A 71,898-nucleotide genomic window follows, 5' to 3' on the forward strand; every position below is an offset into this window, starting at 1 on the left:
GTGATTTAAACTTTTTCAAAACAATACTAGGGTTTTAGAATTTAACATTCCTAAATTAAACTTTTAATCAACTTTTAAATTCCAAAACTTGAGGGCAAGTTTTGAAACATTTCAAAACATTGGGGTTTAGAATTTAAATATACATCAAAATTAAACTATTAATTCAAAATTTAAATTCCAAAACTTGAGGGCAAGTTTTGAAACCTTTTTCAAAACATTAGGGTTTCAACTATTTAAATTTCAAAACAACAAAACTTTTGGGTTCAAATTTAAACTATAAAACCTAAAGGGGAAAATATGAAACTTTTCATAACAACAAGGATCAAATAACAAATAATCTTAATTAACATTTAATCAAATAATTATCCATATTTGATTTATTTAATGATTTCTTGCAAAACAATTTACCAATTTAATCAAAATAATCAATCAATTATCACATAAGGAAACAAATATTTTATTAATTGATAAATATCTTCAATTATATCAAGAAAATAGTCAAATATATCATAAAATCGGATTTATATTGATCTAATATGATAAGGCAACTATCCTTAAGCAAAAACAGCAAGAAATCCCGGTTTTTCCTCCTTCTGACGAGCCGACTCGCCGAGTCAGTCATGGACTCGTCGAGTCAGCATGGACTCGGCGAGTCCAGCCTCCAGAACCACAAAAATCGAATTTTTCAATCATACAATGCATCAATACAATAGAAACCAGTCTAGGCTCTGATACCACTGCTGGGTTTTGGTCATAAGACATCCTATGTGCTCATACAAACCCTAATGCTTGGATCTAGGTTTCTCTATTGTACATGCTTTGAATCCAAGACTATAAACCCTAATTCTAGCATATGGAAATCGATATTAACATATAATTAGGTTTATGATATTACCTTGATTGTTATGTAGCAATAACAATCCCAATTCCTCCTTGAATTGACTTTGGAAGGCTTAGAGTCACAAGTGTCACTCCTTAAGGGAGGCTGCCAAAACCATGTGAAAACCCTATCAAGAAGCTTAGCCACGTTTTTGGTCCTTAAGGGATCTATATATAGTGAGGCAATCAGGGTTATCTAACAAGGAAACCCTAATTTAGTTGCTTAAGCCCTAAGCAACCCATGAAGCCCTTTCCATAAGGCCTTGGACGATTTCATATGGGTTTCCCCCATAGAATTCGTCCACCTTATAATAAAAGGCAATCCATGGCCCAAATTGCAATTATCTTATAATTACAATTCCAGTCCCTTAAGTTTAATTAATCTCTTTTAGTCACAAAACTAATTACCAATTAATTATTGACTAATATTAATTAAACAATATGATTTCTCCTTTAATATATTATTCTCATAATATATTAATAAATCATATTTAATCCTTTCTCTCCATAATTCATCCTATCAAGTTGCTTTGGTGAAGGCAACCCAAAAGGACCATGCACCATCGGGTCAAGTACATACCAAAATAGTTATGGACTTAGACACTAATCCAACAGTTTCTTCACGTGTTCGTGCCCTACTGATCAAAGGGTGAGGCGTGCTCTGAACCTATTAAGGCTCGGAGCGAAGGATTGGTGGAGATTGACCACGGGGTCGTATTCGGATGCGCAGAGAGCTGAGGTTTCATGGGATCAGTTCCGGGAGATGTTCAGTACTCGTTATGTTCCGCGGGTTGAGAGGGAGAGATTGGCTCAGGAGTTCCTGGAGCTGAAGCAGGATTCAGAGTCGGTGACGGAGATCACCAGGATGTTCACTGAGAGGGAGATATTTTTCCCCGAGTTTGCTTCGGAGCAGGCTCAGATGACCCGATATCTGAGTATGCTCAAGCGGGATATCAGACAGTTTGTGTCTACGTAGAGTTGCGAGACCTTGTTAGAGTTGCAGGAGGCCACCAGGCAGCGTGAGTTGGAGATTGAGTTACAGTTGTGAGAGCAGAGGCAGGCTCTGGTGCAGTCGCAGCTGGCGCTGAAACGGTCCAAGACCATTGATTCTAGATTGGGAGATCAGAGCAGCCACACTTGTGGGAAGTATGGAAAGGGTCACACTGGGGTTTGTAGGTCCGGTGGTGCATGCCGCAAGTGCGGAAAGGAGGGGCATTATGCGAGGGATTGTTGGCAGGCAGCTCCGGGTCGGGATTTGAGGATTTGTTATCATTGTCATCAAGTTGGACACTTGAGGGTCAACTGTCCACATCTTGCTGCAGGACCGGTGCAGGATCCAGCACCAGCCACATTGAGGATCACGGGCAGAGGTCAGGGTGGAGCGGAGCCCCCAAGGGCTCAGGGTCGTGCTTTTCAGCTCACAACAGAGGAGGTCAGGGCAGTACCGGATCCAGCTGCGGGTATGTTTCTTTCTTGATGTCTTGTTATCTTATGATTATTGTGGAGTATTGTATATCTGCTAGTCTCGTTGTGTGGTTTCTGGTATTGTATTCGTTGTTCCTTGAGGGTTATGGTATGGTTAAGGGTTAGGTGTTGGGAATTTCATTGGTTATCGTTCATGAGGGTTATTAGTGGGAATTTGGCTTTTAGTCCGGATGTCAGGTATCATCTACACTCTGAGGAGTGGTTTCTAAAGGTCGGGTTTCTTTTGAGCCAAGATGATTTATGTTGATATGTGATTTTGTGAAGGTTGCTCGTTCTAGTGGGAATCAGTTTGCGTGTAAGTGTTTGTGTTGTGTAGGGTTGTTGAGGGAGGTCGGTGATGGCGACCGGTGGTTGATAGTCAGTGCCCTAAGTAGGGGAGAATTGGAAAATTCTCCGGAAGGTCGATGGGCATGAGAGGTTGCTTAGCTACTTGGGATTCAGCAGTGGTTCTGTCAGCCAAGAGTATAGGTTGGTATGAGTAAGTGACAGGTATGCAGGGCGGGATACAGACCAAGGGTGATTGATTGTGGAAGGCCTGGGATCGGGCCGGGATTAAGTATGTAGGGTGGAGATAGAGTTCGGAACCCCTAGAGGGCTAGAAAAATATGCATGGGAGAGTTTTCCTGGAGGGATAATTCGGGATGTTGGATGCTGGTTGAGCGGTCCGGATAGACTGAAGGCCGGTGGGCATACCAGTCAAGCCGAAGGCTTGGAGAACGGTCCAGACAGGCTGAAGGCTCTGGAGGGCGGTCCAGACCTGATGAAGGTTCCGAGAGTGGTCCAGATGGGCTGAAGGCCTGGAAAGGCGGTCCATTCATGCTGAAGACTCTGCTTGTGTTGAGAGATCGGTAAGAGGAAATGGATTAAGTATGTCGTGACGTGTTAGCGTCAGAAGGTCTGGCCTCGGGTATTGATCGTGGTTTGTGGAAGGTAAAGCATGGACTTGGGAGTCCTTGCGAGTGGATCTAGAGCATGTGTGGTGCATGGGATAGCGGTGATGCTATAAGAGAATGGTGTAGTATTGGGTGAGCACCGTGGCACTTGTCATAGTGACAAGGCGGCCAAGTGGATTTCCTTGGTAAGGAAAGGGAAATGAATGTAGCTCCGAGAGGGAGTGTAAGTTCACGGAAGTGAAAACAGTAGTGCAGAGTTATGATTGGGGTGTTCCAATCATGGTTGATGAGCAGTGTGTCTACGGCTGTGGTCTGAAATCACATCCGGGTTGGATGTTTGCTGAGGTCACGGAAGGAATTTCCGAGGGTAGAGCCACATGCTCGGAAGGAATGCAGGGATGGAATCTTTGATTTCCAGTTGATTTTGATCAAGGATTTGTGTATGTGGTAAAAATTCATCCTGGGGGATGTTTGGAGGTATTGTCAGCGTATTGGGTTTTCCAACCCGTTGATGTTAGAGCCAGTTCAGCATGGGTATGAGTTTGCGGTGGAGAACTCATGGGAGTTGTTTTGAGGCTGAAGGATGTGTCATCCTGTCAGCATGGAGTGGATAAAGTTGGGCTCAGACCGGGAATTCTGGTGGTTCATGGTTATTTCTAACTCGTATGAGTCAAGTGATTGTTGTGTTTTGGAGCGAGTGAAGTATCATGGAGTGGTACTCAGCTGATAAGAGTGATTATCAGAGGGCGAGCCGGTGGCCGGTTTGAAGCGGTGGTCAAAACACTGCAGGAAGGAAAACTGGGTTTTGGGTTTCGGTGGTTGTACTTTGAGGAACCTGGTCTGGTTAATGCCATGTGGTGCATTGCGAGAGTAGTTCTGGAGTCGTGTTGCCGCAGGCTTCGAGGACGAAGCCTAATTTAAGTGGGGGAGAATTGTAACATCCCGGAATATCAAAGAGTAGAGTTGAAGGGCTAAAAGTGTAAATGGGAAAGGGCAACTCGGCGAGTCCACGAGTGGACTCGACGAGTAGGGTCGCGACTCTAGTCACGTGTTAAGTGACCGACTCGGCGAGTAGCATGGATGGACTCGGCGAGTTGGTGCTGAGTGGAGAAAACCCTAATTTCAAGGGTTGAGCCCTATATAAAGAACATAACACATCTTCCCCAGCCTCTTTACCATTCCTTGAGTTTCAGAAACCCTAAATTCGTGAGGAGACCCCATTGTTGAGTGAATTAGAGCTTGGAGAAGGAACTTTGGTGCGTTAATCTTGAAGATTGGAGGCTTGTATCAGGAAGCTTGGGGAGATCAGGAATCTACAGTTGGTTGGGCTCATTCCAGGGGTAAGGAACCATTTCCTTAAGCTATTTTCTTCATGGGTTCATGTGTGGTGGTTGATATGACATCTAAATTGAGATAGAAGCTTGGATCTGAGGATGCTACTTCAGATCTAAGCTTGTGATGGTCCTATATGTCATAAAGTCCCGATTCTTGAGTGTTTGGTGAAGCTCTTTTGTCCCAAACCCTAGCCCTAGAGTGTAAAATGCCTAGATCTCTTTGGATCCACGTAAAGTTTGCCACTTTACGTGATGGATGGCTTGTGTAAGAGTAGATCTATGGTTTAGAGCTTCTGCATGGCTTGGAAAGCCTCTGTATGGTTTCAGATCTAGGGGTACTCGGCGAGTCACAAGGGTGTACTCGGCGAGTTGCTTGAAGATAGGCTGGAACTCGACGAGTTGGAAGAACAACTCGGCGAGTTGGTTGAATATGGGCAGGAACTCGGCGAGTTGGTTGCAGATAGCCTTGGACTCGGCGGGTCTGTTCTTGAGGTCCTAACCTTTCTTCTGGTTGAGGTGTGAATCGGTGAGTCAAGGGATGACTCGGTGAGTTGAGTGTGAAAGGACTCAGAATTGTTGGACTCGACGAGTCTCGGGGTGACTCGGCGAGTTGAGTCGCGAATTGGGGAAGTTCTGTGCATGGGGACTCGGCGAGTCATCGGGTTGACTCGGCAACTAGAGTCAGTCAGGGGTTGACTTTGACTTTGACTTTGACTTTGACCAAGGGTTGACCAGTTGATTTCCAGGGGCATTTTGGTAATTGTTGGCTTTTGTTTTGAGTTCAGAGTTTTGGTGTTGGTCAGTATTGGAGATCGTATCAGTGGTCGGAGCAGCTTGGGTTTATCTGCTCAGTCGGCAGTTGCGAGGTGAGTTATCCTCACTATATCGACAGGGTCTACGGCACCAAGGCCGGCCCTTTTATCGGTTTGTGATCCGGGTATCGTTGTTATGTTATTGCTTTGCTATGTTGCATCCTGGTAGTTAGGATGGTATATGTTAGAGACCTGGTTAAGGTCGGAATCCTGGTATATAGGATGATGCTATGCTAGTGACCGGTTAGGTCGGTATCCTGATTAGGATGATGTTATGCTATCTGATCTGTTAGATCGGTTTGATTGAATGCGATATGTTATATGATTGAATGTTTATGTGCACATGGTTGTTGGATTGGGGTTGGGTTGAGGCGGGACCTGCTTTGTGCTGTAGGCCAACATACCCAGGGCGAACCGGTTATCCCGAAGGCCCAGCGAGCAGTCCGGATAGGCTGTAGGCCCCAAGAGGGCGGACCAAACGTGCCGAGGCTCGGAGAGTGGACCAGACCGACTGAAGGCCCGGTGCGGGTGGACCAGTCATACTGTAGACTCAGAGAGTGGACCAGGAGGATTGAAGTCCCGGTGCGGGCGGACCAATCACACTGTAGACTCGATGTATATGGCTAGACTCGGAGGGTGGACCAGGTGGACTGTTGGCCGGTGCGGCAGACCAGTCACACAGTAGACCCGAAGTGCTTGGTTGTTCTGTGTTCTGTTATGATATGGCATGTTATGCATGTATGGTATATGTGGTTGGTATTTTGGGGATATCTCACTAAGCTTTCGGGCTTACAGTTATGGTTTAATGTTTTTTTCGGGTTCTTCAGGAGACCGTGGCAAGGAAAAGGCGTGATCGTACCGCTCCTCATGATTATGTTTTGTGATGTGATTCTGGGAATACTCTGAAATAATTGTATTGAAAACATTTTTGTAATAATTTTATGAAATCAGGTTGTTTTTGAAAAGTTTAAATTGGTTGGAATTTTATGGTCGTTACACTAGTGAGTCGTTATAACCATACTAATATGACGGAGTGCCTGTCTTAACGTTCTCCAGGCGTTGATTTCGTTGAAGGCATTTGTCACCCTAGACTGGCTTGTCTAGCTATAGCGAACATCGAAGGTATGGGGTGTCAACCCCATATAGATCTATACACAAAATCCCGCTCTCCCTCCAGGAGACTCTGGTTATAACTCTTATAGGAATTTAAACACACACTATTATATAGGTACGGTGAAGATGCGGGTGACTAGAATACTAACAAATATTTACGCAAATAGTTGAAATAATTTATTTATTTAATAAATAACAATAGTTGTACTCGTTGACTAGATGATTCGTTTCATTTCATAACCTTAGTTGTGCTCGCTGACTAGGTGATTCGTTTCGTTTCGTTTATTGAAAATAATCCACTTTGAATCATATATATCAAAAATGACTCAACACAATTGATGTTGGCAAAAGTGGCTCTTCTTTTTATAAATTATCAAATAAGACCCACATTTGTTAAAAGTATCATGAGTGATTCAAAAATACGAGAATTGTTGAAAAATGGCTCATTTATTCTAAAATACTCATTTTAGACTCGTTTTTAAGAAAATGTTGAAAATGGCCTTTATTTATCAAATAGATCCATTTTTGGCCCATTTTAATTGAAATATTCATTAATGGCTCAAATTCATCCTATATTTCAAAATGGCCCTATATATATTTATGGCCGAAAATGGTCCAAAGTAATATAAATTTTCATAATTTTACATCTACCAAAATTTTATGCCAACAACTTTGTTTAAGCAAATTTTGAAGCAATTTCCTTGTGGTTCTTGACATAAGTCTTTATGAATTAGTTCATAGTTCAAATCAACACTAGTTTTTGTTTCAAATCAACAAATAAGATGTGGAATATAGTCCAAACTCTTGAGACTTAACCAAAATCTCGAGTTTTTGGACTATTCTTATGGAGTTCCATAACCTTAAGTACTTATAACATAGCATACATGCATAACAAGCAAATATATCAATATTTAAACAAGAGTTTGACTTGTATCCTTCCCCAAAACAATGAAAACTCGAAAATAGGGGTATAAAGCTCACCTTGGGTAGAAGATAATGTAGTTGAAGATATGAGGTGAGAAATTAGAGCCTAAAACACTTGAAGTGTTGGATGAATCTCTTGAGGGTTTTTGCTAGCATAAGGTTATGAACACATAAGTTTATAAGTAAGTAGAAGATTTACAATAACTAAATGTATGAATCATTTACTAGTCATAAATTACTTACCAAATATTAGGAAGATTTGTGAAGAAATAACTTCTGGACTTGGCTTGAACTCTTAAGAGTGTTCACGGAGGTTTCACAGAAAGTGAAATGAGTTTGTGAAATGAGAAATGGGGTTTACGCCCCTTTGTATGGGGATAAGAATTTGATGGGATGTTTACTTGGATTACTGTTGGGTAAAGCATGCATGACAACTGCAAATATCTTGGGAATCAAGGGGTTGCATGGTCTAAATGGGTTTAGACCATGGTTTACGCTCCAAGGGAGGTCAACCAAAGGGTTTACGGCCAAATGGTGGCCCCTTATGGGGTTTACAGCCTAAAGGGTGCCTAGGATGGTGTTCATGGTCAAAGTTTTGGAGTCCTTATAGTGTTTACGCCCTAGGTGCTTCCTAGGGAAGTGTTTACTCTCAAGATACCTCCTAGGGAAGTAGTGTTTATGCCCCAAATGAGTTTTCCCTTTAGTGTTTACAGCCAAATGAAGGTCCACCAAGGTGGTTCATGGCCAAAAGCTCCCTAGGATGGTGTTCACGACCACTTTTTAGTTTCTAGGGTAGTTGACAGCCACACATGCCTTAATGAAAAGTATTTATGGTCTTAGATGATATTCTTCAGTGCATATACGTCTTGGATAATTTTTATAAATAGGAATATGTTTCTTGTGCTTAGAAAGCTAAAAGTGATAGCCTTAAAGTTCAAGCATTCAAGTTTGCAACATAACACGAGTTCTTATATCTATATCAAGTGATTCTTAATCAAATCCATTCGTCTAGTTTTGCCTTGATAAACTTGTTTACTTTCAATAGGTTACCTTGTATGTGGTTCTCAAGGTGTAAACTTTCATACACATGCACTTATGCCTTAATGGTTTAAAAGATTTTTCTGTGTAATAGGGTTGCAAATTTAGACCTTGCATGATCCAAATAGTTCGGGTTGTCACAACTCGTCGAGTTCCTTCGGTGTTCAGAAAACCGGGAAAAACCCTAGTCAACTCGCCGAGTTCGCTTAGTCTCTAGAAGACGGGAAAACTCGATCCAACTCGTCGATTTGGCAGAGCAACTCATCGGTTTTCCTAACCTTAATGCATTAAGACACTTCTAAGCAAAAACCAAATCCCCAAACTATAGATTTGGTCCCTTATGACTGAAATACCACGTAAAGCCGCTAGCTTTACGTTCATGCATGACATCAAGAGGGCTAAAACACTCAAATAAGGCTTATCAAGGTACTTAGACATGAAGGAGGACCAAGACCTGATAAAGTTGGCAACTTTAAGTCTGGAGGCCATGAGATGTCCAGATCCGAAGTCTTAGCTTCATGACATGCTCAAATCCAATATTGACCCCAAAATAAGCTAAGAAGGACCATAAACTTTCAAATGAAGAGATCTAGCAAAAGGATGGTCAAGGTATCGACTTTATACCTCCAAGTGGCTGCAACAACACTGAAAATCCGGGATCTAAAGCTTCTCCCTTCAACTTTGCACCACCAACTTCAAGCTCCTTTAAGAAAGCACCAAAGAATACTCATTAAGCTCACACGCACTCAAAATGGGGAAAGTGGCACGATTAGGGTTTTCTCTGGACTGAAGGGACGATGAAGGAGGCCAACCATGAGAGTTAAGGCCTTTAAATAGGGTACAAAACCCTAAAAATTAGGGTTTCATCTTCAGCCTTCAACTCGTCGAGTTGGGACCTTCAACCTCGTCGAGTAGGTCTTATAATTCACGCGACCATCTTAGTTTCTACACGACGAGTTGGACCTCCCAAGTCGAGTAGGCTTTCTAAACTGCATAAAATCACTAGAACTTCATTCTTGGAAATCGGGATGTTACATAGTTTTACCAAACGTCATTTTTTATCAGCTAACTTTTCAGCTATCAGCTAGTTTTTTATTTAACAGCTAGCTTTTTAGCTATCAACTAACTTTTCAGCTAACACCTAGCTTTTCAGCTAGTACGCCAAACATAGCCTTATAATGCTTATAGAGGGTCTAGAATGTGGAAAATTTAGCCGGACAAAGCTCATCCAAGCACCAAGAGCATCATTCTTCAATAAGAGCTCCAAAAGCTCACATAATGGCTCGCCAATACACACACAAGGCTAAGGTTTGCATTTGAGGGAATGGAGTTTGAGATTAAAGAAAACCCTAAGCATCACATTCCTTAAATAGGGATCAAGGCCTAACACCTAGGATTTTGAGTTGTGATGGCTTTGTGTCGCGATCAACATAAGGTTGCGTCATTACTTAATGACATGGCCCGCGCTGCGACCAATAAGGGGTTGACTTTGTGGCGCAAGATAGGGTTAGGTTTGGGTTTGTGGCGTAAGATGCGGTTAGGTTTGTAAAATTGATCGGGAAAAGTTATGAAATTATTGATCATGTTGGGGGTAACATTTCACATAACCACGAGATAGTATTGTTGAACACTTTGATTTTGAAATTATTGGGCAGTAAATAGGTCATCAATGCACGGACAATAAACCGGAATCGGCATATCAAAAGGGAAAGTACTTCTAGTTTGTGTTCTTAAATTAGAAACACCGGATTTTGGCTGCGTAGTTGGAATTTTTATCTTTATTTGAGGTTTCTTTGAACATCCTTTGCTAGTGTTCCACTCACGAATTTCATTCCATTTCCCACCAACCATACCCGTAATCCTAAAACATTATACAAACACAAGTCTTAAACAACTCTACACTACATAACCTTCGGTTGCAAATTCAATCAACTAACCCTAAACAATCATATAACCAATCTTTAATGGAATTAAAAAATAGATGATAACAAACGCCAAGACTTAAACCTGAGACCTCACTTATGGATCCTGAGCATACATTCAAGCATAAAAAACTAATACATATACATACACATAGAATCATCCACTTGAATATCAAATCGTGATACATATCGAAAACATTCATAATCCATCATCCATTTTTGTATTCTCATTTATCCAAACATATACCCTCCCTCCGGTGCACATTAGCAAATCCAACTAGCCATTAAGGTTGCGAAAGAGCTCAGGAAGATGAGCGTTTGTGAGCTTTGTACGTTTACTAATCTCAGTCTTCTTCTTCTTTTGTTTAGGTTTGTTATAAATATTCCCATTTTGTGCCATTACTCTTCTTTTAGCAGTGTTAGTTGCAGGCTTCATTCCGTTCTTCTGTAGGTCCCGCTCAATGTCCAACATGTCACGTGGGAGCTCAATTGACCTGAATAATTGTTTCAATTCATCATCAACTTTGATGGGGACACGTGGATCATTAGGGTAGGCTATGTCTTCTTGTGAGTCAAAGTTTGATAGAAGCCATATCTGTCTCGCAGCTTTCAAGGCCTAAAATTTGCCATCATCACAGACTTCATTAAGAATTATAATTTTTTTATTTTATTATAAAGTTACATTTTTGGTCCCCAAGTGTAGCTGATTTTTTACAATTTTGGTCCTTAGATGAGGTTCTTGTAATGTTTTTGTCCTTGTTCCAAGTAAAATGTCTATTTTTGGTCCCCAGGTATGGCTGGTTTTTCCAAATTTGGTCCCAAAAATTAACGTTTTACATGGAAAAGGGACCAAAAATGTTGCAAAAACGTCAAATAAGGACAAAATTGCAAGAGAACGGTTTTTGGGACCAAAATTGAAAAAATCAACTACACGCAGGGACCAAACATATAATTTTATCTTTATTTTATACTTGGTCCATAAATATAGCTATTTTTGAAGTTTTAGTCCCAAAAAGTTCTCTCTTGCAATTTGGTCCTTATTTAAAGTTCTTGTTATATTTTTTTGTTTTTGTTCAAAGAAAAATGACTGTTTTCTGTCCCTGAGTTTTGCAATTCAAAAATAGTCATAATACTTAGAACATCAAATAAGGACCAAAATTGCAAAAACCAGCTATACCCAGGGACCAAAAAGGTAATTTTGGAGGTTGGAAAGGAAATACCTGTAAATCTTCCATGACAGTTGGATAAGCATCCTTAAGATCAGCAACAGCAATACCTTCTGCAAATGTCCGAATTAAACGGAGTAGTTCTTTTTGGTCTCTCACATTATGCTTCGACTGCAGACAAATAAATTTTAAAAAAAAAATTATTTCCATTAAAGTAAAGAGGCATTAGAAAAATAACGATGTCATAAAAAGATTAGGATTATTACCTTGTAAGCGAAGCGTTTTCCTTCATAACTAACTTTTGGATTTTTTGTTAAACTCTCAAACACAGCTCTGTTGCCTTTCACATCGACATAACATGCTTCATTTATTTGCTCTGCTGTGAAGGATTGCCTTGACTGTATATATACACACAATGAAACTAATTTAAAGCTACAGAATCTGACATAGATTGTAAATATCACACAAATACTATGAATTTCTGGTCAATAGAAATCACCTGAATGGCTTAAACCAACAATATTATCTCAAGAAATCCAACATAAACCAAAAACAAAACCAACCATTTTGGGGGTTATAAACTTATCAGTTATCATCATATCATATAATCAGATTACAATTGAAAACAATGAAAACAAAAACAAATGATGTGTCAAGAGAATATGGAAATTGTTCTTTTACAATGTATGAGCCACAATTCTACATAAAATTAAGGAAAAAAGTAAGAAGCAAGTGAGGCAGCAGGAAGCAACCTTAACTATGAATTCACCAAGAAAAAATACTTTGAATTATATAAGTATTATACAGCTTTAACATCTTTTCTTCTATGTAGTCAAAAGCTATTTTTCTCTTTGGTTTGGGACACCATAAGTAGCCTACATATTTCTCAAATCTCAAGAAAATATTTCCATCAACATGGTTCTTGAACCAATCTAATGATCTATAATGGTATACTGCTATACATGATAAATACATGAAAGATAACTATAACAACCAACTTAACAAGTACAAGAACATGTAAGATTTGTACCTCAAACAGCAGATCAATCACACGTTTGATCTGAGCTCCAACAGGGCCCTTCCTTATATTATTAATATGCTGCAACCTCTCAGTGTCATTAGAGAATTTAATTGGAGGAGAAGGTAATTTGGTCGAGGTGTTTGCAGGCACAACTCTAGGAGCAGGTGTTGTTGTCTTGGTGGTTGTTTTAGAACCTGCAGCAATGCTCTTAAGGGTTGATTGACATTTCTCTTGTTGCTTCTTGAACCTGTCCAGACTTTCTTTCAGTGATCCCATTTGGGCACCAGTTACTTCTTTACCAAACTACAGATACATCAAGAACGCGATTCAGTCGACCAAATTGAAACGAAACCTTTGTGAAATTGAAAAAGGAACACGAAATCGGAACTCAATATACTTGAATTTTGAAAAAAAAAAATGATGTTTTCGTTTGAACATAATCGGATGATAAATTAGGTCAAAATATGAAACCCTCCCCACCTACAATCGCGCCTCTAACCTTTGACTGTCGTGTGAGTACTTCGACCAGATTATCACGACGATTTGCTAATCCGTCGATAAGCCACGACGACTGCCTTTCCGATTCCCTGGTTTTCCTCTCCGATCGATCTGCAGTTGCTGCTCTCCTTTCCTCTCTATTTTATGTTCCTGTCTGAAATTGACTAATGGAAAAGTAAGCCCTTATATACTGTTTCGTTTTATTTTTTACAAATTAAAAACGGTTAAATCAAAACATTTGGCTTAGCTTTTGAGAGGCTAAAAGTTAAAGAAAAATTTAAAGATAAAAGATATTTGTCAAAACCTTTTTAAAAGCTATTTTTGGATTCTAGACAGAGGAAAATCAACTTTTTGGAAAAATAGAAAAACATAATTTTTTATAATTTTTCCAAAAAATAACATTTGCCTCTAAAAAGTCAAGCCAAACATCCCCTTATAGTATTTCACAACTTTTTTATATATAAATTCACATACTTCTAAAATATTAACGATTATACCCTTCATTTAATTTTAGAATATAATTAAATATTCAAAGACAACATTGATTTTTAGTAAACAATTATACCAAAGGGCAATGTTAAGTGTGGAACTCCTTCATCATCTCAAGTTGTTGGTCCTTCCTTTCAACCACAATATCCAACAAAAGACCGTACGACAATCATTTTCATCTTAATATACTTTTTCGTGATGCTCATTTCTAGTAATGGCTACACTGTTCCAATTCCCATTTAAGATCGCATGTACATAAAGAAAGAATAAGATAACAATGAAGAGGGATAAGAGATTTGCAACAATAGGATCCAAACGATAAGGCCGAATAGGTTGTTGCTCACATCTGAAATGATGATGGTAAACACGAGAGCCACACTCATTCTCTCACTTATGTCTCTTGCTTCCAACTTTGGTTTCGATACGAGTCAATTCAATCAGAAATGTAAGAAAACATAATGTAAATAATTCTATTGACTAAACTGTAAAAATTGTCTCTATATTTAGCTAAAAATGTCACTTTGATCCAAAAGGCTTTCGACTAACATTATTGGTCCAAAATAATTTTTTTGTTCACGAACCCTTCTATGTCTGAGTTCATATTTAACACTCTGAGTGCGCATCATGCACCTCCAGTTTCAAATGGTAAACTGAACTCGGTCTGTCTCGACAAGCTTTGGTATTTGAACAAGGGATAATGACTTAGGAGGGTAATAAGGTTTTCAGTTTGTCCATATTAGGTCACTAAGGTTTTTTTTGTGCGTATTAGACCAATATGGTTGTTATTACCGTTTAGAAATAGTCATTTTACCGGTTTTAACCTATAAAAATACTATTTTTAAACGGTAATAACAACCATATTGGTCTAATACGCACAACAAAAAACCTTAATGACCTAATACGGACAAACTGGAAACCTTATTACCTTCCTAAGTCATTAGCCCTAATTACTTAGAAAACATGCTTACTAATCAATGTGACTGATTTGTTTGACTGAAAATAGTTGCTTCCATTTAAACTTATCTCACAACCCTTCCAGAACTTTTAAGTCCAAAATATCATATGATTGATAATCTTCATTACATAAATATGCAACATTTTATCAATAACTTCTTTTTTGTCATTTAAATGTTTACATGAACACATCCATATGTACAAAAACAATCTCACTTTGATACCTCCCATCAATGTCTACATTTGATAACGAATGGAAATGTAAAACCAACAGGGACTTGCAGAGGATGTCTATTATCAATTATTTTATAAAAAGCAAAACCACAACATGAACTAAGAAACTGAAGTTGCAAAATGAATAAAAAAATCAACACATATACAAACACATACATACTATCTACTGTAAAACCCCGTTTATTTATTAAATAAATAAATTAATGAATGAATGAATAGAAGCCCTAAAATAAATAATTATATATGCAGGGTGATGGGTTCGAGGAGTTAATTGCCAAATTTTTAGAAGGCGGGGGTTAAAAGCGTGAGTTTGGGACTCATTTTATAAATATTTATGAAGACAGGGGCTCTATGGTAATTACCGAGAATTATTTTTTTAAAAGAAATGAGGTGGAGGGTCTGAATATGTCATAATTAAGATATTGGGGACTGTTCGGTAATTTACGGGACTTAGTTTGTAAGGGATTTTAGAAGACGGAGTTGAATTGGTAAATTAAGGACTAAATTTGAAAGAAAATGAAGAAGGAGGAGCCATATCCGTCATTATGGGCTGAAGTTGTATGAAACGGGTATATAAACCCGCCACCTCTTAACCCTAACCCTAATGTTGGAAAGCAGCCGTCACCACCTCTCGTGTGCATCTCAGCCGCCATGTGTGAGCAATCCCAGCTTCGTCGCCACTTCTTTGCGTTTCTCCGACCGCTCACGTCTCCAAACAAGCACCGCTACCAGCCGATTCTCTTGCCATCATGGTGGAACGCTATTCAGCTCCTCCGATGCTTCGTTGCCAACGATAGTGAGGGCCTAGCGGACGTTCTTCAGGCCGCTGATGTCGCTCGAAGTCTCAGCCTCATCCCCGATTATTGGTGCTATGTTTCAGTCCATGATTCCATTGTCGTTGTTGTTCTGAAGGTCGTCCTTTCTCCGAATGTTTGGTACTGCCACCCAAGTGACCGAGGCGGGTGCGTGACTTGCGACTGGGATTGGAATCGTGTGCTTTCTACTCGCGTGGGTTGAAGTTGTTTGATTGGGAACCAAAAAGGGAACACGACCACCACCGTGAGGTGGTGGCTGCCATCGAGACTTAGCTGTTTCCGCCGCCATAAGCCACCAGGTGGGTGGTGGAACCTCTTGAGCAGATTATAATCATGTGTGTAATTGTAAATGGTATTTGATAGCCAGAAAACAAAAAAGATACCCACCATGGCCGCCAGCCATGGTGGCTGTCGCCATTCGCCACCACCGGCTGCCATTAATTGCTATGTATATGTGTTTGTATTAGTGTGTGTGTGTGATTATTTCGGGTGTTAGCATTGTAAGATGTAACAAAAAATGAATAATGGAAAGAAACTGAAAACCACCACCTTAGGGTGGTGGCTGCCACCACCGACCGCCGTGTCGGGTGGCGGTGTGCTTGCCTTGTGAGATTGATTCGTTTGGGGTGCTAGAAACCCTAATTGGCTCAAAGGAGCTCTAATGGGCCCAATGAAGCTTAATGGACTCTAATGGACCCAATAAAAACCTAACGGGCTTAATGATATTTTAGCGGGCTTAGTAGGCCCAATAAAGCCCTAATTGACATAAAAGGCCAACAAATTGATAAATGAGCTAATATTTGGATTGGAAAATCCTAATGCCAATAAAACCCTAACTTTAAGAATTATTCGGGTCACACACAAGAATTATTTAATAACCTGAGATATTAAATAATAAACTTTGGCAAAGATCAATCTAAGCGATAATGGACTTAATGGATTAAGTCCTTAATGGGTTAAGTAGGAAACTTAACCCTAATAATCATTTTATGTGAAACCCTAATTTCACTTGGGCTTATTTTTGGGCCCTTCTATTGGGCCTTGATGATTGAGTTACTAATTGGGCCATACAAGATCATGTAATTGGACTAAAATAATTTAATGGGCCTAGGGTAAAGCCCATGTAAGGTGTTGGGCCCAATTTGGAAAATTGGGCCATAGTTTGGGCCTTTATGATTATGTGATATTGGGCCATTAGAATGTTGAATGTTGGATTGGACTAAATGATTGGGCCTTATGGTAAGACCTTGTAAGGGTTTGGGCCCAATTTAGAAAATTGGGCCATATGTTAGGCTTTGATTTCCTAGTGGACTTTGGGCCTAAGGATTGGGCCTTGGGCTTGCATAAAGCCAACCTTGGGGTAATGTAGTAAGTATCCAAGTGAGTATCTATGGTTATGTAGTGGGACCCAATTATTAATTGGGTGATGTTCTGATATTGACAGATCGGGAATCTGTCATCCAATAGTTGGGGTTGAGTCTGCGGGACTTCAGCAGTGTGGGATTGTGTCTACGGTGTGAGGTGAGTTACCTTCCAGTAGCGGTGGGTCTACGACCACAATGTCGGCCCACCAGTAGGAGTTATATGTTAGATGATTGTCTTTGTGATATCATCTAGGTTTGCTACTACCTGATATGTTATATGCTAGCATGATATGTATATGTGATAGTAGTAGAGTTCGGTTGTTAGGACCGAAGGGTAGGTCAGACACCCCAGATATGTCTGACAGTATGTGATGATATGTTTATATGTTGGCATGATATGTGATAGCGGTAGTAGGAGGGGAATAGTCCCCAAGTTCGGCCGTTAGGACCGAAGGGTAGATCGGACACCCCAAATATGTCTGATAATATGTTATGTTATGATATATGTGATAGTAGCAGTAGGGGGTGAAATAGTCCCCGAGGATCGATTGTTAGGACCGATGGGTAGTCAGCACCCCAGAATGGCTTAACATGGGTAGTCAGCACCCCAAAACGGCTTGACACGGGTAGGTCGGCACCCCAGAATGGCCACACCGGGTAGGTCAGGCACCCCAGAATTGCCCGGTAGTATGTATGATATGTGATTGTATGGTATGTGGTATGATGGGGGAACTCACTAAGCTTCGTGCTTACGGTTTTCAGTTTTGGTTTCAGGTACTTCGTGTTTAAAGGAAAGGAGTCGGCTTGATCGCAGCGCATCACACTATGGTTTTCCGCACATGAGATCTTTGGGATTACACTCTGATATTGCTTTATGATAACATGTTTGATTATTTCCACTTTGGTTTTGATATGACATGATATTACAAATGTTTTATTACACTGTTGGTTTTATATAATAATGTATTTAAAGATAAAAATTTTGGCCTGTATTTTGGGACGTTACAAGTTGGTATCAAAGCCTTGGTTTGAGGGATTCGGGCACACTCTCGGGTGTGTCTGAACTCAAACTAAGGACTTGGTATGAAAATTTTCAAAAGTAAAATCATTTTATAAAATGAAGTTGAAAAGAGAAAATGACTTTGAAAAGAACAAGGTGTGTGATGCGTGCAATCAGCCGAGCTCAAGTAAGTTTTTTCCCCAATATACCCATGCATGTTATGATATGATATGATTATGAGAACTGCATGCTAGATTAGGGCTAAAGATCTAGGGGGATGCCTTATATGCCTATTGTATGTGCTTGTAGACTTGCATGATAGTACTGATCGGTCAGTGATAGGATAACCTGTTTAGGTTATGCCTGATTGTATGAGCCTTTGAATTGTATGTACAGATTCCTGATTAGAGGATAAAATGATTTGATTGGATAATGATGGTTAGATTTTCCATTGTCTGAATGTTGCTTGCTTTGTGCTTTGTGGGACTCTTTGTGATGTGAGTTAGCTACTAAGTGAATATGCTAAGTCACATGGGACACAGGCCGAATAATCTCAGAGTGATGGACTTGACCCTATTGCGCAGCTCTTGTCTGAGTCCAACCGTTCTAGGGATGGGTGTCTCACTCGAAGGATTATCTGATCTCTGTTGCATGTGGCTATATTCATAAGGTAGCTAGTTGACATTACCGGGAATCTTTAAGTAGCTGAGTACTGGGTGAGTTTGGGAACCTAGGGAAGCCTAGGATATGTTTCAGTGAGTTAGTAGTGAGGCTCAGTTAGACTTGGGTGTACCGGTTTGAGGAAGTGACTTGGAGGATTCGGGAGGATTGCTGAGGAAAGTATGGATAGGTGTGGAAGGTAGTATTGGGCCCGTACTACTGAAAGCACAGGATCCATACTCGAATCAGTGAGAGTCTTGGAGAATCTAAGAAGCTTCAGGGAAGAGTGTGTGACCTAGTTTGGGGACAGAGGATGTTCCAGTTGTTGCAGCTTAGCCATTGGTAAGCGAGCTAGTGAGCGTGACAGGGTGTCAGACCCTGAAGGATATGATTTCCAAGAGTTGTAGATGCGGGATCGATTTGGGAGCACCCTGGAAAGAGAATTGCGTGCCAGGTGCGTATAGTAGAGGGTCCCGGGAAGAGAACCATGACTTCTGATCATCGGGTGAAAGGCCAGCAGGGCCTGAGTCAGTGCAGTGCGTACGAGAAAGTACACGAGGGAGTTTGTCACTCCAAGGGTTTAGGCTACTACAGGGTAGCAGGGTTGGTCATGTCAGTAGAAGGGGGTAAGTATTCCTCCAGATGTTGTGGGTATGTTATCTTCTATGCCATTAGGTGGATGTTTGGAATACGTACCGCTTTGGAATTGTGAGTGAGTTTGGATAAGTTAGACCTCGGGTCGGTTTTCTGCTAGTGTTTGGGTTATCGAGGATCATATATGCCATCCTGCATGCCAAAAGGTCCTTGAAGAACCCACAGAGGGACATACCTCGCGGAGCGGGTTCCGCGTGTGCCGTTATCAAATCGGATCCTTGTCAAGATCGGTGCACGATTATTATTTGGAGGATACTCGATCAGGGTTGGAGTGATTGTTCTTCAATGAAGTCAGCGTTCAAAGGTTCTATCATTGTTCAGGTATGGTCGGTAATTGTTTATGGATGAAATATGGAGTTCAAGGCACTATCGTTGCTAGGACAGAACTGGTGACAGGAAGAGGGTAGTGTCAGTCGTGGGAGTTAGATGAATAAGTGGTTGGTCATTGGATGTTCAAGAGAATTGTATTTTCGCATGGGCTGTGTTCGGTTAGAGTTCATTGGTACTGCAAGATTGGAAATGAGAACGAGGATTCGTCAGCTAGAGTGAAGATTAAGGTCTTCAGTGAACAACATGGGAGATGGTCTGATGTGTCAGACTGTACCAAATTCAAGAGTACTCTTCAAGGTTTTGTGGATGGGTGATCATAAGGTTTGACTGGTAATTGATCGTTAGCGTTGGTAAGCTCAGATTGTTGGCAGTGGACTAATAAGAAGTAAGAAGGATTAGGGATCCATCAATTCTTTCGTACCGTGAAGACTTAGTTGAATCTAAGTGGGGGAGAGACTTTTTATAACGTTCTCCAAATGTGAGTTCTGGTTGCGCAGGGTGCAATCTCTTGGGCACCTTGTCAACCAGAAAGGTATCCTAGTTGATTCGGCCAAGATAGAGGCCGTGATGCAGTGGGAGATTACGAGGTCTCCATCTGAGATTCAGAATTCCTTGGGTCTAGCGGGTTATTACTGGAGATTTTTGCGGGACTTCTTTGAGATTGAGGTTTCCTTTAACCCGACCGACCAAGAAGTTGGTGACCTTTCGTTGGGGGCCTGAGCAGCAGGCAGCCTTCGAGACTCTCAGACATCGGTTGTGCGAGGCGCCGATTCTCACCTTGCCAGAGGGTGTAGATGATTTCGTGGGTTGCTGTGACGCTTTGATCACGGGCATGGGTACGTTACTGATACAATGGGGTCACGTGATAGCAGGTTTCGGGAACCAGATTTGAGTTTCGGTTAGGACTCAAGTTCAGTTGTGTGTTAGGTCGAGTGCGTGTTCGACCTAGTTTGGAAAGTGTTGTAAGACTACGGGGGTAGCCGTAGCATTCACTAGCAGTCAAATAGTTTGGAAAGTGTTGTAAGAATACGGGGGTAGCCGTAGCATTCACTAGCGATCAGATAGTATGGAAAGTGTTGTAAGACTACAGGGGTAGCCGTAGCATTCAATAGCAATCAGATAGTATGGAAAGTGTTGTAAGTTACGAGGGTAGCCGTAGCATTCACTAGTGGCCAATTAGCATGGGAAGTGTTGTAAGACTGTGGGTGTAGTCGCAGCATTCACTAGGTTAGTAGATAGTGTGAGCGCGTTGTTAGGATGCAAAAGGAACAGTAGTAACCACCAGTTCGGGTGTAGCAGTAAGGATAAGGAAATCCACGGATTGGATTTTGGAATTACCCAGATGGATTAGATCTGGTTATAGGACTGTAGGAGCGCCACTACAGTTATGGGATCAGGAAAGCAATGGACTGTATAAGATTGCGTGTGAGATAGGGCTACCATTTGTCAGGTAGCAACTACTTCCAGCCTTGGATTTGATGATGACAAGATTCGACGTATGGATTCGATCCGTTAGATCAGAAAGTTGTTAGGGTCACAATGGCATGATAACTAGTTGCAACTAGTTCCAGGGGAGGATTTCGTTCAGAAGTCGTGTGAGGCAACTAAGTGGGAGTCCACTGGCTCCGCAGACGGGCAGGAACCCAATATTTCAGATAATTAGTGAACGAGTGGGGACCAGGGAGGTCTCATTAGATTTTGGAAAACAGCCGCGTGGCAGCATATTGCTTCAGGCAGTTTAGTGTTTGGGCAGTTTCAGCGTCTGGGTGGTATTAGTACTTGTGTCTTAGGTTGCAAGTACACACGCAATAGCTGGTTTATTGGGGAGTGACAAGTCACTCACATCAGGAGTATCTGGGCCTTGGCCAGGTACAAGTGATCTGTAAAGATAATTAGGTCTGTGATCCTGTTTTATAATGGGAACCTCGAGTTATCGGAAATTGAGTAGCCGATTGAAGGATAAAGTAGATTGGGTCCAATGATAATGATTCAGTATGAGTGGTCTTCCAGGGATTCAGACCATCTCAAGACAGCAGATTGAGATCGAGTAAATGTTACATTGTTGCAAGAAATTTGTTCAACTACGGATTGTAGGGCTTTGCGAAGATTGGTCACGACTACCCTGGGAAGGCTAAGGTGTGACCAGGAAGATGACTATGTTGCTAGAGTGGCTTGGTATGTAAGGATTGGTAAGGAATGATTTCGAGGACGAAATCTAATTTAAGTGGGGGAGAGTTGTAAAACCCCGTTTATTTATTAAATAAATAAATTAATTAATGAATGAATAGAAGCCCTAAAATAAATAATTATATATGCAGGGTGATGGTGTGACATCCGTATTTTCACGGCCAGAAAAGACCGATTTTGTTTATGCTTTATAAAAATCAGAGTATCTCTTTTAATAAAAAATGTTGCGGAATTTGTTCCCAGAAAAACACGATAAATACGTTATCAAAACATTTTCGAAGAAACGTATTTTATTTATGTTAAAACGTTTGGGATGTCATCGTCAATACAGAAACATAAGCATAAACAGAACTTACAATTATTTACACTAGTGATCTACATCTCTTTAAATCTCTCAGTGTAATGTCACTTCATATCGACACCTGTGATATAAATAAACTGAGTGGGTCAGGTTGGGAAACCTAGTGAGCACATAGGGTTTTCAACCCACAATAATATAATTATTATTTTTAAACATCAAACAATCAACCCAATTACCCATTCCCGTTATCCTCACATTACGTCCCTAAAACATCTAACACAAGGGACCTAGTCTAAGGACTATCATTGGGATGGACACTACTGCTAAGGGGATTCCTTAGCAATGAAAGTCCTAAAGGCAACCATGTGGAGGATGGAGTACATCTGGTGAGCACACAGTTCACACAGTTTGAATAAACACACAGTTCGAATAAACACACAGTTCGAATAAACACCTACAGGTTGCGAGCCTGCTAGTGTTCCACTGGACTGTCTAGAATAGTCCGTGGTCGTCATCTATACTCCGCTAGATGACTAGATCATCAAGAACAGCTATAACGAGGCCTCTCATTATTTTATTTTGTCACACGACAACTATTACATCTACCCATGTTTTACCCAACACATTTTGTAGATATAAAATACATATACAGTCTAAATCATTGAAAACATGTATGAAACGTTCATCCAGCATAGATAGCAAGTATACAGATAATATACACACACAACACGTAATTTATATAAAATACTTCATATCTATGTATAAGCTGAAAGTAACTATGCACTCACCTGAAAGGTGGTGACTCAGCACTCAGACAGCGCTTCGATACTCGCAAAACGATTTTCCTTCGATAAAACCTAGTACCAACACCACTAGGGTTTAGTCTAACGATAACCGCGACAAATTAGTTTGACTATTATTAAGCGTTAATAACACTCAATATAACTCATAATAATAGCCCAAATAATTATTTTAAGGACCTAATAAAATTCCTATAATTATTTGAAAGCTATATTAAAAATTGCGTAAGCGTAGCACACTTACATCGAATTTTATCGAAAACCGGAACTTAATTGGAGCAGCGTTTCGAAACCGAAAGACTCTTTTTCTCGGGACTCCGGGAGCCTCGGGGCTTCCCTCGGGAGCTAGGGATTTTATCGAGGGCTTAGGGGTGGTTTGGGATTGTAGAGAGAGAAATTAGTGAGAGAAAGAAGAGATTTTGGAGTGAAGAATTATGGCAGCCTCAGCCTTCTATTTATAGCCTAGACTTCGGACCTTACGCTGGGCTTACTCCTCGGATAAGATTGCCAGCCTCGGTCCAGCTGTCTTGCACTCATCTCGGAAGGATCAGACCGAAGTTACACGGGGCGTAACTTCTTCGTACGCGGGGCATAATAGTGAGGGTGACGCGTCAAGATCCGAAGCGAAGCCTTGGTCAGCAAGCAACGGCTGAGATTTGGCCACGTCATCTCAGTTCTCAATTTTCCTTTTCGACTTCTAAAAATCATAATTTTCGCATATGAGCTCCATTTTCGATGTTCTTTATATCCACGTGAAGGTGGGAACATACTCTACAACTTTCGTTTAGACTCCGTCGGCTAATTTTGACTATATTTTAAATTTTATATTATTAACAGGCCGGGACAGGATTGGTCTGTTAAATCCTCATAACTTCTTCATCCGACGTCCGTTTTCGCCCATCTTTTTCTCGTTACGCTACTATTAATGAAATCATCGATTCTCGTTTAGGTCGTGTTGGCTAAAAACCGCTCGATCTAATATTCGAATTTCGGGTTGTACACTGCTAGCTCGAAACTTTGAAAAATCATAACTTCTTCATACGAAGTCAGATTTGGGCGTTCTTTTTATCGGTGTTCTTAGTCTGACATATTCTACGACTTTCATTTAGATCATTAAGACTAAATCTCGCTCTATCATAAATTCACTATTTACACTTCCCGGTGTTGTGCCGGTTCCATCGCGAAACTTCGACTGGCCATAACTTCTTCGTTATAACTCGGATTTCGGCGTTCTTTATATGTACGGAAACCTTGTGACATATTCTATAACTTGGTTAAGATCATTTATTCTAAATAATCTTTTCTCGAAAAGTCGTTTTCGACTCCTATTGCCTCTAATTGACTAGCCCGGATCTGCGGGCGTTACAGATGGGTTCGAGGAGTTAATTGCCACATTTTTAGAAGGAGGGAGTTAAAAGCGTGAGTTTGGGACTCATTTTATAAATATTTATGAAGATATTGGGGATTGTTCGGTAATTTATGGGACTTAGTTTGTAAGAGATTTTAGAAGACGGGGTTGAATTGGTAAATTAAGGACTAAATTTGAAAGAAAATGAAGAAGGAGGAGCCATATCCGTCATTATGGGCTGAAGTTGTATGAAACGGGTATATAAACCCGCCACCTCTTAACCCTAACCCTAATGTTGGAAAGCAGCCGTCACCACCTCTCGTGTGCATCTCAGCCGCCATGTGTGAGCAATCCCAGCTTCGTCGCCACTTGTTTGCATTTCTCTGGCCGCTCACGTCTCCAAACGAGCACCGCTACCAGCCGATTCTCTTGCCATCATGGTGGAACGCTGTTCAGCTCCTCCGATGCTTCGTTGCCAACGATAGTGAGGGGCTAGCGGACGTTCTTTAGGCCGCTGATGTCGCTCGAAGTCTCAGCCTCATCCCCAATTATTGGTGCTATGTTTCAGTCCATGATTCTGTTGTCATTGCTATTCTGAAGGTCGTCCTTTCGTCGTCCCTTTCTCCGACTGTTTGGTACTGCCACCCAAGTGACCGAGGCAGGTGCGTGACTTGCGACTGGGATTGGAATCGTGTGCTTTCTACTCGCGTGGGTTGAAGTTGTTTGATTGGGAACCAAAAAGGGAACACCGCCACCACCGTGAGGTGGTGGCTGCCATCGAGACTTAGCTGTTTCCGCCGCCATAAGCCACCAGGTGGGTGGTCGGACCTCTTGAGCAGATTAGAATCGTGTGTGTAATTGTAAATGGTATTTGATAGCCACAAAACAGAAAAGATACCCACCATGGCCGCCAGCCATGGTGGCTGCCGCCATTCGCCACCACCGGCTGCCATTAATTGCTATGTATATGTGTTTGTATTAGTGTGTGTGTGTGTGTGATTATTTCGGGTGTTAGCATTGTAAGATGTAACAAAAAATGAATAATGGAAAGAAACTGAAAACCACCACCTTAGGGTGGTGGCTGCCACCACCGGCCGCCGTGTCGGGTGGCGGTGTGCTTGCCTTGTGAGATTGATTCGTTTGGGGTGCTAGAAACCCTAATTGGCTCAAAGGAGCTCTAATGGGCCCAATGAAGCTTAATGGACTCTAATGGACCCAATAAAACCCTAACGGGATTAATGATATTTTAGCGGGCTTAGTAGGCCCAATAAAGCCCTAATTGACATAAAAGGCCAACAAATTGATAAATGGGCTAATATTTGGATTAGAAAAATCCTAATGCCAATAAAACCCTAACTTTAAGAATTATTCGGGTTACACATAAGAATTATTTAATAACCTGAGATATTAAATAATAAACTTTGGCAAAGATCAATCTAAGCGATAATGGACTTAATGGATTAAGTCCTTAATGGGTTAAGTAGGAAACTTAACCCTAATCATCATTTTATGTGAAACCCTAATTTCACTTGGGCTTATTTTTGGGCCTTGATGATTAAGTTACTAATTGGGCAATACAAGATCATGCAATTGGACTAAAATAATTTAATGGGCCTAGGGTAAAGCCCATGTAAGGGGTTGGGCCCAATTTGGAAAATTGGGCCATAGTTTGGGCCTTTATGATTATGTGATATTGGGCCATTAGAATGTTGAATGTTGGACTGGACTAAATGATTGGGCCTTATGGTAAGACATGGTAAGACCTTGTAAGGGTTTGGGCCCAATTTAGAAAATTAGGCCATATGCTGGGCTTTGATTTCCTAGTGGACTTTGGGCCTAAGGATTGGGCCTTGGGCTTGCATAAAGCCAACTGATAAGTTATTAATTAACTTGATGATCGATTAGATCTATGTAACAGGTAAGCGATGAATATATAAACAGTAAATAACCCAAGTATGAATCAAGATGTGTTGAATGATTAGATTACTCAATCCTCACCAGAGCTCGACTAAGAACTTCCATTGTAGAGGATTCTAGGGTCACAAAAAGATAAGAACTTGTACGCTATCAAATCTCTATCAATCTTACGTTAAGAATGCATGCAAGCATCTATATATAATAAACCCTAAACAAAACTCACGGATGGACAGGCCCATACCGGAGATACATATTAGACTAACTAACGAGCCCAATAGACGCAAAACAAAATGCGACCCAACAATCTTCCCCTTTGCGTCAAATTGGAGCGAGACTACTTCTACTTCTTGCTTGGGCCAGCAGCGGGAGCCTTCTTTACAGTATCAAACAGACGTGTGATAAGAGCAAGGATAGTCTGTCTGAACCGAATGTACCAATGAATCATATCATCAAAGTACTTGATATCATCCGTTGTGTTCTGCTTGCATCGATGGATGATCCCTAGAACGTGTTCCAAACATGCAGTGGTGTAGAGATGTTTGTCTGCCAAGGCGAAAAGGCATTTCTGTCCTTCGTTCCTGGTAAACATGACGGAGTTTCTCTTTGGGTCAATCTTCCCCATCTGCATCATGTTGAGATCACTGGCAGAGCCAACATGAGATATGGTAGGCTTCTTCTTAAACACGCTCGCAATCTCCTGATCCATCAAAGCAACTTCCATGATGTAGCATACAAGCATCCTCTTAAAATGGTCGATGATCGGACCATATTCAGCTTGGTTTGTCAGAAGGATGTTGTGCAAGATAATCCAATCGTGGGGATTAAGGTTGGGAAGATCTGCAAGTGAGATGGCATGTTCGATCTTGGCAGATCCCCGAAGTACCTTGAAGCGAACATTGGTGAAGTTACCTTTCCTGTACGGCTTCAGGACCCGAACATTGATGATTTTCTGAGCGCTCCAAGTCTGGTATTGGGGTTGAGCAGCCTTTAGATAAAAATCGATTAAGTCACGATCAACCTGTGGATGAGGATGAGGGAACTCTGCAATGTTGTCAAAGGCATGAAAAACAAACGCCTTTCGGGTCAGTGGCATGTCGAACTGTGAGTCGACAGTGTTAGAACGATCTAAAGAGATCACAGGTTCTAGCCACAAGATACTTGGTGTGTCAATGGCTTCCTTAATCAGCCTCTCAAGAGTCCAGGAAGGAAAAAGAGTTTTCCTGCTCTCAAGAAGGTCCTAGGCTTCTTTCTGTTTCCTTTCGGCTTCTTCAGCCTCTCTAGCCACACGAGCACTGATGTCAGCCTCGTTGTTTCGACTTTGCCGCTTCAGAATGTCGGCAATTGTCTCTTTATCATCATCTTCACTCTCCTTAACAATGTTTTTGCCTTTGTCTTTCACACCAGAACCGGAGGCTTGGCCTACTGGAGGAGGTTCGGTTGTGTGAGTTGCTGAAGTAGGAGGTGGTTGAGACACTTGTTCTTTTTCTCCCCCTTGTTTCGGAATGGACACGAAATCAAGTAGCCCCTCAATTTTGCTGAGTAGAGAAAGGTCGGGAGCGAGCTTCTCTGCAAGGGTACGGCGTACTGAATAATTGATAATGGGGTCATGTGCTTCAAGGATGTTGGAGATAGCAGAGTGGACATCCGAAACACACGATTTAACCACCTCTCTTTCAGATCGAAGAGAGTCAATCTCCTGTTGACAGTTGGAGAGTTGAGTACTCTTGACCTTCAGAGCGGTAGTCTTCCTTGCGAGAGCATCCATGAGAGAGTTCTCGGCAGCTAAGTCTTCTTGAAGCTTGGAGAGACGCTCCTCAATGGTGGTTCTGAAAGCTGAGTTATCGTCCGAAATAGACTGTCTGAGAGAGGCGAACGACTTTAGCTCAGAAGCGACTGATGTAGCCAACTGGTTGATGATGGGTTCCAGCGTAGTCTTGGTGGCTTCAGCACTTTCCTGTAAAGATTTCAACAGGGAAGAGGCATCAATAAATAGTTTATCGACTTTTTCGGTCGCAGCCTGACAGGCTTTGGTTGAGGCATCGATGGCGGCAGTGGCGGAATCAAGGGAAACTTGATGAGCTTTGGAAAAAGCCTCAACAATTTTCTGAATTGCAGCTTCAGATATGGATGACTGAGAAGTAGAAGAGGAGGCGATGAGCGAGTCGATTTTGTCATGTAGCTCCTTGAGATGCCTTCGGGTGACAGGAGCGTCGTCATCGTCATCACTCTGTACTTGAAACGGACTATAATAGACCGAGTCAAAAGTCATATTTTCCCCGTCAAGGAGTAGTTCTTCATCTTCTGATGCGTGAGCAGGAGAAGATGGTGGTGGTGAAGCTGGTGGTTCGGTGGTAAAGGTAGGTTCGGGTTAGGTGGTGTGTTCGGTAGTTGGTGCGGGTTCGGGTTCCGGGGTAGATTTTGGTGCGTCAGTATGAACCCCCGTAAGATACGTTGGTTCTAACATTTGCAGTGGCGGTGGTTGTTGCTTCGGTAAAGATTGGTGGTGGTATTGGGATAGAAGTAGGTGGTATTTGAGTGGTGGAAGTTATGGGGGGAATAGAAAAAGGTATTGTGACCGGTGGAGAGAAGACATGAGAAGGAGAAACATGAACTTCAGGGGTTGGAGATCGTGGTGGAGTGTTGCCACGTTGAGATCCATCCGAATCAGAACCCTCGTCCTCAGATTCGCTTGAGGATGAAGCGATAATCAACTTTCGTCGCGGTTGGGTTTTTCTCCTCTTCTGCGGTGGAGATTGAGCAACTCTGGTAGTTTTCCTCTTCTTGTTAGATGGGCCTTTCACCCCCTTTGCCACCTATTTTCCCTTGTCAGCCTTCTTGCCTCTAGGAACAGGCTTGTCAGCATCATGGATTGATTTTAGCATCTCTGGAGTAAGATCCCTCGGACCAGAATGTCTGAACTCCTTATACGTTTGAATGATCTTGCTGTCAGCCGGAACATCACCATACATCGTTTCCGGGATAGACCCATTGAATGGAAACTTAGAAGCATCCGACACAATGATCTTCGTGGTATGGAAAGTACCAATCGAAGACATTGGAGCACCAGCGACAATGGGGACATGGTACTTGTCCATCACCCATTTCGTGACAATAGTCCAGAACTGGGCATATGAGATCTCTGAGTGTCGGGAGGTCGAAGAGAGACTCTGGATAAGATGTTGCCACAGGACTGACCCGTAGTCCATGTTGATGCCATTGTAGATCCCGTACATGATGAAGAGAAATAAACGACTTGCCCCATCGGATCTAGCACTTCGTTCAGATAAGCCCTTGAAAAGAACAGTGAACATTCCATTCCACTGTGGAGGTAGGCACGACTTTTTGAATTTCGTCACCGTAGTAAGCACCTCGGTGTACCCCATGTTGTAGAACATGTTGAACAAATGAACCATGGGAATGGTTTCCGGATTAACCCTCGAAGAATCAGCGTCAAACCCTAACAACAAGCAAAACCTCTGCTTTGAAATCGACGCCTTGTGCTCAAAGGCATCGAAGAAAATCCTGTCAACGACCTTGTCGTAGTGTGCTGTGGCAAAGATTTGAGACAGGAACTCCATTGGAACAGCTTCAGCCCTGGTAAGAGAAGGAGCGATGGAGGAGTACTTCAAGCATTTGATGATAGGAAACATGAACGCATCGTACACCTGAGGAGTGAGATCGATGATCAAACTCTGCTGTGGGCGAATGGGCAGGATGTGAGACGTTGCGTGAATTGAGGAAGAATCTGCCATTGCTGTGAAGAAAGTGGGAGAGATGATGAACAGTGAAGGTTGAAGGATTTCTTGCTCTCTGGAAATATAGGCGCGGTAAAGAGGTAAATGGTGGATCACGTTGCCTTTTATACTGTGGGTAAAGGAGAGAGAAAAATCTTCCTAAATCTTCGATTGAAAAACGAAGGGTTTTTCGGAGGTGACTGACGCGTGACAGTTGGCGTAGCCGATGATCACGCATGAGAGAGAATGTCAGGCCCTAATTACACGCCTTCCCATCAGGCGCCGTTTGGATATGAAACGGTTCCTATTCGCACACGGTTCCCTGTTGCGCCGTTTGAAATCAAATCGATTGGACTCCCGCCGTTTGAAATCATTTCGTCATCTTATCCCTTTAGAATGAAACGGCATCTTTAAAATTAAATCGCCACGTGGATCAATATTAACCACAACTTTTGATAACATCCAACCCAATTAAAATTCCTTAGAATTAATGAAACCAAAATTTTGGAAAATCAAAAACATTTTCGTGCTGAGTGTGTAAAAGAAAAAGAAATAAAGCAACACTTTTGAGGGATTATGTGATGTCAATAAAGACACGAAGCAGTGGATCCCGGGCACGAATCTCTTCCTTCGAAGTCAAGAGAGACTTTAAAGTGTTTGTGTGGTTTCCCGTTGAATAACGATCAGACACTTATGAAGAAGTGTTGAAAGGCTTCTTTTAATTAGGCTTATGAGGGTGGCTTTCGCTTCGATTCAGAATTCCTAAGCTTGATATAAGATAGAGATCGAACGAAGTACTTGTGAGACCAATGTAGTCTGTTGAACAAGTAGGTTGAAGATAATTTAATTGGCAAGGTAAACTATTGTACGTGAAATCTCAAAAAAAAAAAAAATTAAAACTGGATCCCAAGGGAAGAAATGTTATTGGAGTTAACAATTTCATAGGAATCACTCAAAAGAAAAAAATAGAGATTTCATGTTGTACCCCCATGGAGAAGTTCGTCAATTCATTAGTGAAAGCTAGAGCAAATTAATTGTTCACCGTCAATGCATAATGGGTATTGAATTTTGGGTTTCACTTAGCACGTAGTGACACGAAGCTAAGATCATGAACACAGAAATTGTGCAACCATAAACCTCAGTGGTAATGTCTGAGAGTCTCAAGGGTTACGTTTGTGAAACGAGTGAGATGGAGAAAAATGATGTATATGGTATAAAGAAACCAAAGTATCTCTACTATAAAAATAGGGACCAAGCAGACAACTCTTATCTCATGTGAGAAGAGAGTTAGGTAGCTCATGATTAGAATAATTATGAGAGCCTAATTGGGAAGACAATGTTTGTTTGTACCAAGTCAGTAAGGCTATTATTCAGAATCAGATGAGGCTTTGGACACATACAACAACATACTTCTAGGGACACTTAGCTAGTGAAATAATTTACCCAAAACGAGACATAAAAATAAAATAAAAAAAATAAGAGCCAATAAAAAATTGTTTTGGAGTTTCTGATAAAATAAAAAAATAAGACATAAAAAAAAATTATACAAAAAAATGTTGGAACCGAACCCGAGCGTTCGGTTTATTTCGGTTGAGAAAACTTTGGAACCGAACCCGAGCGTTCGGTTTATTTCGGGTGAGAAAAATTTTGGAACCGAACCCGAGCGTTCGGTCTATTTCGGGTGAGAAAAATTTTGTAACCGAACCCGAGCGTTCGGTCTATTTCGGTTGCCAAAAAAAATTAGATTGAAAAGGAGAAGAACTTTGACAATAAGATAAATGAATTAAGAAAAATGATACAAAAGATTTACAACCATAGAAACTACCTTTGAGTGATAGGCGAAAATCAGATGATACAACCGAACCCGAGCGTTCGGTCTATTTCGGCACACCAGATCAAGACCCGAACCCGAACGTTCGGTCTATTTCGCTTCTTACTTTTGATCTTAAGAGGTAATTTTTGGTACTGACTCCGATTCCATCATTCCAAGCCCTTGTAGAATTTTGTTAAAAGATGCTTCAGGAAGAGCTTTGGTGAAGATGTCAGCCAGTTGATCAGTGGTTCGAACAAAATGAATTTCGACGTTCCCATCTTCCACATGATCCTTAATGAAGTGATACCTCAGTGCGATGTGCTTAGTCTTGGAATGTTGCACTAGGTTATGACAAATCCTAATTGCACTTTCAGAGTCGCAATATAGTGGGATCTTTTTCATATTGAGTCCATAGTCCCGGAGTTGGCTTTGGATCCAAGTCACTTGAGATGTACAGGAGGAAGCTACGATGTATTCTGCTTCAGCGGTAGACAAAGATACACATGTCTGTTTCTTTGATTGCCAGCTAACCAAATTCCCGTCAAGGAATTGGCAGCCTCCAGTGGTGCTTTTCCTGTCTAGTCCACAACCTCCAAGGTCTGCATCTGAGTAGGCTTGAACGAAAAAACCTGAGTTTGATGGATACCATAAACCGAGAGAGGTAGTTCGTTTGAGATACCGGAGTATGTTCTTCACTGCAAGCATATGAGGTTCACGAGGATTCGCCTGAAATCTAGCACAATAACAAACAGAAAACATTATATCAGGCCTGATAGCAGTAAGGTACATTAGAGAACCGATCATCTGGCGATATAGCGTAATATCGATTGCTGGCTTATCCAAGGATGGAGTGAGCTTGGTGTCGAACACCATTGGAACTTTAACCTTTGAGTCTCTCATCATGTCGAATTTAGCAAGGAGAGTCTTGGTGTAAGCTTCCTGGTTAATAAAGATGCCTTCGTGTCCCTGTCTGATATTTAAACCAAGGAAAAAGTTAATCGGACCCATTGAGCTCATTTCGAATTTAGTCTCCATCAACTTTCTGAATTCAGCTGTTAAGCTAGGATTCGTTGAGCCAAAGATGATATCATCGACATAGATTTGAACAATCATAAGGTGGTTACCTTCCTTCTTACAAAAGAAGGTTGGGTCAACCGAACCTTGTTTGAATTTGGACATCTTTAAAAACTTGGTTAACGTTTCATACCAGGCCCTAGGTGCTTGTTTCAGTCCATAAACTGCTTTGTCCAGAATATAGCAGTGATTGGGATATTTTTCATTGACAAATCCCGGAGGTTGCTCCACGTACACCGTTTCTTTGAGTTCTCCATTTAGAAATGCGCACTTTACGTCCATTTGGTAGACCTCAAAGTTCTTGTGTGCAGCGTAGGCAAGAAATATTCGAACAGATTCCAGCCTAGCTACAGGAGCAAAAGTTTCCTCATAGTCGATTCCTTCCTCCTGGCAGTATCCTTTCACCACTAGTCGAGCTTTGTTCCTTATCACATTGCCTTCCTTGTCCATTTTGTTCCTAAAGACCCATTTGAGACCAACAACCGATGCATCTTGAGGAGTTGGAATGAGGCGCCAAACTTTATTTCTTTCGAACTCATTAAGTTCGTCTTGCATCGCTTGAACCCAATCGGAGTGATCAAGAGTAGTGTTAACTGTCTTTGGTTCAACTTTTGAGACGAAAGAATTAAACATGAAAAACTCTACTTTTGAGAATAGAGAAGTTTGCTTTGCCTTCAGTTGAGATCGGGTCAGGACCTTTTCAGAGACATTACCCACAACCTGTGAAACAGGATGATCTCTAGTCCATTTGACAAGAGGAGGGTAATTTGGATCATATGATAGATCTAATTCAGCATTTACCATCTCTTCTAGTTCGGATTGACTGTCATCGTCATAAAACATGTCGGCATTCTCCCCCTCGACTGATGAGCTTTCAGGTAAATCTTGACTTTTCGGAGCTACAGGAGTTTCGGGTGGTGTCGAGCTTTCGGGTGTTGCAGTACCTTCGGGTGCAGTAGAGCTTTCGGGAGCTACAGTACCTTCGGGTGCAGCTGGAGAAGAGTTCTCCCCCTCAACTTGTGAACTTGGCTGTTTTGAAGAAGATGGATTCTCCCCCTCAACTGAAGCACCGTGCTGAGAAGGTTCAGTTGGAACTGATTCTCCTTCACCCAGTCGTTTGGCAGCGTCATCGACGATTTGCTTCAGATGATCAACTTTGTTTTCCGCTGCATTAGCTTCTGAGAGAGTAGCCTTCTCCGGTTCATCGAACAACTCCATAAACTGCTCAAACAAATTTGCAATTGAGGTTGTGACTTGGCCTGTTTGAGAGAAGATTTCTCCAACTATTTCTTCCGTGGCCTTCAGCTTCTTGACATAGCTTTCATCGAAAGTCACATAATACGTTTCTTCAATCTTCCTCGAATGCTTGTTTAAAACCCTGTATGCTTTCAAAGTGAGAGAATATCCCAGAAAAATCCCTTCATCGGCTTTTACGTCGAACTTGTTACGATGTTCTTAAGAATTGAAGATAAAGCATCGTGAGCCGAATACGTGGAAGAATTTGACGTTTGGCTTTCTGTTGTTGATGATATCATAAGGAGTAAGAGTGAAACGCTTATTGAGATAGGACCTGTTATGCGTAAAACATGCTGCAGCAATAGCATCAGCCCAGAAATATAGAGGTAGAGAAGCGAAACTTAGCATAGTTCGTGCTGCCTCACACAAAGAACGGTTTCGTCTTTCGACAATCCCGTTTTGTTGAGGGGTGTAAGGAGCTGAGAAGTTGTGGCTGGTCCCTTTTTCTGCTAAAAAGTCTTCAAATTCTTTATTCTTGAACTCTAGCCCATTGTCGCTTCTGATGTTGCGAACGACTTTCCTCAGTTGCACTTCAACCTGCTTGATGAACATCTTTAGCTTGAGAGTTGCTTCAGATTTGTGCTTCAGAAAGAACACCCATGTAAAACATGAAAAGTCATCAACAATAACAAGAATATACTTGCTACCACCAATGCTTTCGATAGACGATGGACCACACAAGTCAATGTGAATCAACTCAAGTGGTTCAACGACTTTAGTGTTTATGATGGATGGGTGACTTTGACGACTCTGCTTCCCCATTTCACACGCAGCACACAAATGTTCTCGATCAAACTTGAGCAATGGAAGACCCCGAACATGACCTCCGGTGACAAGTTTGTTGATATCCTTAAAGTTGAGATGGGAGAGTCTTCGGTGCCACAACCAGCTTTCGTCAGAGTGTGCTTTGGATAACAGACAGATAGCTGGATTTCCTTTGATAGGTTTGAGATTAAGAGGAAACATTTCGCCTTTGCGCTCCGATTTGAGAATCACTCTTTTTGTTTTCTTCTCTATTATTTCCGAACCCTCATCATCAAACGAAACTTTAAGACTAGTACCTCCAACAAGCTGAGATACACTGATGAGGTTATGCTGTAGTCCTTCAACATATGCAACTTTTCTAATCATGAAGTCTCCATTTGTAATCCTCCCATAACCTTTTATTGTGTCGTATGAGTTGTTCCCAAATTTGACATTCCCGCCGTTTGGAAGAGATCGAAATTCCCTCAGTTCTTCCTACCTCCCTGTCATGTGACGTGAGCAGCCACTGTCAATATACCATTCTTCGTCGAACTGCTCGTCACTGATAACCTACAAAAATCAAGCAGATTTAGGAACCCAAAGTTTCTTGGGTCCACGTGAGCCTTTCACAGGAACAGGAATAGTAAGAGAGATGTCAACAAGATATGTTCTTTTTATTAAAGTTGTATCATCTTTCTTTTTAATGGTGAAAACTTTAATTTTGTTGGGATTTGTTACAGACGGTTTGGGTTCAGGATTTGACGTTTGGGCCTTGGAATGCTTTTGAACATTCTTGACTGAGGAAACCTTCGATTTTCCTTTCAAATCTGCTGAATGTTTTGGATTTTGAGTTTGAATAGAATTGGATTTAGAATGGGGTTGAGAAGAATTAGAACGAGAGAAGGTAGACTGAGAAGTTTTCTTGACTTGAGGTTCTAGGTGCCCCTTTTGTTTTTGGTCATTAGTGGGACCGAACCTTGAACCTTGATTGCTTTTGCTCTCGGAACCGAACCTATGCTTTCGGTAGCTGGTGTTCTCTGAACCGAACCTTTCCCTTCGGTTGTTATTCCTTTCAGAACCGAACCTGTCCTTTCGGTTGTAACTACTTTCTTGCGTCCTGATAGTACTTTTCTCTGACTTGGAATTTTTGTCATGATAAGAGAAATGGGCGTTTTGAGATCGCCAAAACTATTTTCGTTCTGAGAGATTCTTCTTGTATCTCAGATTCCTTTGTTGCTTCTGATTCTTTACTTGCTTCGTCTGTCGGTGGATGTTGGCTTTTTGCTTTTGCTTTTTGTTAGCCGGTTCATTTTGAACTGATGATGTTTCGCTCAAAGGAGTGACTTCTTCTACAGGAACTTCTTTTGTACCACTAGTACTTGGCACGTCGAAGTTATCAGGCTTGTTTAGCGGCTCCGGCACATATCTGCCTTTGGTTTTCCAGGAAGTACGTTCTGACAAACCAACAGTTTCGTCTGCATTATCTATAGGAGCAGACCAGAAGAACTCATCACAACCATCTGCATTATCTTCATTTACAATGGCTGTGAGTTCAGCTGTCTGATGTTCGGTTACTCCTGTGACCTTATATACCTGATTTGGTGTTGTTCTCACCTTTTGGTACACAACAGCCTTTTCTTCTAGAATCGGGGACTTATTTTGGGACAAATGAGCAAACTCCACAGAATTTTCAGAAATAAGATTTTTGTGGTTTTCGGGTTCGCTCTTGATAAACTCAGAACAGTCAACTTCATCCTCTACAGAAATTTCACTCATATCATCATCCTCATTAAGCTCAGACGCGTTTTCAACATATATTTTATTTTCTGAGCTCAAGTTGGCATTCAATGAGTCAAATTTTTGTATGGTTTCGGTCCTTAGTTTCAGTTTATCATTTTCATCCAAAAGGTCTTTCAGCATGTCCTTATGGTCCTTGGATTTTATGAAAGATTCAATTTTGTCTAGACCATACATGTAGGTTGGATTCACATCATCAGACAAAACTACACTTTCGCAATTATATGCTTCAGCGTCGATTTCATCCTCCTTGAATTCAAGGAAGGGAAAAATCATGCGATGAATTTTCTGTCATATTTCACAGTTCAAATGAAGTTGAGTGATGTTAGAATAAAGACGCTTAGCAATTAAACAAAACACATTTCTTTGTTTCAAAAGTTTCAAATTGTCTCTTTGTAAATAAATGTTTTCGTCTTTGGATTTAATCAGCTCCGACTCCTTCAGCTCTATCCACATCCTCCGTTCCTCACTCTTTCATGATACCCTGCTTATTTGGTCAGTTAGGTTAGAATTGGTGACCCGTGTTTGAGTTAAACTGCTATCTAGATTTGAGATTCTTGAGTTTAAGCTTTTCAATTCTTTTTCATATGAGTTTTGTGGGACTTTAAATGAAATAAAAATGGATTGTACCTTCTTGATTAATTCATCAAGCTCATTGAATTGCACGCTGAGAGGTTTTGCTGTGAAGCATAAGTCCTCTCGCTCCTTCGTTTCTTCATTCCCACCGTCTGTATTGTATCCCCTCATTTGAGATACATCCGTCACCATCAAGCACTTCCTACTGCTTTCTTCACCTCTAGCAACATACGCCTTACCATGAGATGGCTTCCTGACCTCATCATCCTCCGAGTCGGTTGACCAGACCTACACACCACCAAACTCATCAACCGCTGCCGAACCCTGCACAATTAAAGCATTCATTGAAGGGTTAGCAGTAGCTTTCTTTCTCTTGATATCTTCCAGCTTTTTCATCAGCACAACCTCTTCATCATTTTCCTCGTTCTTCTCTGCCATTTTCTTCAAGACACAGTCTTTGGCATAGTGGTTCTTTCCTCTACAGTAGTAGCAGTTCACACCAGAATCTCCTTCAGCTTTCGGCTCTTTCTTTGGTTCTTCTGCCTTCGGTTCCTCCCTCACCTTTTCAGAACTATAGCTTCCCTGCCAATTCCGATTCTTATTTGTAGGGAATCTTTTCTTAATGAACCTCTTTGGATTTGACACCATCATTGCATAATCTTCAGATGTAATATCATAATCTTCTAAGTTGATATCTTCATCCTCTACTACACTTTTGCTTTTGGACAGAAAAGCCAAGGATCCCAAGCTTGAAACCACACTTTTCTCTTGTAAGACTATCTTTTCTTGGGATTTTAGAATCCCTACTAGCTTTGCCAAAGAATAAGATTTGAATTGCTCATGAGCTTTAACAGTGGACACAACTGCTCTCCACTCAGATCTAAGACCATTCAAAAAGGTAACCTTTTGTTCAATCAGCTTCCTTTCTATATCGTGTTTGATCATCTTACTAAGAAGATGATTGAAGCGATCAAACGTCTGAGTAACAGTTTGATCGGGATTTTGCTTAAATTCTCCAAACTCTGATAAGAGTAAAGTCTAAATGGAATGCTCCAGATCTTCATCTGTGGAATATAACTCTCGCAACCTATCCCAGATCTCTTTAGCAGTGCTGCATGAACTCACTAGCCTGAACGTATCGGATTGAAGAGCGAATCGAATCAGTCTCAATGCTTTAATGTTGCACTGAAACTTTTCCTTTTCGTCTTGAGCAACATCCTTTACGTCTTTTAACAGATCATTGTACTCTTTCTGAGTTTTAATGATTTTTGACATTGCAGAATGAGCAAATGGTCCAGAAACTATTGCTTCCCAAATAAGGTATCCATTGTCTTCCGATCCAATGACATAATCTTCAAAATGATGTGCCCAGACTTCATAATCCTGGGTGTAGAGAATAGGAATCTTCGTCGTTGATCCGATGCTGTTTGAGATATTGATGGGATTTGATTGTGACTCGTCCATGCTTGATTGTTTAACCTGTTTGAAAGATCAGACTTGTAATGAATAATATTAGGGCAAAACAAATAAATGCTGAGTTATGTCAATTATGGAATGACGGCTCAATAAATATTAGTTAATACGGAATAACCCTAATCACAAACTCTTTCACAGAAAAGATGTGTATGAATTACACAGCCTCCTGCTCTGATACCAATTGATAAGTTATTAATTAACTTGATGATCGATTATATCTATGTAACAGGTAAGCGATGAATATATAAACAGTAAATAACCCAAGTATGAATCAAGATGTGTTGAATGATTAGATTACTCAATCCTCAGCAGAGCTCGACTAAGAACTTCCGCTGTAGATGATTCAAGGGTTACAAAAGATAAGAACTTGTACGCTATCAAATCTCTATCAATCTTACGTTAAGAATGCATGCAAGCATCTATATATAATAAACCCTAAACAAAACTCACGGATGGACAGACCCATACCGGAGATACATATTAGACTAACTAACGAGCCCAATAGACGCAACACAAAATGCGACCCAACACCAACCTTGGGGTAATGTAGTAAGTATCCAAGTGAGTATCTATGGTTATGTAATGGGACCCAATTATTAATTGGGTGATGTTCTGATATTGACAGATCGGGAATCTGTCATCCAGCAGCTGGGGTTGAGTCTGCGGGACTTCAGCAGTGTGGGATTGTGTTTGCGGGACTTCAGCAGTGTGAGGTGAGTTACCTTCCAATAGCGGTGGGTCTACAGCCACAATTCCGGCCCACCAGTAGGAGTTGTATGTTAGATGATTGTCTTTGTGATATCATCTAGGTTTGCTACTACCTGATATGTTATGTGCTAGCATGATATGTATATGTGATAGTAGTAGAGTTCGGTTGTTAGGACCGAAGGGTAGGTTAGACACCCCAGATATGTCTGACAGTATGTGATGATATGTTTATATGTTGGCATGATATGTGATAGCGGTAGTAGGAGGGGAATAGTCCCCAAGTTCGGTCGTTAGGACCGAAGGGTAGATCGGACACCCCAGATATATCTGATAATATGTTATGCTATGATATATGTGATAGTAGCAGTAGGGGGTGAAATAGTCCCTGATGATCGGTTGTTAGGACCAATGGGTAGTCAGCACCCCAGAATGGCTTAACATGTGTAGTCAGCACCCCAGAACGGCTTGACACGGGTAGGTCGGCACCCCAGAATGGCCGCAACAGGTAGGTCGGGCACCCCAGAATTGCCCGGAAGTATGTATGATATGTGATTGTATGGTATGTGGTATGATGGGGGAACTCACTAAGCTTCGTGCTTACGGTTTTCAGTTTTGGTTTCAGGTACTTCGTGTTTAAAGGAAAGGAACCGACTTGATCGCAGCGCATCACACTATGGTTTTCCGCACATGAGATCTTTGGGATTACACTCTAATATTGCTTTATGATAACATGTTTGATTATTTCCACTTTGGTTTTCATATGACATGATATTACAAATGTTTTATTACACTGTTGGTTTTATATAATAATGTATTTAAAGATAAAAATTTTGGCCTGTATTTTGGGACGTTACATCTACAACACATAAACGGAAGTTTATAAAGCATGAAACTTAATGACAGGAAAAGTAAAAAACTTAAAGGAGACTTTATAGAAAGAAATATCACCCTTACTTACCACAAATGGTTGAAGACATCAACAAGAAGATCAATCCGACCATAGAATCCACATGTTGTCTGATCATGACTTCAGTAGATGAACTACTGAAACGTAAGAATTGCAACTGAACTCTATTAGCATTTGAAAAGGGAATTAGGGTTCCAGAGAAGACGACGAAGGGTTAAAAAAAAAATTTGGACCATTTCTCGATTTGTCTGTGTCATCAAGAGGTAAAAATATGATGTTCTTCAAGTGTTCTTGGCCTTCCAAAGTCTTCAAAACTCCAGAGAGAATCTCCAAAAATCGGATGTCCAAGAGTTTTCAAAAGATGGGCACCAACCTTCCTCAAATAGCCTTCCAAATGGATTTCCGAAATTGCCCCTGCAGGAGGTTGCGCGACCCGCGTGGGTGGTCCCTGAATATAGCATCTTTGAGGTTTTGGGCCTCCATAGCTTAGCCCACTTGGCCCAGTGCGAGTCCAATCAACTCCTAGCCCATTTTTCTTCAAGTTTTCTTCAATTTAAGCCCAATTTGGCTTCTCCAAATGATTCATAGCTCGTAAACTCGCTCGATTAATAATCTATGCATGCTTGAATATACTCCCGCATCTTGCAAATTTAAATGTTTATTTCTCTCCAAGCCTTCAAATAATCATCAGGCTCGCTCCATGCATCATCTCCACCACCCATCAAGCCTAAGATCCTTGTTTTCCACCAATTCCCATCGCTTTCCATACGTCCCGAACATTCCCGCTCCACTAGTCTCCATGAAATCTGCAATAAAGCTCACGAAACTAGAAAGTGCCCGAAATAGTCATAAAATAACAAAAAGGAAAATATGCATGAAAATTAACTAGATTATGGATGAAATATGCTAAAATAAACTATAAAAAGAAGTAAATAAAATGAAACTATCAAATCACCCCAAGCTTAAACCTTACTTGTCCTCAAGTAAGACAAGACTAAAATGAACTCGGGATGAACTATCCTAAGGAAAATAAAAAGAATGGATAGAACCGCAGAACTTGATCACCGTTAGTCAACATGGTCAAAACTGATCTTGCTATTACTCATTACTTTTTCATCCGATGACAAAGGGACCATAAACCACAGCCAGGATAACTCCTTTAGGTGAGTAAGGAGGGATGAGCAGTCGCAGCCTCAATGGAACATGCATACAATGAAGAATATCTATAGTAGGGAGAAAGCAGTTGGATGGGCTCGGGTGGAGCTCTTCTTTAAGTGTACACTCTGATCTCACGTTTGCCGGTTTCTCTCATGTGTAACTAGGTTTAATCGCTCGGGCACCGTTGTAAGAATCGGTTCACTTGGTGCTGGCCCAATCCTCCCGTAGTATCCGACTCGACAGTCTCCCTAACATCACCAATTTGCGAAAAAACAACTCGATCTATATACAATAAAACATACCTAAATAAATGAATATCAAACGCGGGGTGACCAAAATGTTGTAAGATTTAGTTCAATAATAGAACCGGTCACCCTTCTCAGATTTCTGCAGCTGGGAATTTGCCTGCCCCCTTTTTTTTGTTTTTTTTTTTGTTATACTTGAAGGTAATGTAATAACAACCTTTTGACTCAAAATTTGGTTCCTAAAGTGTGTAAGTGGAACTGAAAGGGTAGTAATATAATCCGAATGGTCTAAGCGAGAAAATGACCATGTGTGGAGCATAAAGATATAATGTAAGCTCCTCTTCAAATTTGTGACTTTTTTTTTTTCAAAAATAATGAAAATGTCCACATGCGGACTAAAAGACTTCTCTAAAATCCTAAGAAAATCTCAAAAAGATATGGTGATGTAAAGAGACCGGATATGGATTCTACTCGGGGACAAGCACTAGTGCTTCATCCTAACGGTTCAAACATGATCAAGTGTGATCCTCTCAGCGGTAGTGACCGCAAGACTAAGACATCCATTGTTGTAGTATATCCTACAGTCATTAGTATTGTATGCATAATTTTTCATGAAAACTACCTGGCCATGATCACTTACCCCTTTAAGCTACCAGCATATGATCCCAAGTATGAAATCCCAAACTGCAGCTAGTGGTCTCGGTTCGATGGGTGAGATAGCAACAAGATCCTGGACCAATAATGATATAATAACTATAAACCTGTTCCATGGCATCCAAGGAGGTGAGAATAAACATACAACAAAAATGCATGAATGCTAATGCCCTAAGCTAAATGTTATGCAAAAATATAAAAGTAGAAAAGAAGAAAATAAAATCTTTTTGGATTTAAAAAAAAATGAATGAAAATTAGCTTAAAACTAAAATGTTATGCAACCTAATTAAAAATGCATGAAAAAATAAAAGGAAAATGAAATGCCTCACCCCAAGCTTAAGAACAAGCATTGTCCTCAATGCTTAAGGTAAGGGCAAAATGACCTAAATCGGAGGATTGGATGACAGGAGATGTCCGTGGCGGTGAATTCGTGAAATTACGACCGGTAGAATTTCGACAATCTTGAATTTTCCGGCGAGGTGGTTGCTGGAAGGTTATATGAGAGGAATGGAGTGGGAGATCAAGATGATTAAATGAAGAAGAAGGGAAGTTGAACATTTTAATCTATGGGTCAAAAAGGGTCAATTTCGGTCAAACTAGAATTAAATAGAAAATTTCAACAAAAATAAGGGTTTGGTGTAAAATCAATAAGGGAGAGATGGTTGACTTAAAGTTTCCTCACTTTGACTTTTGATGAACATATCATTAGAATCCATTGGTGCAATACTTTGATTTAAATCCTTAATTTGGCTATAGTAATCCAAGGAGCTTGAGATTACCTAGACTTTTCTTAATTGTTGAAATGGCTAGAGAAGCTCATAACAATTTCCTTAGTCAAAGTCACTAATTCCAAATAGCATGTAATTAGTGAAAGTCAACTAGCATTAAGAACCAAAAAGTCACCAAATCCAAGAGGGGTCAAATGCTTTCACCACCATGTTGGAGGAAATGTTTTTATGATTGTGTGAAGCAAAAACAACACAAAAATCATTTGTTGCTTGCTAATTTGAGGATCCTTTACTTAATCAAGAAATTAGCCAACTAATCACCACAAACACATTTAAACTCATGAACTAAAACATACAAGTAGTGATAAGATGTTAAAACACAAAACATTCCCATAAAGATTTAAGAACATGTTCATGGATTCTTCAACATTCAACAAAAGTTCAAAGGATTAACCAAAAGTCAACCAAGATTAGTTTAGCCAAGCATGGCTAAACTCAAAGAAACAAAGTTAGAGAAAATTGTACCAAACATTAAGCAAGAATCAAGAGGTAAAAATATGATGTTCTTCAAGTGTTCTTGGCCTTCTAAAGTTTTCAAAACTCCAGAGAGAATCTCCAAAAATCGGATGTCCAAGAGTTTTCAAAAGATGGGCACCAACCTTCCTCAAATAGCCTTCCAAATGGATTTCCGAAATTGCCCCTGCAGGAGGTTGTGCGACCCGTGTGGGTGGTCCCTGAATATAGTATCTTTGAGGTTTTGGGCCTCCATAGCTTAGCCCACTTGGCCCAGTGCGAGCCCAATCAACTCCTAGCCCATTTTTCTTCAAGTTTTCTTCAATTTAAGCCCAATTTGGCTTCTCCAAATGATTCATAGCTCGTAAACTCGCCCGATTAATAATCTATGCATGCTTGAATATACTCCCGCATCTTGCAAATTTAAATGTTTATTTCTCTCCAAGCCTTCAAATAATCATCAAGCTCGCTCCATGCATCATCTCCACCACCCATCAAGCCTAAGATCCTTGTTTTCCACCAATTCCCATCGCTTTCCATACGTCCCGAACATTCCCGCTCCACTAGTCTCCATGAAATCTGCAATAAAGCTCACGAAACTAGAAAGTGTCCGAAATAGTCATAAAATAACAAAAAGGAAAATATGCATGAAAATTAACTAGATTATTGATGAAATATGCTAAAATAAACTATAAAAAGATGTAAATAAAATGAAACTATCAGGTTTACAATTTGTCTATATTAGGTCACTAAGGGTTTTTTTTTGTGCGTATTAGACCAATATGGTTGTTATTACCGTTTAGAAATAGTCTTTTTTACCGGTTAAAACCGGTAAAATGACTATTTCTAAACGTTAATAACAACCATATTGGTCTAATACGCACAAAAAAAGTTAGTGACCTAATACAAACAAACTGAAAACCTTATTACCCTCCTAAGTCATTATCCCTTTGAACAACTTTAGGTCCGAAAAGATAACTCTCATGAATATTGAGGGGGTTTCTTGTAAAATGAGAGGTGATATATACATATGACTCGGGGTCGTTACTCGTTATTGGTCGTCATCTGCAATTGCAAACAGGAACGACGACCATGGGAGACGAGAAGCTGAAGAACGAAGCAATGGAGATCCTGGGATTATGTCAAGTCTTGCCTCGTTTAGTCGTCTTCGATCTCGATTACACTCTCTGGCCTTTCTACTGGTATATGAATATCTATAATCTTGCTTTCGTAATACGCCAAATTTCTATTTCATTGTTTGACTGTAAATTTTCGAGTATTGCCTTCTGTTTTGATGAGTAAATCTAATTCTATGCAACTTACCTATAATCCAAGTAAAAAGGAGTTTTATTTTTGTTAGTGTGTTTTTAATTGCATATAGTTTATCTAAAAGCTCAGTTAATTGTTCATGCCTTCTCCGATGTAAGATCCTCACTTTAGCTCAACGAATTGTTAGTTCCGGTCATTTAATTGGAGAAATGTCTTATATATTGACCATAATTTAGAAAGTAGTTGGAATTTATTTTTGCCTACATGTTTCTAGAGACGTTTTCATGTAAACCTAACATCGGTTTTTTCATTTCATATCAATGGAAGGGATTTCTTCGAACTGTGATTCAGTTGGATGTAATTGGGCTGTTCATTTCTTGAATGATAAGGTTTTAGGTACATTTACTTGAATGATTTGTTCATAGACATTCATAAAACCTTGGATTTTGCTCCATGGTGTTAATTCATTCGTTACACAAGAAAGATTCATGATTACTAATGCTTAAGGCCAACTAGTTTACTGGTTATATACATATTTGTGATCATTTCTAGATCTTTAGATATCAAATTCTTCAGTTACTCATGTTATATTTAGATTATATAAACAGATGATTTTTTGTTTTGAATGTTAGTGAATGTCGATCCAAACGTGAGATGCCATCTATGTATCTCCATTGTAAAGATATCTTAAATGCACTAAAGGACAAGGGAGTTAAAATGGCTATTGCCTCCAGATCACCAACAAGAGACATAGCAGAGACTTTCCTTGACAAATTGGGCATAAAGTCGATGTTTGTAGCACAGGTTTGTGAAAACTTGACCCTTTGAAAATATGTGTGAATAAATTATAGCAAAAGAGAAGACTTTTATTGGATGATCATTTATAAACCATTGATTATGAATTCTGGTTATCAGTACTTCATATGCAGCCTATTAAGAGTTAAGATGATGATCGTAGACTTAAATACTTTTATGAGTATTTAGAAAAGTTTCATGAACGAAATGTTAATCAAGGGCAATTATGTCATTTCTTGTTACTTACATTCCAAATCCTATGATAGAATTACACACCAAACATAAATATACAAAAACAAAACACATGACAGAATTCAATTCCTTCATATTCTAGATCCTTCAAATTACAATTCCTTTGAATGATAGCAATTCCTTTTGATGTTTCAGGAGATCTTTTCCAGTTGGAGTCACAAAACAGAACATTTCAAGAAAATCCAACTAAAGACTCAAATCCCATTTGATAAGATGCTTTTCTTTGATGATGAAAATCGTAATATTGAAGCGGTAAAAAATTCTTCCATTTACTCCCCTTAAATTGAAATACACACAATCCTTAAAATGTTGATAAGGTTCAATACAAGAAATAGCAAGGTACTTTCATTGATTATTTTGTTATAGCAGTCTACTTTCATTTTTTCTTTTTAAAGCATTGTACTTTGAAAAATCTTATTTTCATTGGTGTAATTTGATAGATTTTTTCAAAGTATAATGTTCTAATAAGAAGACTGATAAAAGTACAATGTTATAATTGGGTAGATTTTTTAAAGTACAATGCCTTAATAAGAAATAAATAAAATTAGGATGTTACAATAAACAAATAAATGAAAGTACGTTGTTATTTATATTGAACTAGTAAATGAGCCCGCGCTTTGCTGCCAGTTTTTATGTGTTTTTGTTGCGTATTAGGAGTGAGAATTGAATAAACCAGTGACATTTTACAAAGTTCAAACTTCAGGGGGTCAAAGTAACATTTAAAAAAATAGAGGGGTGGAAAATGTATTTTTCAAAGTAGAGGAGTAAAAATCATGTTATATGTATATATACTACGGGGATGGGGGATAAGCACGAAAGTGTAGAAAAAGAAGGGGTAAAAGTGACATCTTACAAAGTTGAAGGTGGAGGGGGGTGAAAGTGATATTTTAAAAGTAAAGGGATGAAAGATATCATTTTATAAAATAAAGGGATTGCAAGTGACGGATTAACAAAGTTGAGGGATTAAAGTTGCACTTTACGCATTGACAACTTGTACATTGTGCATTTAGAGTCAACATTTTATAAAGTCGAAGGTGGAGGGGTGAAAGTGATATTTTAAAAAATAAAGGGATGAAAAATATTATTTTACAAAATAGAGGGGTTGCAAGTGACGGATTATACAAAGTTGAGTGATTAAAGTTACATTTTATCCATTGACATAGTTGTACATTGTGCATTAACAATTGCACTGTTAGCTACATTGCCTTTGTCTCACAAACGAAAAACTTACATTTTATATATATTTATAATCCATCATGCAGGTTTCAAAAATGGGGGTGACAAGTATTTTGGTGAATAATGGGGTGACTTTTGGAGCCTTTAGGCAAGGGCTTACTGAATTTTCTCAAGGTCCAACTCCAAGTTCATCAAAGAGGGATAAGAAAAAGTGAATAAAAACACTTTAAAAAAAATACATCATTTGGATATTGTATCGATATTGTTTATGGTGATACAGATTTTTTAACTTGATTTGGATTTGATTTATGTATTAGAAAATGTCGTTTTACATATTCAATTGTAGTAGTAACTATTATTTGAACCAATTCACGATGATTTTTATAAAAGAATAATTTGAAAGAAAAATGAGGAAGTCGTTAAAGCGAAAAAAAATATATATTTTTGATAGGTTGAACATTTGCAACTAGGTCCGAAGGCTTGTTGATCTTCAGGCGTCGAGTATGTTTGGTTAAAATAGCTGGTAGCTAAAAGATGGAAGTTGTATTTTTATTTGTCGCATAAATGTTTGATAAAAGTAATTGTAAGTTTTAAAATGTGTAAAATTATATAAAATGACATCCGGAAAACAAAGTATGTGTTTAAGGCAACTTAATAATTTGTTATAACAGACATGAGCTTTTCTTTTAACTTTATTTGAAGTATCTTTTGAATTAGGTGTTTTTTGTTCCAAAATAAAAGCTTTAAGTTCGTACTTTCAAATGAAGCATTGAGATTTTTTTTAGCTAGAAGTTACGGTTCTTAAAAGCTCTCAAAAGCTTATTGCCAAACCCCTTATATGACAACACATTTATTTTATGTTTTTGATTATATGTTTCTAAAAAATATAAACAAAATAAAATAACCGGTGAATAAATAATTAGATACTTTGGTGATAATGTTAACATGTGATTATTAAAAAAAAAATTATTTTAATCAAATAAAAAGTGGGACCTATATCCCTTGTAATTATTGAAAAAATAACATATAGTTATTGATTTTTTCAACAATTATCAATGTTACATGGGTAAAAGGGTTGTTGGATAGCCTTTAAATGGAAATATTCGAAGGTAACATTTGAACGAGGTAGCATTTAGTGTGATTGATTTTGTCTTGAATGGCCTTTGAACGAATCAAAAGCTCTAATGACCTTTAAACGGTTAAGAAACCTTACTTTCTCTAAACCATTAAAAAATTGGTATCATTCAGCACTAAATCGTTAAATGAAAAAAAAATAATTGTAAGGAAACATCTGGTGTTTAAAATGCAATTAGCCTTGTTCGACTATATTTGGTTGGTTTGCGTGTATAGTAGTGGGATTAAAAAGTAAATAATGATAAATGACAGCATTCATATGTATATTTTAAATATTCAAGAGTAAGGGAACTAGGTGGCTAGAAGCCTAGAACTATACTGTGAAGATTGAAACAGTTTAGGCTGGAGGGATTGGTGTCATCGAAACTGTACTCCCTTCCTCGCCACATAAGCATCATGTCAAATTATAACACACAAGTGTGGTTTCTTGCCACACCAAGGGTGTGGTGCCACACTTTTATTTTATTCATTTTTTTGTTAGTTTGTTAACTATTTTAATTTAATAAAATTTATTTATTTAATAAAAAAACATAATTTAAAAAGATATAGTTCATTAATTAAAAATAAAAATACCCTACATTACTTAACTTAAAAAAAAACCTAAAAATTTAGAAAAACAAAGTAGAAACCTTAAAAAACACACACACACGAAACGATTAAAAACTTGAAAAAAAAACTAGAAATTAGTCATGATGTAACGATTTTTCAAAAAAAAAAAAAAATAGAGAAAATGAGTAAAGATATGGTAAAAGATTGTGTAAAAATGTTGTGTAGAATTGTAATATATATATATATATATATATATATATATATATATATATATATATATATATATATATTAAAATTTTTTTAAAAAAAAGAAGAAATTAACCACAAAGACCATTCAACGGTCAAAAGCAAGTCCAAACCCAAGGACCAATCAAAAATCGCGGTATTCTATAGCCGCACTGCGGTCAAGACTGCACCAGACCACGATCTAAGGGTGGTGTTCCTGGTCTAGGTGGCACAAAGTGCGGTCTGAGACCGCACCCACACCCTACAGCCTTATATCCATATCTGACAACCAACTTTCAAAAGCTAAACTTTTTACATTAACAATTTGTATGATATATAACTTTTGGAAGATTTTATGAGTTTTTATCTCTTAGCTTTAAAAAAAAGATCCTTTGATCAATTGATCGAATGAGTTTTTAGTTTATATTTTTAAACAAAAACTCCGTTTGACGTCATGAATTAGATAGATGGTTTTTGGAAACTTTTAATTTTTTGGAGTTTTTAATATTTAATTTTTAAATAATTTTATACATTTAAAAACTAACAATTATACCTATAATCTAACACTTTCTTATACCTATAATCTAACACTTTCTAGAAAGACAGATATTTTGTCAAAATTCCTACACTTACTTTTTAATTTAAAATCACAAAAAACATGTTATCGATAGACCGGTTATCGGCAATGACAACATCTGAAAGAAAAACCGGTCATAAACCCACAGCATCTCTGTCCGCTCCTGGATGCTCATAGACTAAGAACAATCATGCATTAACATTTGTACATCGTGCATCAAAGATCGTACATCAAATCGGATATCAGCAATTTCGATTCTGGAAAAACCTAACCCCATCTTCGTATCATCACTGTGCTGCCCCTATTGTATTGTGTAACCAAATTCGACGATACCATCGTCTCTAGCTCTCATTAATGGCGTCAATATCACCGCCGACGTTCCGTTCCTCCGCCGGTAGCTCCGTTACAGGCCCTCACAAATTCACCTACACAACCCCTAAGTTTACCACAACCAGCCGATTGAACCACCGTTCCTCTTATTCAACGAATCTATTTTCTCACTCTCTATCTAGGGTTTCCGATCCTTTATCCGTCTGTCGTTGCGTTAGTAACAGAGATATCGGTGACAACAACGATAACGATAAAGATAATCGTCGATGGGACTCGGTTTTTCAAGAGAATGTCAGGAATGCGATTAAGTGGTTTGAGGATTACATGACTGGATATCGGAAGTATCAGATGAAAGACGATGAATTGAAGAAGGATGATTCTGGTGTTGGTGTTGTGAAGATAGAAGGAGAGGTCGTGGTGGATGGAGATGGCGATACAGAATGGGATTGGGAACGCTGGCAGAAGCATTTCACTGATGTCGATGAGCAGGAACGTATCGTTTCTACATTGAAGGTACTTCTGTAAACTAATAGGAGAACATAGTATCAGAGATTAAGATGATAACTCTTGCTACAATAACCTTCATACATTGATATGTATATCATCATCACAGTCACATCTAAATCGTGCTATTGCCAAAGAGGACTATGACGATGCTGCCAGGATTAAGGTCGCAATTGCAGCTGCTGCTACTAACGACACTGTTGGCAGAGTGATGTCTTACATGAGAGTAAGAGAATGTTGTTATCCTTTAAATCAAGGATTATCACATTTACAGCCATGAATTCCTTATCTGTCGACCTTTCTAACTTTGCAGAAAGCCATAGAGGAAGAACGATACATGGATGCAGCATTTGTAAGAGATTATGCTAGTGCAGGTCTGGTGAGTTCCTGAACATTTTGAATTACATTCAACTTATTTACATGCTTTTGCTTATTGAACAATCCTGCTATTCAATTCCCAATTTAGGTCGGATGGTGGGCTGGACTTTCAGATGATAGCAAAGATCCATATGGTCGAATTATCCGTATAAGTGCAGAGCATGGAAGATACTTAGCAAGAAGTTATAGTCCCAGGTAAAGTAACAAGTTATTTAGTTATCTCAGAGAGTATGTGATGAAGGTTTGTCCATTTCTTTGACTTTCAGGCAGCTTGCCACTGCTGCAGATGGAGCTCCATTGTTTGAAATTTTTCTAACAACAAATGAGCATGGAGAATACAGATACCAGGCTGTATACTTGAAACGAAATGAAGTTCCCCAAAAATTTCCAGTTGTATCCTCAAAGTCATCAGGTTTCATTAGCACCATGAATCCATCAGACACAATGGGAGAAAAAGATGATCTTTTTGTAAAAGATATTGAAGATACAGATGATGATGATGCTGACATGGCTGAAGAATCTGCATTTGAAAACATCTTGAGAGACATGATACCTGGTGCAAAAGATCTTAAAGTCAAAGTCCTGAATGTAACAACACCAGGAAAAATAGACAGGGATTTGATATCTAAAGTGGTTGAACAAATGGAGGAAGAAGAAGAAGAAGAAGATGATGAAGAGTCCGAGTTGGAAGACATAGATGGTGGAGATGAAGTAAAAAACGGAATCAGTGAAGAACAAGACAATCTTGATGAAGGAAAAAGTCAAATTGCAGTCAAGATTGTAGTTGGTGGCTTAGTACAAAAGATTTCCAGTAATACCCCTCGTAAAGATTTGATCCGTGTGCCAGCTAAGCTGGAGAAAAGGACACGTTCGTCATTTTCCTTTTCCTTAGAGAAAGAAAAACAACAGGTGTCCTCTGGGAATTCACAATCTTTAAAGAAAAAAGATGTTAAAATCCATGGTAATCGTAGCACAGACAGCATTATGCTTGATCTTGCCAAATCAATTGGAAAAGGAAAGATACCCATGAAGGTCAGTCAGATTACTGAAATAGGGTAAAACAAGAGGGGTATTTTTGACTTTTTGTCAAAATATATAATCTTTATAAAACATTTTACAGGTGCTTAAAGATGTTGGCCAGTTGATTAATCTTACACTTACCCGTGCTAAAAATCGCCAACCTTTATCTGGATCCACAACATTTAACCGAATTGAGCTTCCAACAAATAAAGATCCATTAAATGGTATTATCCATTATATTTTATTCATTATCTTATTTTATAATTTATTCATACTAAATTACAACTACTTTTTTTTTTAGCATTGTACGTTGGTTCACATGGGCTGTACACTTCAGAAGTGATTCAATTAAGGCGTAAATTTGGTCAGTGGAAAGAAGAAGGCAGCATGAAAGAGCTTTCAAATCTTGAGTTTTATGAATATGTAGAAGCTGTTAAGTTAACAGGGGATGCTTATGTGCCAGCTGGACAGGTAAATAAATTTATTTTTCAATTGTTGATAGTTTTTTTTTTCTTTTCACATTATACCATTTTTTTTAATTGTGACAGGTGGCGTTTCGTGCAAAAGTCGGAACAAAGTATCAACTTCCTCATAAAGGGATCATTCCTGAAGAATTTGGAGTGGCAAGTTTTTATAAAATTCAAATTATGGAATTCCCTAATTCTATACTTTATATCTTAAATTCTTAATTTATATTTTATTTTATTATTCAGATTGCTCGATATCGAGGACAAGGTAGGCTTGCAGATCCGGGATTTCAAAATCCCAGATGGGTTGATGGCGAACTTGTAATTCTAGATGGAAAGGTCTCACCTTTTTTTTCTTCTATCTTCATTATAATATAGTTTTTTTTTTTTTTTTTTTTTTTGTGAAATAGTTATTAATTATTTAATTCTGAAATCTTCTTGTTTATTGATGTTTTTGCAGTATATTAAAGGAGGTCCTGTTGTTGGATTTGTATATTGGGCACCTGAATATCATTTCTTGGTGTTCTTTAATCAGTTAAGGCTGCAGAATTAAGACAGTTTTCACACAAGAAGTTTTAACATTGAATCAGATTTACAGGTAAGCTTTTTAAACTTAAATTTTTCATAGGGGATATTCTCAAAATCACTATTATCATAATTCTGATCAAAGTTTTGGTTTACCCTTTTGTAGTGTGAGATGATTCCATCCTCTATGGAGTCATATGAGTGGATGAGTAAAGTGTTTTACCACTTGCTTTGACCTTTATTCACTGTAGCCACTTTTCCATCGACAAATGCAGCCATTGCATTTTGTAGCAATGCTGCATTTATTTCATGTACAGTAGCTATAAAGTAGACTACATGTTACTTAATGGAGGAATAATGGCACCACAATTACTTTTAATGTATATATAAGTTATGGGGAAAAAATAAAATTATAATATTTTTATTACTTTTTTTTTTAAATACATTTATGCTTGAATTGAAAGGATGAATTTATGATAAGGTTGTTTTGAACCTATTTAGGTAGCTTACAAACGAACTAATATAACCCTCATGAAGACTCTCATCCCCAAATACTTTTTTCATTTCCAAACCCTTTTTTCTAATCCATTCCCCTTTTTCTGATTCCATTACCAACTTCACCGATTCCGCCACTTTCTCTCTCCTAAACGACCCATCTTCATTTCTCTCAACTTCACACCCAATTCCCTTTTCCACCAGCAATTTACAATTAAGCCCTTGGTCAGCCACCATAGGCATAAGAATCAACGGATGCCCAAGCCCTAAACTCTCAACAATTGATCCCCATCCCGAGTGGAAAAGACACCCTCCGATCGAAGGGTGCGCCAATATCTCCATTTGTGGGACCCACCCAAGACAAATCACCCCCTTCTCTGACACTCTACTTTCAAAATCTTTAGGTAAAATGTCCAAACTACCCACCTCTTTCGGCTTCCGCAAAACCCAAATGAAAGAAACCCCCGAAAGCTCGATTCCGTGGGCCAACTCATGGATTTGTTCAACTGGCATTTTATACTCGCTCCCGAATCCGACAAAAAGTACCGATTTTGCCCTTTTTGCGTCTAACCATTTAAAAGTTGTCAACCAAGTTGACTCGATTACTTCCTCTTTTTTTCTCACTGGTGGAAGTACCCCCAGGGGCAAAACCGTCTTTTCGTAAAGCTTTTCGAGAAGATCGATGTACTCCCCTTCGAACTCTTTACAGCTTCGAATTATTACAAACTCGGATTCTTCGATTACTTGACTTATTCGTTGACCGCTTGACTTTCCGGATGCATCCGGAACATGTAAGTTCCGGAGCATCGTCGGAGCATAATCCGGCCGGTGAGCCACCATGGAACGGAAAGTAAACCACTCCGGTGCCACCGTGAATGCTGCCGGAGTTTTCCGTTTATGCCCCCACCTCAGCTCCTCCGGTGGGCCCATGTACGCCAGAGTGGCAGCAGTGTACACACTAAAAAAAGCGGTTTTCGCCCCGAACTTGGCGGCAATTTTGGGGACCCAAAATGAAGAAAAATCTATAAAAATAAAATCCGGTGGATCGTTTTCGAGTATTTTTTCAAATGATTTCTGTAAGTTGTCGTGGGCTTTCTTTAAATAAGGTGTTTCTTCTTGTTGGATGTCAATGGTGGCCTCACAGTTTTCAGGTAGACCGTTGACTTTTGGTAATATGATTTCGATTAGTTTGATGTTGGTTGAAAGATTCGTGGGAATTGAGGGTAGTCTTTTGAGGTTTTTTGGGGTGGAAACGAATGAGATTTTGATACCATGTGAGGCAAGTTTTTTGGAGAGTTCGAGAAATGGGAGCATGTGACCGAAGGCTAACCATGGGAACATCATCACGTGACATTGTTGGGTTCTCATGTATGTTTTTTTTTTTTTTTTTTTAATTGTGTGTGTTGTTGTGAATGGATAGGATGTATTTGTATTGTGTTTTTTATGTGGTTTTGGTGGGTTCATGATCTTTATATGGGTGAGTTATTTTAGAAATGCGTGCACAATCTTTTGGTTTGTATGTAGTATGTAGGAGTATACCATTGTTTGTAGGCGAAATAGAGGAATTAACAGGAGAATTGGAATTCAACTCTGGTAAATTCTTTTGTTTGGCTGTAAAAGTGTTAGGAGAATTAAATCTTGTTGGAATTGGTGAAATAGAATTTATCAAATACGATGTAGGATCATAACATTTTTTTTTGCTAAAATTCAAATTCTAAAAGTTGTAAGACGCTTTGTAGTGTCGTAGCAAATTGATAAGCTATTTTATTTTTCTAATATTTTTAAATTATTATGTTTGTCAAATAAAAAAATAACTGATAAGTTAACTTTTTTTAAAAAAAAAAAAACTATTTTGATTAGTCTTTAAGGAGTTTTTCTAAAACTTCCCACATATATTTTTAATTAATTATAAAAAAACATATTTTTTTTTAAATGTCTTTTTATGTTATTTTATATTTTTCAGCTAATTTATTAGTTAAATTTTACCAAATGTCATTTTTTGTCGGCTGACTTATAAACTATCAACTGATCATGGTTTAATCAACCGATGTATATGCGGGTATCTAATGTAGTTATATTATATAAATATATATAGGTTTTTTACTATATATATATATATATATATATATATATATATATATATATATATATATATATATATATATATATATATATATATATATATATATATATATATATATATATATATATATATATATATATATATATATAAACTATGCAATTACACTTATATTTAACAACTTGAATACATATAATAAAAAATATATAACATAATTGTAGATTTACATCAAATGCAATACATTTTTAAAAGTGTAATATGAACGATTACTAACAACAAATAAATATAAATACTCAAAGGTTTTATGCTGATAAAAAAGACAAATAAAAAACTATGCCTTGCAATTTTTTTTTGGACATCGATGTTATGCCTTTGTGCTGCCATGACATATTTTTGGAAGCGACGCGATTCTTCGACTTAAAAAATTGATTCATATGTGTTCATATGAGGTAGAACATCTTTATATCTATTGTATAAATTAGTAAAACATATAATTTTTATGAATGAATCAATTTTTTAAAATAGAATAGTCGCATTCCTTTTAAGAACCATGCTACAACTTATGGAATTAAGTTTTTATTCTTTCATCCCTCTTTAAATTTACATAAGTATTCATTAACTAATAACTATTTGATTTCTTTTTTCTTGAAGAACAAAGAATTATTAAAAAGTCAATTTTAGTATTTGTACAAGTATTTAAAAATGCCTGCCAACAAAAGGTTAATAAAAGGACAAGTTTGCGATTTATGAAATGCCCAAATTTACAAAAAACCGTTTTAGTTTGGATTTTTTGGGTTTAACTTTCTTTATTATTATTTAACCATTTAGATTTTGATATATACTCCATTTTTTAAAATATTATATACAATTTTAAATTCTATAGTTTGGTATTTGTTCAGTTTAGACATCCAAAGAAAAAAAAAACATAATACGTGACAAAATATATTAAGGTTAATGGAATTTGGGTTTTACATAATTACAAATCGAATAGATATATACAAAAGAATGTAATTGACTTTCATTTCATTTTTACCAAACAATATATATGTGACAAAATTCAAAATATCAGACCTTTGGATTTTCAGCTTCTTTGCTTATAGCAATTCTTCCCAAAAAAAACTGTATGTGGAATCTTGATATAAGTATGGAAACCATGACAAAGTACAAGATAAAAAAAAACTTGATTGTAATGACAAATTTTCAAAAGTTGTTGTGAGTATACAACAAGATGATAACAGATTGGAATTTGATCAGTTTTGAAGCACAGATTACAATACAAAGTTACAAACACAAATTATGATAAATGATACAAGAACATAACAGTGATAAAAACATTTGAAGCGAACGATTATACTGCTGCTGTGGGAGTGGGAGTGGGTTTGAGAACAATTTCAACATTATCATGAACACCTTGAAGAAGCAATTCACCATCATATGTCAGCAATTTACGCCTCTTCGCTGCTCTCAATGTCCCAACCAATGCTTCAAATATGTTCGCACATCTATCATCGTGGAAGAGCACACCGAATGTCACCTTCATCAACATACAACACATTTAATGACGATAAATCGGATGAAAATCGAACTTTATTGTCGAGAAACAGATATGACAAGATCGAATTGCAAAACATCAGGAGCTCGGCTGCTCGAGATCTTATATCTATTGGTAGATTGTTAAATCTCAAGGTTTTAAACATGGCCAATTTCAGCTCATTATATAGATCGAAGCCCTAAATTATCGGATTGTTCAATACTGAATTAGATCGCGACAGAAATTCATCACAGATCGGCGATAGTCAGAGGTATGAGACTAGATCCATACCAATTTTGCAATATGAAACAGTATTATGTAAATCCAGAAGTATGAAGCGGATTTAGAGGAATTTTCTCCGAAAATTGAGGGGAAAAGAAAATTACCTTGTAAGAGCCATCGTCTTGCTTACTGCCGAGTCTTTGGATCTCTACTTTGAGTTTTTCAACTTCTTCTTCTACATTCATGGCTGTGTTTTAGCTTTGTTGGGTTTTGTGTGTTTATCACGTTGAGAGTTATTCTCCTGGAGTATATATATATATATATATATATATATATATATATATATATATATATATATATATATATATATATATATATATATATATATGCACCATTCACCATTTGGGATTGTTTACACTTTACGGGTCATACTTACATAAGGGAAAATTAATAAGCCGTTAATTGTTATTTGTTTTTCTGTGTGGTGAAATGTTGCGGTTTACAAATCTTGCGGAGAAAGAAGTGAACCAAACGTAAAGAAAAATAAAATATTTTTTGTTTTTAACATAATAGTTAGAATAAATTAAAATTTAATTAATCTTATTAAAAAAAACTTAAAAGAATTTTTTAATAATTTAATTATTTTATTATAGATAATTAACACATGTGTATCGATTTTTATGTATTATTATATAAAAAGTGAAAATAAAATTGTATATATTTGATTTTTACTAACAAACTTTGGTCGTAAATTTATAAATAAAAATTGTAATTAGGGATAAAAGATTTAACACATAAATTTGATGGAAATAAACTTTGATTTTAAATGAAAATTTTCAAAAATTTTATTTTGTTTTTCAATTAAATCAATTAAAAATTGGGCATAAATATTTTTCTTAAGAAATAAATGATACTGTATTAAATAATGTTTTATAAAATTTGGCATAAAAATATATAACATAATATTAAGATTTTTTTTTTCATGTCTATATAAACAGCTCCAATGATCTTATTGTAATTAAATTTTATTTATAAATTTGTCAAAAATATCATAATTATGTCGTCAGACATTTTTCTTTTAATATTGTAAATTTTTTTTTATTAAAAAATGTTTATAATAGATAAAGTTGAAATAAATCGAAATTTAAAAAAAAAACAAAGATATATGTGTTTTTTTAGACTAGAAGATGTTCGAAGAGGTTTGAAGACTCTGGTTCATATCTGCGTCAAGAAGAAGACACGCATACATTTTAGGTCTACAGTCTTCAAAAAAAACAAACAGTCTGCGAAGCTTAATGTTTGCACGTGGTCTGTGTCGCGCAGACAGAAGATGCCAAGAAGATCTGCAGACAAAAAACAAACAACACCAAAAAATTTTAACGAGATAATTTTTTCAAAAATATACTTTTATCCGGTAACCCAAGTTTTAGTGGTAATTCATATTAGATGACTTGTAGGCCGAGTACGGTTTCATGGTTTAACTATTGGTAAACGACATTTCAAGATTCTCACCCCTTTAATGATAGAAGGTAAATGACAACAAATTCTTCAGTTTTCTTCAAGTTTCTTCCATATTTGACCATTAATTCATATTAATGATGGTTTATTTGTGTTGTAATGATTCTGTTATGGAGTGTACTGCCCAACATAACAAACCATGCATATTTGGCCACATGATTACGAAGACGGTCACTTGGACGGTGTAGCAATAGATGTTGAAGAATAAGACGATTTCAAAAGCAAAGCAACTGACATATACCATGATGATTTTCTAAACACACTATGTGAAGCAAATGACAACTTGTAACATTCGGATCCCGAGGTAATTGAAATTCCAACTAGGGGTGAGAATTATTTGGTCCGGAACCGAAAAACCGAAAAACCGAAAAACCAAATCGAACCGAAATCGATTTCAGACCGAACCATATTCAAATTTGGTGTTTGGTTTGGTTTGAGACTAAACCGAATTGTAAATTGGGTTTTTTGTTCGAGTTTCGGTCTCATGAAGTTTAAACCAAACCGAACCAAAAACCGAATTTCATAAATCAATTAATTAAAAAATATATTTTTTATATTTTATATTAAATAAAAGTATTAATTATAAATTAAAAATCATTTTAACCCATTTACTCTTTGGATCATTTTGAATGAAACTTTAGATCTTTCTGTTTATAACTTTAGGTTTCTATGTTAAAAACATTTTATTTTATGTTTGAATTTTTTTAAGTTAATATTTGGTTTTCTCGGTTTTCAAACAGAACCAAACGGAATTAGAATTTGGTTTTCGGTTTGGTCTAGAGAATTTGAATTCGATTTGGTTCGGTTTTCGAGTTGGACAAAAAAATTTCAAACCGAGGAAACCGATTTGAGGAAACCGAAAAACCAAAAAACCGAACAGATTTGCACTCATAATTCCAACTTTTAAGCATTTTAAGGTTTGCCACAGCGTGAGGAAGGCACCACGACATGGTGCTTCAAGAAAACCACGGGTTCATTTAAGCCGCTACAACATGGCAGTATATGGTCACATCGTGGCAGCTGGCAAATGACAAAACCTTATTTCTGGGTTTTGCTCCCTATTTAAAGGAATGAGGAGGTTAGGGTTTGCTTACCCTCAGCCTCCATCAGCCTCTTTGAGATTTGTGAAAACCCTAATCCCCTCCAAATTGTTTAAACCTTGTCTTGGTGTTCTTTGAAGCCATTAAAGGAAGAAAGAAGAATAAGTGAGCTAAGAGTCAGCAATCAAGTCTCCATCTTTGGTTATAGCAATCTTCTGGACCTTTGTAAGTGTCCAAGACTCGACTTTTATCATGATATGTAACGTCCCGAAAATCACAGTAAAATTTTTCATTTTTGAAACTAATCCAAAACCATAAGTATTTACAAATCATAGTTTCCAAAAGTCATAAAAATGAATCAGAGTATCCCAAAATCATAATCTCATAGAATCCAGGATGATGTGTATGATCAAGCCTTTGCCTTATCCCGATCATCTGAAGTACCTGAAACATAAAACTAAAACTGTAAGCACGAAGCTTAGTGAGTTTCCCCAAAGTACCATCACACAAACAAATAACATATACAATCATGTATGTTGGGTCCAATCAGTCATCGGACTAGAATTGTAACATACCAAAAATCAAGGATAAAAATTTCATTTTTATTATAATCAAAACATAGATGTAACTTGATCCAAATATTTAAAAACATTTCTAATTAACACAATTATTAGAGTTGAATCCCAAAATCACATTGCGAAAAACACAGGTGTATGCGTTGCGATCAAGCCGGGCCCTTCACTTCCTAACTGGAAGTACCTGAAACCAAAACCACAAACTGTAAGCACGAAGCTTAGTGAGTTCCCCAAATACCACATATAACGCAAACATACTTTCAGGCATATATGGGTCCCCGATCTACCCTGCCGAGCATATCTGGGTGCTCGACCTACCCTTGTCAAGCATATCTGGGTGCCCGACCTACTCTTGTTAGGCATATATGGGTGCCCGACCTACCTTTCGGTCTTATTCCAACCGATTACGGGGTCTATCCCACCTCCTACCACTACCATATAAAATCATGCATATCTCACATAAACATCAAACAATACATTCCACCTTAATAATTATCACAAAGACAATCATTAAGCTATATCAATACTAGTGGGTCGGACTTGGTGCCTTCGACCCACGAATTCAACGAATGGAGACTCACGTCGAATGCAGAAGCTCACTAAAAGAAATCCTTAGCTATTGCCCTGACGACTTCCCAAGCTATCAATACCAAAATATCAACCAATTAGCAATTGAGTTCTAAACCATGATCCATAATCAAATCTTGGGGAAAAATGACCATTTTGCCCCTGGCCCAACAAGACTCTCAACTAAGGCCCAAGCCCAAAACCATAAGATCCATAAAAGCCCACTTATGGACCAATTTTCCAAATTGCGCCAAAACCCTTACATAGGCCTTTCCTAAAGCCCATTTACTTTTTCTGAACCAAAACACATAATCATCACTAGCCCAACAAAACCCCATGCAATATAAGCCCATAAGATAGCCTGAACCCGAAATGGCACCACAAGGTCCAATTACCCCAATTAGGCCTAAATCCATAATGGACCTATCCCGAGAAGGCCCAATATCCAAAAAGGCCTAAAATACTAAATGGTTAACCCTAGTCAACTCCTGGTCCAAGGCCCAAAGCCCAAAAAGTCAACAAAACAAGATGAGTTAACCAGGCCGAGTACGCCCTACGTACTCATCTGGTATGCCAAGCGTACACCCTTTAGGGTCAATACGCGTAGCGTATCAGGTGGGTACACCCAACATACTCCCCTGGACTCCAAACTTCTCCAATAAGCACTTAATCACTTCAAACCTTGCTCCAACTCTCCAGTCTGATTCCTATGGATGACTTTTCAAGTAAAGTTCGCAACTTTAATAGTTTTCATGGCTTAATGAGACTGTAGAGCTCAAAATAACTTAATGGATGGTCTTGACTCATGCATGAACTCAAAAACTCCTCAAATCTTGAACCTTTATGAATGAAGGGCCCTTACAATGTCCAAATCTACTAGATTGAGCTCCTAAAACAACCTTAGCTCACCAAGACCAAGAAAAGGGACTAAAATGGCCAAAAACCAACCCAAAGTAGATTTATGAAATGAGAAGACAAGATCAAAGCCTTTTACCTCCAATGGACTGCAAAAGATGGAAAACCTTTGGATCTACAAGCTCCTTTCCAGGTGGTGATTCTTCAAAAAGCTCCAAGCTCTTCCAAGTATGCAAAAATGCTCAAACATCCTTCACAATGACTTAAATGCTCCAAGATATGGCTAAAGGTCGTCTTCTAGGGTTTAGGAGGCTGAGGGATGGATATAAGATGAGGCTCATAAAAGAAATGAGGCTTAAATAGGGTCAAGGGTCTTAATTTAGGGTTTCATGGCTGAAGGGAGTACGCCCCGCGTACCCCTTGGTATGCTAAGCGTACTTAAAGACCAACCGCGTCCATTTTCCATAGCTACATTGGGCATACTCACGCGCGTGCCACTTTGCATGCATGGGAATAATTTGCCAAATGTTTCCCATTAGGGGCCAAAACTATAAATAACTTCAAAATGCCATAACTCCCTCATCCTAGGTCCGTTTCCAACGAACCTTATATCCACAAAAAGGTGGAGAGAAGCCCTACGCTCCTAAAAATACATCTAAACCTTAAAACCTCCAGAACAAAACCCAAAAACCATAAAAGATCGATATATCCAATTACGATTATACACTTGGCCTCCGAAGACACAATCAAACACTTTGATCACTTATACTATGATACCCACATCCGAATTGGGCCAAATCCTTCCTTTCCCAAGGCCCTAAGCCTCATGAAAACTGATGATTGGGCCACAACATTAATCAATGGAGTAAATCTAAAACTGAGTGTTACAACTCTTCCCCACTTAAATTAGATTTCGTCCTCAAAATCGCTCCTTACTAACACCCATAACACAACAAAAAATCTGAGGAATGCAACTGAAGATTCTGCGCATGAGACAACCTTCTTACGACAACCGAAACTCCCATCCCGAGGAAAAACAAAACTTAAGCTCCCGCAAAACCACTTTTGCCTTCCGAGATCTGAAACCTATAATGGTCTGACTCCCCGACAGACCGCCTATGCTGAAATGTTACCATACCAAAACCTCATCGAATAACAAACCAATCATAACATTTCCAACCTGATGCACCCTATGAAAACAAATCCACTGACCATAAACAACTGCATGATACTTTCATTTGGCAGAAGGCTCAGATAATCCTTCGAGTAGAAGATTCATCCCTGCAGTGGTTAGACTCAAACAAGAGTTGTGCAACAGGGTTAAATCAGTTACTCTGAGATACCCTTGGGTCTACTCAATCATCGAACTGGAATACCCTTGGGTTCACTCAGTCATTGGACTGGAATACCCCCGATCTATTGGCTCACACGCATAACATTAAATCCTCAACCTAAAACCATAACACGTCGAAATATTCATAACGGAATAACACATAACCATTCAACAGATAAACAGACATATCTACAAATCACTACGGCATAGCAAAATCCTATATATCAGGACACAGATCTAACAGATCACTACAACATAACAACATCCTATATACCATGATACATAACCTAGTGGGCCAGCATTGGTGCCTTCGACCCACAAGTAGAGTGATGAAAACTCACATATCAGTCTGAAAAGATAACTGAACACAACACAGCTCCATACACCAACTCTACTGTTCACCTATACAACAAACAATGACCTTGCCTCAAACTATTATCCAAAATACCCAAAATACCCTTAGTTCATACTTAATCAAAACCCTGGTCAAAGGTCAAAGTCAACAAGTCAAACTTCAGGTTGAGTACGCCCAACATACTCAGCTCGTATGCGTGGCGTACTCACCGTCCAAAAACGAGACTCCATACGAGTACGCGCAACGTACTCGGTCAGATGGCACTTTTCCATTAAGTGCTTATTATCTTATATCATTTCATCCAACACTCAAATCTAGACCCATAACATCATTGTAAGTCATAAAGTTCCCACCTTTATGACTTTTCATGTCTAGAAAAGGTCCAAAAGTCAAAACCTTAACTTATTAATCCATTATAACATCATAACTCTTGCATGGAAGGGATATAACGACCAAGATCACATTTTTATGGTTCCTAATAGCTCCATAATGGATAAAGTTTCGACCTTATCCATTAGAATAGTCCAACCAACCAAGATCTAGTCTTTAACTCTCAAGGGGACCAAATGCATCTTTTTCAATTAATCCATTAATTCCAAGCCTCCAACCTTCAGATCTGAATAAATATGATGTTTAGATGGATAAATTTTCCAACTTTATCCATAACAATGTTACAAACTTTCAAGATCTAAACTTTATGCACTTAAAGCAACCAAAAGCTGATAACACCCAAAACTAGCTAGATCTAACAAATGTATCATCAATATTCAAACTTTATACCTCCAAAATAAATATCAATGTGAACAAGGTCTGGATCTATAAATTCCAATGCAACCAACACTTCGCTAATGAGCTCTTTCTTCTCCTAGATGCACTATGAACACTCCAAAGCACTTAAAAACACCTTTTTTTGCTCACAAGGCTTAGACTAGGGTTAGGGTTTCAAGGATGGACGTTGAAAGGGTGGAGGCTGAGAATGGAAAGGGCTTGGGGGAATTAAGGAGCTTAAATAGGGCTCAAAACCCTCAAATTAAGGTTTGGGGTCTGATTACATACGCCCAACGTACCAGGTTGATCCCCTCACGATCTGTCTTGTCTAGTACGCCCAATGTACGCAGCTTAACCCAAAACCGTGCTAACTTCAAACGATCGTAACTTCTTCGTTCCAACTCCATTTTCGACATTCTTTATATCCATAGAAAGGTGTTGAAGAGCCCCACAATATTATCTAAATACCTTGAACTAAAAACTTCTAGAATAAAAATTCATATTTCATGCAAAAACCCAGCCTATGACTTTTCCCTTTTTACCCTTCGACCCAAAACACAATTCAAGGGTTAAATATCTTAACTATCATTACCTCCTTCCATAAGGACTAAAATTTTCCTCCTTAAGGACCAAAGCCTTACACAGTCAACTTCTGGCCCATGGCCCAGAAATGGTGGTAACAGGATGTCACAATTCTCCCCCACTTAAATTAGATTTCGTCCTCGAAATCAGTTCCCACTTCCACTTCATGATGTAACCCCTCCCATCAACCAAAATAATCGAAAATCTACATATTTGATCGGCTGTAAACCTCCTCGGCCGATCGTTGTCATGTTAATCCCACGCAAAGGTGCATCATCGCAACGAGAAGCAACTGGTCACATACCAAACTAAGCCACACTCCTACTCGGCTCCGACAACCCTGCTTAGGTATCCACTGACAACACTCAGGATTACCCCTGATCTACTGATTGACAGCAACATTCGGGCTGACCCCCGATCCAATAACCGATAACAACACTTGGGCTTACCCCCGGTCCACTAACCAACAACTGCATAATCCTTGATACCCATACCAACTTGCACTCTATTACTTGATCCTAACCAATGATAACCAGATACCCAGGAGGCTCTAATTCTGAACAACATTCACAAACTCCGTCACGCATGCAATTGAGAGAAAAGATAATTACTCCATTCATAATGTGAAATCAATTAGAATAGAACTAAATATGATAATTCCATTCAAATGATCATCTAAGATTACAACTGAACTTTGAAACATAAATCAGCCCATTGGTCTCACGAGCATAATGATGGTCCAACCAAGAATTTCACGTTGCATCCAAATCATGTATAAGCTCAGATGTACCTCCACTTGACGTACCACTTAAGACCTTCACAATGAACTTCATGACTCGAGATTCCATATCCTAAGCCCAACCTTGACCATACTCTTCTATCACGTGCAATTCCTTTCATAGTACAGGGGGCGGCTACCAAAGCAAAAATTTAGGCGAAAACATGGTCGCACACATCCAAAGAATGATATAGACGGTTTATTCTTGTTCCAAATTAAGGCTACAATCAAATTAAAAACCATGCCAATAACTCGATCTAAGTGTTCTCATGCTACCTTATTTAACCCACACATATTCCCAAGGGAAAACACATAGCCAACCGTAACTCTATTACACTCCGTCTTCCTCACCACCCTTACCCATCGGGTGTGGTACTAGTAGATCTAACCAAAATGACAAACCAAACCGCTAACAGAAACATCCTCATGAATGGTCGAATACTAAGATCCCACACCTTGATTGAAACCGAACAAATCCAGCCAATACACAAATAGCTTGATAAAACATCCATAGCCATAACTCTGGTCGGATCCATCCAAATACCAACCCTGCCAGAATAACAAGCCAAAAAAAGTTCGATTTTGCCAAGATCGAAAGTCGTACCTGAAAAAAAACTAACAACGTTTTCCCAACATCCCAACTTTCAAAGAACCTCCTCTATTGCCGAAGAATGAAAAGTCCATCGATCAAGAGTGCATTGAAAACCTATCCATTGATCCAATACAATATAGTACAAAGCCCATCCTAGGCTATATATATATATATATATATATATATATATATATATATATATATATATATATATATATGTAACATCCCGGAACTCGGGTAAAGCTATTTAACCCTTCTCCTTTTCCCAAGTTTTCAAGTTAAGTCCCTTAAGTAAAAAGTTAAGCTTGTGAGTATGTTGGGCTTACGGAGGAGTACGCTTCCCGTACTCGCGTGCTTAGTTTAGACGCGGACTCGCCTGGGTACGCCCAGCGTACCCAGGGTTACACTGGGCGTAGCGAGCCCAGGTGTAAACCCTAATTTGGGGGCTTGTGCACTATAAAAGGAATTCTATGGCCTTGATCTCAGCCTCCATTCTAGAGAGTAAAACCCTAATAAAGAGTCCTCCTTTGTTTCTAGCTAGTGTGTTGGTATTCTAAGCTTCTAAGTGTTATTTCAAGGTGCTGGAAGAGAAGAAGAGGCCATTTTGGAGGCTAGAAACTTGTGGGAAAGAGTAGATCCGAGCTTTTCAGAGGTTGGAGCTTCTCCCCGAGGTAAAAAGCTCAAAACTTTCCTTGTCTTTTGTGTTGTGTGCTTTTTGGACCAATTTCTAGGGTTTTTGGTCCCAAGATGGAGACTTTGTGAGCAAATGGTCTCCATTGGCCTAGATCTATATTATTTCAGGACTATAAGAGTTGTATGCTCATAAAAATGCAATCTTGGACTTAAATATTGAGCCATGCATGAGATCTAGACCTTTAGAGGGATAAAGGAAAGGTGTTAAAGAGTGTAGGGACCTTTACAGCCATGCCAAGGCTTAAAGGTTACGACTTTATGGGATAAGAGGATTAAGGAGATTCAGATCTAGAAGTTTAGGTAGTGTCTTAACCGTTTAAGACCAAAATCCAGGAAATGGTTGAAACTGAGACTTACGCTGGGCGTAACTCTCAGTATGCGCAGCGTAAGGGGTTGAGACCCCGATTGTGGTTCACCGGCGTACGCCCCGCGTACAAAGAAGGTATGCGTCATGTACTGCCTCCTGTTGACTTTCGTTGACTTTTAGGGTTTTGGTCAACCTTTGGACTTTTGGGTCAGGGAGGGGTAAAATGGTCTTTTACCCTTCTGTGGAAATGGTAGAGTGGATTTAATCTAGCCTTTGAGAGCTGTTATTTATTTGAGAGTATTGTTATGTGTTTAGGCGGGGGATAGACTAGTACGTTCGAGTGCGAGACTATCCGAGATACCGAGGTGAGTCTTCTCACTATACTGTACCTGGAAGGGTACCTAAGTGTGATCGGAAGGTCTTATATGCTATGAGATATATGTGCTATACGCTGATATGTGACATGTATGTGTTATGTATGCTATGTATGATAAGGACCGGAAGGTCAAGATGATATGGGCCGGAAGGTCAAGAGGACATGGACCGGAAGGTCGATACAGGTAGGACCAGAAGGTCTACCGGGATTCGGGACGGAAGTCCCCTGAGACACTTGGACCGGAAGGTTCCACAGAGTTATGGCCTGGAACGGCGTATGTGTTGTATGTGTTATTTGGGGAACTCACTAAGCATTTATGCTTATAGTGTTGCGTTATGTGTTTCAGAAGTGAGGATCGCGGGAAGGCACCGGCTTGATCAGTACACACACACACACGAGGATTTTGACATATTATAATCTTGGGATGTGATTTTATTGTTGGATTAATGTCTATGTCCATAACTATAACTGGTAAGACTTGACCCGACCCGACGTGATCCATTTGGGTTGCATGGCATCATGCATTTGGATAGACTAAATGAGAGAAATAAGACACTTATGGTTATTAATATATTATAAGTTCTAGTATATTAATAATAAGAATAATAATATTTAATTAGTATTGATCAAGAATTAATTTGGAATTAATTATGTGATCAAAAGAAGACTAATTAAATATATGGGTTGATTGTGCAAATCATCCATAACTTATATAGTGGGCCAAAGCTCCATGGATAATCAAGTTGGGTTAAACCCATAGGATGCTCCATGGAGGTTACATAACCCATGGATCATGGAAATGAAAGGTCATGACAATTAGGGTTTACATGGTGTAACCCTAATTGTAACACACTATATAAGCATCATATTATTCACCAAAATCGGCCACTAGTGTGTGTAAAAGAAGGGCTAGCCGATTTCATGAGTTGTGGATTTCTCTCAAGTCATTCCAAGTGTATTTGCTGTTGTGTGAACCATTTGAGGTGTCACACTTGAGGCACTAGGCACTCAAGCTTCATGAAGACATTATACATCAAAGAGGTATGTATTCTATCTTGTTATATTCATTGTTTTGTATGCTAGATTAGGATAATACCTTGGATGTTCATATTTGTATGTATAATAGAGAAAACATAGATCTAAGGTATTTAGGGTTGCATGTACACTTAGGAGTGTTAGAATGCTCAAAACCCAACAGTGGTATCAAAGCCTAGGCTTGTTTTCTTGTTATACTTGCAAAACTGCTTAAAAAATCAAATTTGTTTGCTGTCTGGGCATCAGACTTGGCGAGTCCATGCCTAAAAAGTGATCAAATCGATCCAACTCGCCGATTTGGTTCATGCACTCGATGAGTTGGACCCCCAGACAACATATATTTGACTTTTTTGGCTGGAATTGGACTAGGAACATTACCCTAAGATGTTTTTGGACTTATAAACTTGTTTTTGATGTGATAATGTTCATGCTAATCCAATTTCAAAGATAATTGTCAATAGATTCATGTTTTGTATTAGTTTAAGGTTTAGACTAATTACATGAAAAAGTTTGATTTGAATTATCTTGTTCTTATGAGTTGCTTAGATTAATAGAAAAGTTGTGTGAAATAGTTGTTTTCAATCCAAATTAATCTAAGAGTTGATTCTAAAATGTGTTTTTGTAACTTGTCCTCAAGTTATATGAAAAGTCACATTTAAGTTTCATAAAACTCATAAAAGTTGGCAATGGTTAAAAAAAAATGAAGAGTCTTGTCCTCAAGTTATGGAGGTTCAAGAGTCACTTCATTAAGTAATAAAATGTGTAACCTTAATTAATTCCATAAGTTATAAAATAAAGAAAAGTTAATTCTTTTATTAGTTTAAAGTCTTCCATAACTTGTCCTCAAGTTATGGAACTTGAAGAGTCTTTTAATTAAAACTACTTTAAACACATAAGTTATGGAATTAATTAGTTTTGAATAGTTTCAAAACTTGCCCTCAAGTTTTGGAATTTGAAAAGTTTTCACTTATAAATACTTTAATTCCTAGTTAGCCCTTAGAATTTTAAAAGTTAAAATTCAACCCTTATAATTTATAATATTATAAGTTAATAATATATATATATATATATATATATATATATATATATATGTATGTATGTATGTATAAGAGTAAAGTCAGTCTTACCGTTAGTAGGCCTCATTCACGAAGCCGGTCTATAAGGGGGGTATAAGGTTACTGCCTATAAAATGGCAGTTTAATGGGTGTCCACTCTCACCCACCGCTTCCTTGACCGGTGGAGGGTCGTTAGCCGAACGGGTAGGACAAGGACTATAATTTTCCCTTCATTAAAAGTATTAATGATAAATACTAAGTAACTAAACCTTTTATAAATACCCTATCTTAGTTACTTAGGAAAATGTGAATAAGGTGCTAATCCATGAAATTACACTTTGCACTTTGTTTAAGTCGGTTAGTGGAGCGTGTGTGGTTAATCGGCACACTAACTCGTATTTAACAAGGTAGGCAAAGGGTAACTTAATGTTTATCATAGTATCGATGGAGCGTGTGTGGTTAACCGGCACATCGATTGAGGGGTAAACACTTAAGGGTACCAAGTATATTTGCATGGTTACTTCACACCTTGTTTTGTGATCCTCGGCATCCCAGTCACAAAACCTGAAGGGCACACTCGAGATTGAAACATGCCATTGAACAGTTCAATGAATCTCAAAAGATCTAGGAGTTTCAAGTCCAATTAAAACCTAATAATACATTTTGTTTATCTTGGTGGAAATTGGTGAATCGTCATTCACCTAACTTCAAATATTTTATAGCTTGGATTACGGCATCCCTCTTCTAAGTTATAAAATAGTTTGTAGGGTCCTAGCCTTAATATTTCATATTGGGTGTTATAATAAGGACTTTAAATCAGCTATCTTGAATATCTCCCAAAAGATGTCTAGTTTAGACATTTATGATCTTCCTGATCTTCCCAAATCTCTTGAAACAAGCTTTCCTAAATGAAGATGATCTCCCATGGAAATCATACTTCTTTCACCTTCTCCGATTATTCTCCCTAACCCACAAGTTCAAGGTCACTCAAGCCCTATTGGCAAGGCAAGGTCTAGGTGTGATCACATCTTGGAGATGTAGTCACATTTTGACAAGCCGGGAGAGTTGGGTGTCAAAGTCTTGAGAAAGTTGGATGTTCAATCACTTTCTAAGTCACATAGTGAGTTCCTTTGGGACTCCTATGAAACAGACTAAGACAAGACCCTTAATGATCTTATCTATTTGCTAAGATCAACTCCCTAAAACTTTATGGACATTGACAATGATGACATTGGATTTCCAGTAAAGCTCTCTCTTCCCAATGGAAAGAGATCGGCCATAGTCAACTCGGTTGACCAAATGGTAAAGAGAAAAGCTAAGTCTGAGATAGTACCATTACCAAAGCGTCCATTTGTTAAATTACCAAAGGAAGGGGCATTGGTTGCGAAGCTGCCAATTTTACCTAAGGATGTTAAAGTCAATAAGTTTGACTCTACTTCAGGTAAAATCCATTATCTAACTCTGCTAAGTTTCTACTATGAGATTCTTGATACATGATGTGACTGGGTCACATGGTGATGTTTTAAGAATCAAAGAAAAGTAAAGAAACTTAAAGAAAGAATATGCTGAATCTGATCGCGTAGATGGATTTCTATCGCAGAGTTTGAAGATCAGATTCTTGAGCTACTTCTTAGGAGTTATGATATATTTCTTAAGAACAGATAACAGCGAAGTTTTCATGTGCTTTTGCACTGTAAGGATAGTTTTTCCGCAAAGTTTTAAAATAAAAAAAGAAAAATTTTGATTTTATTTATTTTAAAATATCCTTACAATGGCATTTGTGGAAATTTTTGTTGCTTATAAGATTCCATTAAGATAAAGAGTGGAAATATGAATTTGATTCTTTCATTTGTGGTAGTGTCTAAATTTACCAAATAAGGAAAGATTCTCATCACCCAAGTTTCAGTTGGATAGAAACTTGGAATCATGCAAGGTGTATAGCATGATGAATGAGAACTTTCAAGCATTGGAAAAATTAAGACTAACTACTTGTTCACATGGATGTGTGAGTCAAGTAACGGACTAAGGGATCGAGTACACATTCTTGTGCACTGATTAAGTCCACCACAAAAGATCGATAAGATTATTCGTCATAATTTACTAAAGCTCAGTAAATATGGTTATACTTACAAGCTTAAGTGTAACTCTAAGACATTGGAAAAGGTTCCAATGTATGGCAGAGCGAATAAGAAGAATCAACTTAGGCAGAAGGATAAAAGTTTCTCAAATCTGAAAAGATGGGAGAGTACTTTAGTATCAGTTTTTGTGATCATCTTAATGATTAAGAAACCATATCAAAATTAGTTCTCTAAGGAAATCTTAGTGCATTCTTATGACTAAGAAGAGGAGTTATGAATTGTTTAAATGGTTAAATCAAGA

General features: G+C 38.5%; 5 protein-coding genes across 6 annotated transcripts; 2 read left to right on the top strand and 3 right to left on the bottom strand.

The window, feature by feature from the left end:
* Window positions 1-10,479: 10,479 nt before the first annotated feature.
* LOC111894033 (uncharacterized) lies at window positions 10,480-13,246 on the bottom strand. 2 transcript variants are annotated; one of them, XM_023890097.3, is made up of 5 exons: window positions 13,068-13,246; window positions 12,597-12,890; window positions 11,833-11,964; window positions 11,621-11,737; window positions 10,480-11,016 (listed from the first exon to the last, which is right to left on the bottom strand). In XM_023890097.3, the coding sequence occupies exons 2-5, from the start codon at window positions 12,861-12,863 to the stop codon at window positions 10,678-10,680; spliced, it is 855 nt and encodes a 284-aa protein (XP_023745865.1). In that variant the 5' UTR covers window positions 12,864-12,890; window positions 13,068-13,246; the 3' UTR covers window positions 10,480-10,677. The 2 variants fall into 2 exon arrangements, with proteins under 2 accessions (XP_023745865.1, XP_023745866.1); XM_023890098.3 differs by having other exon boundaries at window positions 13,087-13,245.
* Window positions 13,247-44,613: 31,367 nt separating this feature from the next.
* Window positions 44,614-47,386, top strand: LOC111893995 (uncharacterized). The gene is made up of 4 exons (XM_023890064.2): window positions 44,614-44,763; window positions 45,463-45,634; window positions 46,013-46,129; window positions 47,140-47,386. Exons 1-4 carry the CDS (start codon window positions 44,654-44,656, stop codon window positions 47,266-47,268), a joined length of 528 nt encoding a protein of 175 aa, XP_023745832.1. The 5' UTR covers window positions 44,614-44,653; the 3' UTR covers window positions 47,269-47,386.
* A 2,250-nt stretch (window positions 47,387-49,636) lies between these two features.
* Window positions 49,637-53,189, top strand: LOC111893970 (protein EXECUTER 1, chloroplastic). Its single transcript, XM_023890040.3, has 11 exons — window positions 49,637-50,381; window positions 50,482-50,598; window positions 50,686-50,751; window positions 50,839-50,945; window positions 51,017-51,782; window positions 51,871-51,994; window positions 52,072-52,241; window positions 52,319-52,393; window positions 52,484-52,576; window positions 52,698-52,835; window positions 52,929-53,189. Exons 1-10 carry the CDS (start codon window positions 49,893-49,895, stop codon window positions 52,788-52,790), a joined length of 2,100 nt encoding a protein of 699 aa, XP_023745808.1. The 5' UTR covers window positions 49,637-49,892; the 3' UTR covers window positions 52,791-52,835; window positions 52,929-53,189.
* A 44-nt stretch (window positions 53,190-53,233) lies between these two features.
* Window positions 53,234-54,651, bottom strand: LOC111893971 (UDP-glycosyltransferase 91C1). Its single transcript, XM_023890041.3, has one exon. The coding sequence runs from the start codon at window positions 54,623-54,625 to the stop codon at window positions 53,234-53,236; it is 1,392 nt and encodes a 463-aa protein (XP_023745809.1). The 5' UTR covers window positions 54,626-54,651.
* Window positions 54,652-56,499: 1,848 nt separating this feature from the next.
* Window positions 56,500-57,409, bottom strand: LOC111894000 (costars family protein). The gene is made up of 2 exons (XM_023890069.3): window positions 57,255-57,409; window positions 56,500-56,871 (listed from the first exon to the last, which is right to left on the bottom strand). Exons 1-2 carry the CDS (start codon window positions 57,333-57,335, stop codon window positions 56,686-56,688), a joined length of 267 nt encoding a protein of 88 aa, XP_023745837.1. The 5' UTR covers window positions 57,336-57,409; the 3' UTR covers window positions 56,500-56,685.
* Between the last annotated feature and the right edge of the window lie 14,489 nt (window positions 57,410-71,898).

The sequence above is a fragment of the Lactuca sativa genome, chromosome 7 (genome assembly GCF_002870075.4).
Source record: "Lactuca sativa cultivar Salinas chromosome 7, Lsat_Salinas_v11, whole genome shotgun sequence".
NCBI lineage: Eukaryota > Viridiplantae > Streptophyta > Magnoliopsida > Asterales > Asteraceae > Lactuca > Lactuca sativa.

Excerpts from the sequence above, each read along its gene's own strand:
- LOC111894033 (XM_023890097.3), bottom strand. The coding sequence starts at position 12,863 with ATGGGATCACTGAAAGAAAGTCTGGACAGGTTCAAGAAGCAACAAGAG. Across the intron at positions 11,738-11,832 it reads GAAAACGCTTCGCTTACAAG|TCGAAGCATAATGTGAGAGA; the intron begins GTAATAATCCTA and ends ATTTGTCTGCAG. Across the intron at positions 11,017-11,620 it reads CTGTCATGGAAGATTTACAG|GCCTTGAAAGCTGCGAGACA; the intron begins GTATTTCCTTTC and ends GGCAAATTTTAG.
- LOC111893995 (XM_023890064.2), top strand. The coding sequence starts at position 44,654 with ATGGGAGACGAGAAGCTGAAGAACGAAGCAATGGAGATCCTGGGATTA. Across the intron at positions 45,635-46,012 it reads AGTCGATGTTTGTAGCACAG|GAGATCTTTTCCAGTTGGAG; the intron begins GTTTGTGAAAAC and ends TTGATGTTTCAG. Across the intron at positions 46,130-47,139 it reads AAAATCGTAATATTGAAGCG|GTTTCAAAAATGGGGGTGAC; the intron begins GTAAAAAATTCT and ends TCCATCATGCAG.
- LOC111893970 (XM_023890040.3), top strand. The coding sequence starts at position 49,893 with ATGGCGTCAATATCACCGCCGACGTTCCGTTCCTCCGCCGGTAGCTCC. Across the intron at positions 50,599-50,685 it reads GAGTGATGTCTTACATGAGA|AAAGCCATAGAGGAAGAACG; the intron begins GTAAGAGAATGT and ends CTAACTTTGCAG. Across the intron at positions 52,394-52,483 it reads TTCCTGAAGAATTTGGAGTG|ATTGCTCGATATCGAGGACA; the intron begins GCAAGTTTTTAT and ends TTTATTATTCAG.
- LOC111893971 (XM_023890041.3), bottom strand. The coding sequence starts at position 54,625 with ATGAGAACCCAACAATGTCACGTGATGATGTTCCCATGGTTAGCCTTC.
- LOC111894000 (XM_023890069.3), bottom strand. The coding sequence starts at position 57,335 with ATGAATGTAGAAGAAGAAGTTGAAAAACTCAAAGTAGAGATCCAAAGA. Across the intron at positions 56,872-57,254 it reads AAGACGATGGCTCTTACAAG|GTGACATTCGGTGTGCTCTT; the intron begins GTAATTTTCTTT and ends ATGTTGATGAAG.